The sequence below is a fragment of the Pristis pectinata genome, chromosome 15 (genome assembly GCF_009764475.1).
Source record: "Pristis pectinata isolate sPriPec2 chromosome 15, sPriPec2.1.pri, whole genome shotgun sequence".
Classification (NCBI taxonomy): Eukaryota; Metazoa; Chordata; class Chondrichthyes; order Rhinopristiformes; family Pristidae; genus Pristis; species Pristis pectinata.
Genome location: NC_067419.1, coordinates 26495419 through 26567507, shown reverse-complemented (window position 1 = coordinate 26567507; position 72089 = coordinate 26495419). Strand labels below are relative to the sequence as shown.

The following is a 72089-nucleotide window of genomic DNA, read 5'->3' as shown; positions in this document are numbered from 1 at the left end:
GAATTTAAATAACAACCACTCCCACCTCCTCCATTTTTTTCCAGATGGCTGCTGTTGGAATGATTCTGTTTCTCCTATTTACAACTTTCTTCTTGTCTCATTACATAACTATTTTGCCAAGAACCACCAATTCTCATCATTTATTGTCTCCTGGCTTCCACCCTCTTGTAAACTTTCACTTTCATTATTTTCACTCCTACCTTCCTCTGCTTAAAACCTGTTCCATCTTTACCTTTTTCCAGTTCTTATAAAATATTATCAGTATTAAATATTAATTCTCTTTCTACCTTCACAAATGCTGCACGACCTGTAGAGTGTTTCCAGTGTGTATTTTTACCTTTGGTATTCTATTTTATACAAATTTAACCAAATTTAGTCCCCGGTGTAGATTTGAGCTGCCTGTCTTTTGACTCCAGAAAATGAGAGTTTAAAAGCCAAAAAAATTGAGTCATAGGGAGAGAAATTCTTTTCTGATCATAAATATGTGTGTGTGTGTGTGTGTGTGTGTGTGTGTGTGTGTGTGTGTGTGTGTGTGTATGTGTGTGTGTGTGTGTGTATGTGTGTGTGTGTGTTTGCACGTGCGTCAGTCTGTCCGCTGAGTGTCCAATACTCTAGTATGCATTTAGCAACAGTGACCATAGAACCAAGGATGAATTTCTCTTTCAGAGATAACCAATGTGGTGGCACAAGAGGTCATGAGTAGTACGTGAAATTCTACATTCATATGTGGCCTTTCTTTATAGATCAGCAATTTGACATGATGGAGAAAGCTACACTCATGGCAGAAAAATCCAAGTTACCAGATATATAGCATTCAAAGAAAAGTTTTGCACCAGATTTTTCCATATAGTGAAAAAAAATCTCCTCAGTTCATTAAACTGATCAATACACGTATGTTGCATTTACCACTGGAAGGACTGTTCTATGAGCAAATCTCTATTTTGTTTCAAGATCTAATTATTAAAATGCATGGCCATTTTTTAATGGATAGAGCATTGTAAAAAATGGCTTTTAACAACAAACTTGCCATTTTTCCACAGTGATTTTGCTTTATAGTCACTTAAAAATCAATTTATGGAGCAGATTCCTATATTTAGCCATTATAACATAGCGGGTTTAAAGTAGAAATATACTTTCAATCAGTCCAGAAATTCAACATACTGTAAGATGTTTCAGTACAAAGCAATGGAAGCTATTGGTATCATACAAGCATGGGCAAACCTACCCAGCATTTACTGCATTCAAATTGTTAGTTTGTCTATTACAGTAAACTGTTAAAACACCAAATATTTCACTCGTGTTTCACGACTTTAAGCAGATTAATCCCAGATCAAGAAATCCTATCTTCCCCCACACTAACTTCTGTTGCAATGTCAATATTTAGAGGGATATTATAGTCAGTTATGCACTGTGGGATTACGTTCATTATGATCCAAATTGAAAATGCATAAAATAATGTGTAATTTGGAATCCCAGCAATGAGTAACAATTTTAGATGGTTAATATGTAAGTAAGTAATTCAGCCAGAGTGGACCAATCTGCACCCAGTGTCAGATAAAAAGTTTGCTCTTCTACCTCATCTTACTTCTTAGTTTGTGCATCCTTAGCTTGTTAAATTGCATCTACACTGTGCATTCTGATGAAATGCACAATATTTCTCAAACTGCTTCAAGTATTTTGTCTATCCTCAGCTGTAGCACCTGCAGTTGCCTATGCTTGTTCTTTAATCTTAGGCTGCATCATCTAAAATTCTTTTCTACTAACTGTTGGATTTTAGCCAGTTTCTCTCTATCCAATTGCTAGTTCATTTGTTGGATCACAGTGTGAGGGAGTTAAAGAACCAATATAACTGGGAGGACAGTTGTTGTTGGAAAAGATTTTGCCAGTGTAAATGGTCCAGACACTGATGTCAGAATTTTTCAGCTAAACAATTGATTTGCACTCACCCTGAACAATGACTCCAAGTAATATATAACTTCCCAGATTTTTCAATCTGACACAAAACAATGAGATGGGATTACAACAAGTTTCATATCTGGTGCTATTATTTTCCTTTCTTAAGCATGAATCTAAAGCACTCAGAACCAGCTCAGAAACGAATAAGTCATATCCACCTCTCAAGTTCTTAAAAAGTTCAATTCCCCATATTATCCATTTCTTCATCCCCCAACTCCCCCCCCCCCCCCACCACTGCAAAAATAATCAGTTCATTTACCATGCTTAACAGAAATTCTTTCAAGCTAAAGTAATATCTCAGTTCTGGATTGCTTTGACCATCATCCCATTAACTGTCTTTCAGAATAAAAGTTTGATCTTGTGGTTCAGCATGACTGCCAGCTAGGATAGTCTTTGAGAATAACTCGACTCTTTAGTGATCCAATTCTGCTTTTATTCTTTGGATTCTTCTGTCTGTGACAGTGAAATAATTGGCATTATTCTTGCTTGCATATAAGATTTTCTACCTTCCTGTTCCATTTTATTCATATCTGGTATTACATCTTGGTTCAATTATGCTTGCCGTTCTACAATCTGTCATAAAAATTCTGCCTATTGTGCTTGGCATCTTGATCAGTCTGATATATCCCAAGCCAATTTTGTCCCAGCTCATAGCCTCACTAAATCCACTGGTAGAGCTAACAAAGAAACTTTAATGAAAGTAAGTGTCAACTGCTATCTCTCTCCTCTCAGCAGCTGTTCTTTTTTGGTTGCTTGCCTAAACATTTCTAATAATGTCTACGGATTCTCCTTCAGACTGTTACAGTTACTTTCTGTTCTCTAGAAAAAGAAGACCTCTGTGAATTACTCACTTTCCCTCCAATTTCAATGGACCCCCTAAACAGCTCCACCCGATTCTTTTTTTTGCGATTGAAGTTGTTTCATTCTTATAAGGTACACTGGATCTTTTTGCTTTCTAGACTCCTGCAAGACTTATCATAAATGAATCCTTCATCTTGTTATAGCTCTTTCCATCTTAATATTGTATTTTTTAGTGAAACAACCAAGCCAGAAAATAAGTTGGAGATTATGCACAAGATGAAAACTTTGAAGGTGATTGGATAGTTATCACTCACTTCTAGCAATTTAAGCAGTACTGAAAATAATGAAGGGGGATTCAAACTTACCCACGTCATATACATTCAATTAAAGTCAGAGCAACTCAGTTAGTCCCACCACCCCATTCTTGCAATCTTTTCTCCTTCAAATATTTATCTGATTGCATTTTAAAGGCTACCATTCAACTTCTACCAATCATCGTTCCAGCAATACTTTCCAAAATCTAACACTTAATGTGTGAACAGGTTTCTCCTCATCGCATATTTGGGTCTGTTGTGTGCTTTGATAATCAAGCCTTCAGCACTGGAAACAGTTCTTCCTTATTTCAGCCATCTGTGAATTTAAACAACCCTATCAGATCTCGGTTTAGCTTTCCCCACTCTGAAGGACAAGCCCAGATTCTCCAGCCTCTCCACAAAACTATAATCCTTCATTGAATACACCATTCTAATAAATTTCTCTCTACCTCCCAAAGACTTCACATTCTTCCTAAATGGTACTACTAAGAATGCTTGATCACTCGCTTGCGTTCTAAGTTTATTTTCTCTTAATTTCTGAAATATGTTTACTTTCACCCTTCTCCAGAAAAGGCAGTCACTATTGTCTATTATTAGTGCAGCCTAAATTGATAAGGATGCTAACTATACAAACACTTTCAAAATTTGGGCTACTATACAGTCTGGCATGACTGTTCCACTAAGATGATCTTCATTCAGATACATACCTCAGGAACCTTGGTCTTGAACTCTTCAATGAATTATTTATTTTTGTTTGATTGGCAAGATGAGCTGAATAGTTACCATTATAGAGTCTCTCACCAAAAGATTGGCTCTTGAATTAAACTCTATTTTTTTTAGCTATTAGCTCATACTCTTACTCATTTGCAACAACTTGAGAAGCTCAGTCCTGACTCATACTATTCCTTTGTATCGTCAGGCTCCTCCAGACATTATCTAGTTCAGCCCATATTTTGATGACTTCAATCATTTACTCTTCATTCCATTCAACAGTCGTCAATCTACATACATCCCTCAGTTGCACAATCTCTTTTCCTCCTAATTCAATCATGCAATGTCTTTCTTCTTACATGACTTTAGAATAGGATAATGAAAATACAGAATATGACAGTAACCAGGCAGAGCAAACTGCCAAGTCCCCAAGAAATTTATCTGATTTCCATTCCATCAAAGTCAATAGAATAAAAAGAAATCTGGAAAATCTGTAAAGGGCAACTGAACTACCTTGCCAAGCTATCTCCCTAACCACGAATACTGAAATTTATCCCATTGTTGCTTCCAATTGTTTAATACTTATGCAGTTTCTTCAGGTCACACAGGCCAAGAGCTTTGTACATGATACAACCCAATTTCTAAGAAAAATAAATAGGGAGCAATAAACAGGGACTTACAGCATGCTGCACAAAGTTCACAAGTTCCTCAAAGTTTTTAAAGCATAATGTATGAAGAACCCTAGACAAATTTCATGGTATCCACCACAAGAAATGCACATCCAGACACCACTTTTCATTCATGCTGGAATAGTCCACATTGTCTTCAGATCAACCTGCAGATGCAGGCTTCCAATGCACCCATGAAGTTTGCTTTTGCAAGACCTAAAGGTGATCTCCCAGAGCAGTCCCAGTCCAGTCCTGGGAACCAAACTTGGGTCTGCCCATTAATTAATTAGTTACTTATAATTTCTCCCTTGGACCCCTCACTCTTACCACCCTGTAAGCTTGTGACCTCTGCTCAACCTGATCTCCTTCACCTCGGTACTTATCTATAGCAGCAAACCCTTGCATCAACATCCCCCTTCAAATTCACAACCCTCCCCCCATGCACATCTGGGGCTCTCACCCCTGTGAACCCCCGGACGTGGTTGTTGCCTTAGTCAGAACCAACTGTATTGGATGCTACTGCATACCTAAACAGCAAGCCCACAATGAAAACAGTCATTGGTGCACCATACAGCAGCTAGTTGATGTACATCTTAGTCCATTTCCTAATCTCTGAGAGCTCCACATTTTTGGTTCCTCTGTATTTGGTGCTCTACCCAGTTACTATTTCTCCAATGAACCACAATTCCTCCACTAATGCTCCCTTTAACTGAATACTTCTATTCCCTTAAACTCTTTCTGCTAAAATAGGAACACAATTCCAATATATAAAGCTTAACATCTCACTGGCATACTTAAATAAGATGCAAAAATATCACCTAAGAAATTCCTGAGACAATGTTCCTGAGACATTGAGTGTGGGTCTTCAGGCTCCTGTACCTCCTCCCCCATGGGTAGTAATGTTAAGAGGGCATGTCCCAGGTGCTGAGGGTCCTTAATGATGGATGCCACCTTCCTGAGGCACTGCCTCTTGAAGATGTCCTCGATGGCAGGGAGGGTTGTGCCCATGACAGAGTTAGCTGAGGCTCCAACCCTCTGCAGCCTCTTTTGATCCTGTACATTGGAGCCTCCATACCAGGCGGTGATGCAACCAGTCAGAATGCTCTCCACCGTACATCTGCAGAAATTTGCAAGAGCCTTTGGTGACATACCAAATCTCCTCAACTCCTAATGAAGAGTCGATGGCATGCCTTCTTCGTGATTGCATCAATATGTTGAGCCCAAGATAGATCCTCAGATGTTGACACCCAGGAACTTGAAGCTGCTCACCCTTTCCACCGCTGACCCTTCAATGAAGACTGGTGTGTGTTCTCCCGACTTCCCCTTACTGACCATTCACCAGTCATTGACGAGGTAGTGTTGTTTATAGCTTATCCCTATGGTCACTCCAGTTCTAATTTACCAGACACCCCCTCCCACCTTGCAGCTTTTCAAGCTTCTTTTGTCTCCTTTTTGCTTCTGATGAAGGGTCTTTGACTTGAAACATAGACTCCACTTCTCTTCACACAGATGCAGCCTGATCTGCTGATAATTTCCAGAATTTTTTGTTTTTGTGTTGAATATAGTATCCAAATCTGTTTAATGATTCATTATGGCATTGTTTGGCACAAACCAATGTCTGCATGCACCAAGATGCCAAATCTATCCACTGCAAGCCTAGATCTGTGTCCAGTTCTTGGAGCAACAGGGACTGAAAGTTAAGGTCCAGCATTGCAAGTGGAAATTCTACTTACTGTGGTTCCAGAATCAGAAAATGTGGTACAATTATGCAGTGATATTATTGTGATGTTTAACAAATCTGTCAACAATGAGCAATACATATTGCTCCTAGCACAAGGTCTACATGTGGAGCTCGCAGATACCAACATTTTCACATGGACTTATCTCATGCCTATTCGCAACTGAATATACATCCAACAATTCAGTGCTTACTCACAGTGAACGCACAAAAAGAACCAAGTGCCCATTCAAAGTTGCCATATCGGGTGAAGTCGGCCCCAAAAATATTTCAAGTGACAATGGATAAAATATTGCTGGGGATTACCAGCTGCCTGTGCTCTCAAGATGACATTTCAAATGTAATGAAGACTGACTGACCAGGAGCACTAGATAGTGTTGAAAAAAAATTACTCAAGAGTCACTGTCAAAATGTTCTTCATAAAGTGTGAGATAATATACTTGGGCCTTAAGGTTAATAAAGATGTGCTGAGACCACTGTATAAGAATGAGGCTACAGTAATGAAAGTGAGGAAACCAAATAGTCACAGAACTTTGACTTTTCCTTGTGATACTATGCTTGATCTTTATCAGATCTTGCCATCATCTTAACTTCCCTTAAGTTACAGGAGAATGAGCTGGGTCAAGAGTTTCGACATCATGTTGCAGCTGTACAAAACATTGGTTAGACTGCACTTATTTGAGTACAGTTCTGGTCGCCACACTACAGAACTATAGTAGCAACAGAGAGTGTGCAGAAGAGACTCAGCAGTATGTTGAAGGTCTGTAGTTATAAGGAGAGATTGGATAGGCTGGATTTATTCTCACTGGAGTGTAGGAGGCTAAGGGGTGACCTTATTGAGGTTTTTAAGAATGATGAGGGGCATGGATAGGATAGATAGTCAGAATCTTTTTCCGAGTGCATGAGAGTCTAGAACTGGAGGGCACAGGTTTAAGGAGGGGAGAAACTTAAAGATATGTGGTGTAGGTTTCTCACACAGACGATGGTGAACATCTGGAATAAGCTGCCAAAGGAAGTAGTGGAGGCATATACAATTACAATGTTTAAAGGCATTTGGAAAGGCAAAGGAAAGGGATGGATAGGAAAGGCGTTGAGGGATACGGGTCAAATGGGATTAGCATAGATAGGCACCATGGTTGGCATTGATGAGGTGTTCTGTGCTATATGTTTCTATGGTTCTATGAGAGGGCATACAAGATGTGCATGGCCAATGTCAGCAGTGACTTATGTTCATAACTATCCCAATAGTCCCAAGGCTCTCATGTGACATCTCTAGGTGGGGGTTAATGCAGTCATTGCACATGACGGATACAGGCCATGAACTTCCAAATACAAATGCTTTTTGCTCTCTCACTACCTGTCAACAAAACATGCACAAATTGTATGGATTTGGCCATTATTTGTGGAGTCACTCAGTTTTATGAATTCTTTTTTAAACAAACTACTTGTCACACATTTACAAACCAAAAGCCCAAAATTGGTCATTCCGATGATGCCAGCCTTCCAACCACAATGCTGGGCTGTGTTACTTCCCCTACATGATTACTCTACGGAGGATTCCACCTCCAAATGAAATGCTGCAAGTGATGTTCTGAGGCAGCGTCTGCATGAGGCATCAACAACTTAGAGGGGTGAAGTTTCATGTTTCAGCCTGTTGATGACTGTTTCCCCATTATGACCAGCAAGGTAGTCTGCTTGATCAGGTCTATTGGTGTACACTGTCAAGCTGACATGAATTGGATGTGGGCATTCAGCCTGTCTAAAGGACTGAGCATGAACTGATCACAAACCAGGGCTGATTAAAGAGGAGGCCATTGTATGGTGTTTCTGAAGACAATGTGGGGCATATTCTCATGGATATCATGCACAGTGCATAAGCATGGTCCATTTGAAGGCCATGGCTCAGTGCTCTGTTTTGTTGTGCATTGAGAAGGACTGAGGTTCCAGTCAATGCCTGTACAATGTATTAGTACTTCAGAGCATGTCCACCTAACTCCTGTACAGATGTGGAAACAGCCAACTCAAGCACTCCAAACAGTCCATATGCTTTTTTTTCTAATTTGAAGTGAATAATTTTCTTGCTTCTCTGAGCAGGCATTCAAAATAGCTTGAAGAACTGCTGATAGGATCCTATACCACCATGGAGCAAACAATCCAGGAATTAAGGTCAGTTTTGGCAACATGGCCTTCTAGTTAACTGTAGTTCTGGTCAGCACTGAAAGTAGCTTTCAGGCAGACTAACTGGATTCTACAGAGTTTGAGAACTTCTTTTCATCCAGCATCCAAAGGTGACGCTCACCGTTCAGTTCAAATAATGAAGGAAACATTGAGAATCATGTTTCTACAATGGACCCAATCACTGTTCTTTCTCATATACAGGGTAAATGCTCACTCTGTTTGAGATACTCTCCAGTTGAAATGCTTATGGGTCACCATATTAAAATAATATTGAATAAAGCTTTTGGAGAAGGAGGTTTGAAGAGGAATCAGGCGGCGACCCTTTGCTCAAAAGACCAGAAAGATGATTCCGAGTAGGAGACTAGGTCAAGGCACTCAGACTTCCTAGGCAAGTGCAACCATCAAGATGAACTTTAGAATTCCTGTAGAAGTGTTTTGGGCCAGAGATTATGGGTCAGTCCTGTGGTTGAAGAAAAGAAATCCAAACTAAGATTGAAAAACCACCTGATGATCTCACAGAAATAGAAAAATCTGTCACACATGTATGTCCCTAATTGCATTAAAAAGTTTGTCAATGCAAGTATGTTCACCTATTGTGGTGGGTTTTTTTGCGAAATAATGGAAGCTGTATGGTGCACTGTGAAGTGTAGGTGTTTCTAAGGTTGGTGGAGTTGCTAAAATCTGGAAAACTGCCACACAGTCAACTATTGCAACATTGTATGTACCATGCTCTAGATTCCATTAAGTTTTGGTTTTTGCAACAGATGTGTTTTAAATAATGCTCCAAGTTTAAACGAGTTATATGATACTCAATGGCACAGTTCAAGAACCCAATATATTACACTTTCCTTGCTACTAGATCGGTTATGCCACTTGTCATTGTGGCCAGTGGGGTGCCACAGGGATTAGTGCTGACACCCCAACTGGTCACAATCTATATCAGATCAGGGGATTGAGTGTAATATATCCAAGCTGGGTGGCTGTGAAGGTTGTGAGGAGGATGCAGAGAGGCTGCAGGGAGATATGAACAGGCTAAGTGAATAGGCAAGGACATGGCAGATGGAGTATGAGGAAAAATGCAAGGTTATCCATTTTGGCAGAAAAGTAGAAACATGGAACATTTTTAGATGGTGAGAAATGGAGAGGTATTGCTGTGCAGAGACCAGGGTGGCTTTGTACATGAACTAATGATAGCTATTGTACAGGCAATTAGAAGGCAACAGTATGTTGGCCTTCATCACAAAACATTGTATTGGAAATTATAAAGGATACTGGTCAGACCACACCTAACATATTACGTACAGTTCTGGTTTCTTAACCCAAGGAAAGATGCATTTGTAATTGAGGGAGCACACAGAGGTTCATCAGATTGATTCCTTGGACGCGGATTTGTTGTACAAGGAAACATACAAAATCCTTGGAAGGTTTTACTTGGGTAAATGTAGAGTTGATAGTCCCCCGGCTGGGGTATCTGAAAATAGAGGTCACATCTCAAAATAAGGAGTTAGCAATATAGGATAGAGAGAGGGGGAGAGAGAGAGAGAGAGAGAGAGAGAGAAGATATTTCTACACCTAGAGGATGGTGTATCTTTGGAATTCTCTACCCAACAGGGTAATGGAGGCTCAGTCACTGAGTATATTCAACACATAGGTCACTTGTACATAGGTACAGCAGGGAACATTGATATTTGGCATTGGGGAATTCAAGGTCAGACAGCAATGGGAGCACATGAGAGGAAGTTGTCTAGTACACTAAAAGGTTTTTTAATAAACTGTTAACACTGCAATGACTTCAAGGTTTTTCAGAGTTAAGAATCAGACCAATGCAGATGCAGGATAATTAGGAAAGTGGCTAAAAGCAATGCTAAAGAGGCAAGCTTTTAAGCAGTTTACAAAAGGTTGAGAGTTTGGGACCATGAGCAAGAGATGGGGTAGGCTAGTGAACAGATGGGAGTAGGATTGGTGCCAATGGACTGATGTTAAAATTTGCAATGAACAGAAATCTGAGAAGGCAGCAGAGGCCATAAAATGTGTTTAAAGATAACAATTCTCAAGTTGATGTACTGATCGATAAACTTGCATTGGTGTAGAGCATAGATAGAAGATAGGAAGAAATCTATAAACATTGGCTCTGTGACGGCATGAGGCTTTGAGTGCATATGATTGAGGCTGATATCAGAATGCACTGCATTATCAGAGGTGCTTGATATTTCAAATGAAACATTAAACTTGGGTTTCATCTAGCTGTTTAGGTAGTTGCAAAGGATGCCATGGCTTCCACTTGAAGTGCTGTTTCTTGAACAGTGTTACCAATAAAGACACAGGACATCAAACACAAAGTGAACCATGAGAAGATCTACATCAAAACTCCAGAACCAAAGAATGTACAAAGCTGAAGCACTCAGTCTTTTTGGGTATAAGCAAGGGAAAGAGTGAAAATGAAAATTTGGAACCATTTTGAAACAGTGAAATTATGAGTGATTTTTGACAACTATTTAACTTTGGCTGCACTTAATATATTAAAAAGGAATTACAACCATCATTGAACACTCTTTTAACAGCTATTTTAGTTTCCAGAAGTACAATAATAGCCAATGGCATGAAGATTTTTTTGATAACCTCCAATTTTGGACATCTGAAATTCATGTCCAATAAGACATATCAATAATGTTCTACTCTTTATATTCATTTTTCAAGATCTGGCTGTCACTGGCAGGGCCAGCATTCATTGGCCATCCTTAATTATTCTTGGAAAGGAGGTGGTGAGTTTCTATCTTGAACTGCTGCAATCCTTCTGCTGAAGGTACCTCAAAATGCTTTGGAGAAGTTCCGCAACTTAGATCCAATATCTATAAAGGAATAGCGATATATTTTCAAGTCAGGATGATATATGACTTGGAGGCAAGCATGCAGCTGTTGGTGTTTGCTTGCACCTGAAGCCCTTGGTTATAGAGATCCTGGGTTTGGGTGACAAGTATCTGCATTGCACTTTTTAAGCAGCCACTGTGCACCAGTGATGAGAGGTAATGAGGGCTTGGGGTGCTGGCTGGTTTATCAATCAAGTAGGCCACTTTGTGTATTCAGCTTCTTGGCTTTTGTTAGAGCTGCACTGATCCAGCAAGTGGAGCATATTCCATCACAATCCTGATTTTGTCTTGCAGGTGGTGAAAAGGCTTTGTGGTGTCATGGAGCCTCTAACCTGCTTTTGTAGTCCTGTACGATCGGTTTGTAAGACAAGCTTTTCACTGTACCTCGGTACAAGTGACAATAATACACCGATACCAATACCAATAGTCACAGTATTTATGTGGCAGATCCATTTGAGTTTGGGATCAATGGTCACTCCAGGATGTTGAATTGACAAACAACAATGCCATTCAATGTCAGGAGTAGGTTGATAGGGTCTCTCTTCTTGGAGATTATTATTGTCTGGCACTTCTGAGGCACAAATGCTACTTACCATTTATCAATCCCTGCCTGATTGTTACTGTATGCAAGTTCAAATTATTTCATCTGCCGAGGACTTGTGCAATCATTCAGCAAACATTCCCACTTCTGACCTTTGATGGAAGGGAAGTTATTGACGAAGCAGCTGAAGATTTTTAGGCCCAAGTCACTTCCCTGAGGAACTATGCAGTGATGTCCTAGGGCTGAGGTGATTGGCCTCCATCAACTGACCACTTTCTTTTGTGTGATGTGTGACTCCTACCTTTAGAAACTTTGATGTCCACTGATTTAAGTATTACAAAGGCTCCTTGATGCTACATTCAGTCAAATGTTGCCTTGATCTCAAGAGCAGTCACTTTCATCTCATCTCTGGAATTCAACAAACCTTCCACGATGATTGGGAGTAAACTGACTGGGGAGTAATTAGTCAGATTAGGTTATCCCACTTCCTTTAAGCAGGACCTCTCTGGGCATTATTTTTTACATTGCTGGGTAGATAGATGTCAGTGTAGTAACTGTTTTGGAACAACTTAGCTAACAATATGGCTAGTTCTAAATTGCAGGTCTTTAATAATGTACCAATGTTGTTATCTAGTCCCATAGCCTTTCCTGTATCTAGCACTCCAAGACATTTCTTGACATCAGGTGAAGTGAATAGAATTGGTTAGAGACTGGCTTTGTGACATTAGGGATCTCAGGATGAAACTGCAATGAATCATCAATTCAGCACTTCGAGCTGAGCATAACAGCAAATGCTCAAGCACTCACATGCTGGGCCCCAGCATTGTTGGGGACATAAGTATTCTTGAAGCCTCTTCTCTTGCTATCTATTTATTTGTCCACCATCATTTGCAATTAGATAGAGGTAGAACTTCAGCGCTTTGATCTGGTAAATTGGTTGTGAAATCACTTCACTCTATCTATTGCATGGTATTGGTATTGATTTATTATTGTCACTTGTACCAAGGTACAGTGAAAAGCTTGTCTTACAAACTGATCGTACAGGTCAATTCATTACACAGTGCAGTTACAGTGGGTTAGTACAGAGTGCATTGATGTAGTACAGGTAAAAACAATAACAGTAAAGTGTCACAGTTACAGAAAAAGTGCAGTGCAATAAGCTGCAAGGTCACAACAAGGTAGATTGTGAGGTCATAGTCCATCTCATTGAATAAGGGAACCCTTCAATAGTCTTATCACAGTGGGGTAGAAGCTGTCCTTAAGTCTGCTGGTACGTGCCCTCAGGCTCCTGTATCTTCTAGCATACTGTTTCATCAGGTGGGCACCTCATTTTTAGGTAAAGCTGGAGCTCCTCTGGGCATGCATTCCATGCACATCATTGAACCAGGACTGATCCCCCAGCTTGAGAATAATGTTAGAGTGAGAAATACACAGAATGTACTCTGAGTGAGAGACTTGGTAGCACCAGCACTAACTAATCTGCCAAATGGGGTCTGCAGCAGGTTGTGATTGAACAAATGCAAGGGATGAAGCTACTTAATCTTATCCTAGTCAATCTGTGGCAGATGCATGACAGCATTGGTAGATGTAACCAACGTTCAGTTCTTGTGGAGAAATTGTCCTGTCTTCTCACTGAGGGCACACTCTATTGTGTTGAGTAGCACAGTGTACCAGACTTGGAAAAAGACCTGATTGCTCAAAACTGGGCATCCATGAGATTGCAGTGTTGAACATTTCTACTGCTACTGATGGCCCACAGAGAAATCCCAACAAAACACAACAGAGTATGCCTTCAGTGAGAAGACAGGACAATATCTCCACAAGAACTGTATGTTGGTCACATCTACCAATGCTATCATTCATCTGCCACAGTTAGATTGACCAGGATAAGATTGTGTAGGTTCATCCCTCACATTTGTTCAATCACAACCTGCTGCAGACCCAATCTGGCAGAATGGTTTGTGCTGGTGCTACCAAGTCTCTCACTCAGAGTACATTCTGTGCCCTTGCTACTTTCAGTTCTTCCTCACAGTGTTACTCAACATGAAGGAGCATGAGCTCAGCTGAGGGATTCATCAACTAAGAGATAAAGCATGGTGGCAATAAGGAGATAGTTTCCTTGCCCTTGCTTCACCAGATGCCATGACACTTCATTGGGTCAATATACTACAGTCAATATACAGTGGACTCCCAGGGATGCTCCCTCCATCCCCATATTCCACTTTACCACCACCTCTGATCGGTTTGTCCTGCCGGTGGGTCAGGAAGGACCTGGGATTGTGATTAAGAAATGGGCCACATTGTCAGTAAGGTATGATTCTCTGAGGACAACTATGACAATCTGTTGTTTGATTTGTCTGTGGGACAGCTTTCCCAATTTAGTTACCAATCTCCATACATCTTTGAAGATGACTGGGATGGGAGTAAATTGGACTTGTCCGAGTCTGGTGCTTAGGTTGGTGACTTCAGTGCTTAGAGTAATGACCTACTTTGCATTGTTGTGGAATCACTGTATATCATTTTATCAGACTTCTACCACAATGAGCAGGCTCATCTAATCAGCCAACCTGACTTTTCAAAAGGTCACCAATAGTCCCACTCCCAGGGTCTCCAGCCTCCCTCTCAGACACTCCTAGGCTCTGTGGCCTACTTCTCCATAAACCTTTGCAAATTACTATAATTAACAGTAATAATTATTTTTCCATATTTTTGGCTGTTTTGTGTGCAACTCAAGCACAAATTTTGAAGTTCATCTGATCATTTAGATACGGTCTTACATATCAATAACTTGCCAATTGTCTAAGACTTCACATGTAGCTAGTGCCAGATTGCTTGACCTAAGTTGAATATTGTTGTAAAACAATACATTTCCAAGATAGTTTTGGCAGATGCAATTATCAGTGGATTACCAATGAGTGTCAGCATCTGAGACTGATAGAAGGTTGTGTTGGTCTGTCAATGCACAAATATTTTAACAAATTTACAAAGTTGTTTCAGATCTTCATATCTTCTCTCCACTTCAATGATGAGATTTCACAAAGATTTTCGTAACATCAAGGTACTTATTAATTATCTCCATTCTGTGTTCATTTCTCAGTGCAGTGAATCACTGTTCCCCTAAGTACCCTTGCAAAAGTTGTGTTAACTGCCAAGCAGTAACCCCTGACATCAGTGGTTACACAAATTTTTTTGAGGGGGAGGAAGGAATCTTCATCTAACTTCAATCCGAGGAAGTAGATGTTTCGGAAGTTCTCATCAAAAATTGCAAGTTTCTTTTATTGCAACTAGTGTTTTTACAAAGACTAATGATGTCAACAAGCACCCATTCTCGTTAATAATTCATGTTGGGGGGATTAATTTTTTAAAAAGCACAAGCTTTAACCAGTACATTGAACAGTGAAATCCTCCCTTCGTTCTCCTGTTCAGCAGGTTTCACAAATCTTTATTTAAAAAGTCACCCTTCTTGACAAGAATGGTAGCGACTCATTTTGATCCGACAAGTGACTGACTAGCTGCTGAGGAATTCAGATGGAAAAATAACACAGCATTGTACAACATTTGTTTATATGAAAGATGGGCGTCCCGTTTAAATTAACGAGAAAACACGAAAGCGACAGGGAGGGCCTCTAAAAACACAAACTTCGCCCTGATTTTAGTTTCTTTTTAAAGAAATCCCAACAATGCACATTGCGTGCAATATTTTCCATCATTTAAAAAAACCACGAAGGCCAAAATAAAAATATACACAACCTGAGGGAGGCTCAGCACTGAACTTTTCCCTTGAGTTTAAGCAAAAAAAAACTTAAGACAAAACTTACCACAAGTGAAGGCAAGGCAGAGAGCGGCGCGTTACAAGATGGAAATATTTCTTCGCTCCGCTCCGAATTTAATTTTTGTAAGTGCACATCTGACTATTTTTAATATGCAAAAAAAAAACCAAACTAGGATTGCGTGCGGGTGGGAGGGGAGGGGAGAGGGAACCCACCATACATGTATCGATAAACTGCGCTGACTGGTGCTCAGCTGCAGACGGGCGATCCCTCCGCTCGCTCCCTCCCTCCCTCCCGCTCGCGCTGTCCGGGCTCGGGCTGCACGCGCGCGCTCGCGCTCCCACCTCACTCCAATGTTTCTGCAGCCTCACACCCACCTCCCTCCCTCCCTCACCACCACCACCACCTCTCCCAACCACACTCGATGCAGAGAGAGAAAAAAAATTCACGTCGCCTGCTACGCCAGACACATTTCCACGCACAGTAAAGCATTGCATTGGAACGGGGGGGGAATAACAGCAGCCCCGGAGCGTACTTTGCCGCGCTGTTTGTTACGGTCAATTTGCTGAGCTGTAAGAGGAGTGTGGTCGGCCAATTGCCATATTGTTGTCCACCCCCCCGGGCTGAGCATCGCCGGGTAACGTCACATCCACCTGCTATGTCAACAATGGGGTTGACGGGGGGAGGTCTTCATTGTGTTGGCCTCAGTACCCCGGCGCCCTCTCCCCCGGGCAGTTGCCTGGGTGCGGGGGGGGGGGGGGGGGGGGTCATCCCAGCCGGGACCCTGCACCTTTTGTAACACTCACAGCAACAACTGCGTGTTCAGAGATCCCCATCCAGGCCACTTTGTTTTCAAATAATAAGCCCTTCTGAGAACGTAAAACAAAAAGGGACCATTTGCACGTTCCACCTTCTTCCTTTTCACCCCAACCCCCTCCTCCCCTCCAGAAAGTAAAGATTGTGTTCTGTGGTATGGTTGCCCCCTCAGTTTGTAATTTATCTGCGCCTTCCTTCCCACTCCGTGTCCACGCAAAGGGCCCCGTGTGATAAATAACACTCAAAGTAGCGGGCTTGCAGAACGCGGCACGCAGGATCAGGCGAGAGAGGTGGAGGAGGAGGGAGGGGAGCCTTGTGTGTTTGTGTAGCAGTTAGCCACTGAAGTCTGGACGGGTTCGCAAGGTGAAAGTTCAATGCAAGGGCACAGTTTACAAAGTATTTGGACTGGTACACGGTAATGGGCGCTCTACACTGAAGAATGTCCCTCGGCATAATATTCAAGTACAATTACTCTAAACTCCAGTCCCAGCTCCTGACTATGAGGAGATGTTGGACTTGGCAACCGGTTAACTCCAGGTTGAACTCCTCCTCCAATGACGCGTGACTGCCAGATTTTTTTTAATCACTTCGCTGAACTTCATTTTTTATATTCCATTGTCCGTTGATTTATTCTGAAATTCATTAGATCGCATGTAGTTAAGTCAAAGCGCCTTTTAAGATCAACTGCGTTAGTTGTCCGGGTCCTTTGTGTGGGAATTTCAGCGTGTATGGGTGATATTGTCTTTCTCTCAGTTTCCAAAAGGAACAATCTTTTTCACTTTAGTTCTTATTCACGACTAATGCCACTGGTGCAAAAAAAAACGGTTTTAATCATTATTTTAAATTAATTCACAAAGTATTCTCTACCGTCGAAACCAGCTGTTTTACGATCGGCGCTGACATATTTCAGTGTTCTATTCTTACAGATAGCTCACCGGCGCGCTATCTCTGCATATTGAGTGGGTACCAATTACACCTTCACTCCACCACCGTATTTAGCGCCCTATCTATTTTAATCTCACTCTATGATTCATGCCCACCTCACATATGAAATTTGACAAACGCCTTTTTCAACTAAAAGTACAGTCAAATGTGACAGTAAACGGCAAATTCCAGGTTCCACATGAAACCGTAAGTCGAATGCGTGGGCATTTTCATTCTGTGTGTTGTACGATCATTCAGACCTGTCATCTTTTTTTAATAAACTGCTGTTCGACAGGAAATAAACACATAATAAAAAATAAAATTAATTCCTGGTCTACCATAGAGGTTTACACGAGGGGGGGGGGGGGGAGCGACCGTCTTTGGGATTTTCTTATCCAGACTAAACGGGGCATCAAACTGCGCTCTTTGCCTCTTGTACGGCGGCCCATTTTCAATGCAAAAAGAAAGAGGCAAATCCATATTTCCTGCAAATCTCTTCATTCCTTTTAGAGACATTCCCCAAAATGTTACGTGTATCCAACGCACGGGCAGACCGGCTTCGATCAGCTACCTGGCATTTTCATTGAACGGTAAGATTGCCCGAGTCCGCTGACTATCATAAGACAATCGGCAGACGTTCTCCAACTTGTTTCAATGCAAGTTAGTAATACTTGACAAATATTGCACAGGTAACGATTGCGTTCAATCGCTCTTGTCGTATAAACCTACATATCATTAAAGCGGGTAAATTATATATATATACAATCGTATGAATAAAGTTGCGTTTTGAAATGCGTTACCTAAAATCAGGCGACAGTGGAAGGGTGGCAATGTCTGTCCCCTCTGAAGTTATGTTTCAAGTCGGTAACAGATTAAACTCAGCGGGTTTGCGACTCCATCTAACGACACGACTTCAGAAAACCGGCCGAATACCGCAATTAGCAGAAAAGTTCTTATTCATTGGTAACTGACTGAGCTGTTGTGCCTGCGATATCCCGCATAGGTGAGACTTCAATTACAGTTTGATCGTTTTTCTGTGTAGCATTAAAATCACTTCCTTGTTTAAAATCTATATGTTTTCATATAAATCGGACCCGCTGTCCGTTAGAGCGCTTTTTATTAATCATTGCAAAGCGAATATACATCCGAACCCCCCTAGTGAAAACGTGTTTCAAACAGGGAAAGAATGGCAACGTGAAAGCCCCGAATGTAGTATCTGCATCGTGCGAATGAAATGCAAAACTCATTCAAGTTTAGAACTAAAATGTAGCGTTAAATACTGCAAACGCGGTGACAGGTATTTCCTGGTAGTTTGCACGTTTCGGATGAAACAAACCTTTTCATTCGAACAGCTGCACGCTTCATTTAACTGAACGCAGTTTAACAAATGTTGATCGTGTTATTTAAGGGAAAGAAAATGGTGTTTCAGGAGTCGAATACGTTAAAATTATTCAAGTAATTTGAAGTTATAAATATAAGGAAATTTTATACCATTGTTTACAGGATTGCATTTCATAGCCGCCCTGATTAAAAGCGATTTTCTGTTTGAGAAAATATGAGTGGTGCAGAATACATTTAACTAGTCTTTATAAATATTATGCGGCTCTACATCCGACGCTGCATTCTTTCAATGGTAGCGTGAACCCAAATCTAAGTCAACATAAATGCATCATTGTTGTGACTGTTACCACTATTGCATAACGAATCAGAATATAACAAATACAACAGCATATCTGCAATATGTTTTTTTTCAGTTAGAAAAAAAAGGTCGCACCTCGTCACTTGTAGCAAATTCGATCCCTCACGGTGAATCAGAGAGAAAGGAGTTTCATTGAATTGTGGAATTCTGGTGCCATCTGCTGGTTGCACATTAAATAGCATTAATTCAGAAAGCATCCAAGTCCGAGGAACACCTGAAAGATAAAACACCAAACACTGTGACAAATACTTTATATACAGGTGTTATAATAATATTATGGCATTTTCTTAAAACGAGGATATTATGTAGACGAAGATTAACTGCTTCCTCCGCGCATCTAATGCGACCTTTGTTTAACGATTCCATAGGATTGCGGATAAGCTTTAGCGAAAGAAATATCCGTCCACCGTCAAAGCACCAGAAGTTTATCGTTGAGGAATCTTCCAGTATGTTTTCTTTTAATTTTAAACTAAAAAGATCTAAAGAGGTCGTTGCCTTTCTTTTAAATGCCTGGCCATAACGTAAACAGTTGAATAAAGGTGTCCTTTAAATGTTTTAGTAAATATGTTAGACGAGGACTGCAAATAGCCTAAAGCAGTGTAGCGCACAATCAAACTAAATCCACAACACTCCGGTAAATCTTGGAATTATCACAAAACCCATAAAACCATGTAAAATAAATCCTGGGGATTTTTAAAACGCCAGCGAATTCGCCGATGGCGGTTTATATGCGTGTACGTGGTACTCAGACAACAGAAGCACTTTTGCGAGTTTACCCACAATTTTTCGGGTTACCAACATGTTGGCTGTGCTCACACCAGAGAACATTTAAACCACCCTTCCTGTGTCGTTTGGGTTTCAGAAGAGTTTTGTTTGAAATGCCAGTTAAATACATAGGCTTTATTTGTAACGATTTTGCTTGTTACACCACGGGTAACAGGTGTAGGACATTGAATGACAAAATAATGACGAAGTAACTTTAAATGGAAGGAAGGAATCTTGTATAAAGGGTACTAATTGCTGGATGTTTGCAAATCAATGTTTCCCCAAAAGTACCCCTCGATTCGTGGTTAACTTCTTTCTGAACCCAAGTGCTATTTTTCCATTTGGTGTTTAGCGGTAACTTGCCGGTTATATTCAACTGTTGTCAGCGTTATCTCTGTTTCCGTAGTCGGTGCTTAAGAAATGAAATGTTAGAGTGGACTTTGTTACCTAAGGAAAAATCTAGCCGAAGCGTTCTTGTATCGATTATTTTCTCACCTGTCGCAAATGAATTGAGTCACATGTTTTAGGGAACTTGCCAGGAATTATTGCTATCTTTAACTTTTTGAGAAGGACAGTAATGCAGCCGTTGTAAATGAAAAGCATTCAAGTGACATTGGATCAAAGTCAGAATGAAATTCAGTTATTAGTTGACGAGTTTTTGGTCTTCTACAGCGCCTGAGCTTCTCTAACTCTTGCCTCCCTGACTTTCTCCTTCCTTCTGGAATCGTCAAATACAAACCCTGGAACTGCTAATCCCTGGTTCCCGTTTCCCCTCATCTATTCACTCTTTCCGTCCTCGGCACTGGGGTGTCCGCTCTTCACTTTCATTTCTAAATTTAAAAAAAACACTGAAGACCGTAGTTTTTTTTACACACGCCAATGAATTTATGATACATCCGCGCAGTCAACCCCTAAACTGAGCTGTGACATTAAGCATCAGGCGCCACAATAGAACCCGCCGCTTATCTAAAACCGATTGTATTAATGCAATTTCTAAATTGCTGTTTTGATTTATTTCCCTGATAATTATCAACAGTCATTTTAATTATTAAGTTCAAGCACTTCCAGTTTGAAGACGGAAGTGGAAAAATCATGAATAATCTACGCGATGTGTTCAGCTTTACGGAGCATCTATCTTGAAACGAAGATACCTTAGATTTTTTAAAAACCAGACAGCATATAGAAAATACACATTGGCGATATTGGCCTCACCAATAAACAAGGGTTAAACACAGTACAATCTTGATCAACACTTCTCTCGTTTGCATTGAAATGTATACACGGTTTAGGGTTTTGCTCATGGAAAGAGTAACATTTGTACTCTCAGCAGCGCTCGTCACGCACAAAACTAACGTTAAATTATAATCGTTTATTGTACAAAATTCCTCCCCCACCCCGACCCCCCAGCCGCACGGATGATTGACACAAGCTGGGTTTGCAATGTTCGCTTTGCTGAGCAGCGAAAACAATCTGGGAAACATTTTCCGCTTAGGTCAGGATTTTACATGGATACCAACTCGGAGTTTGGTGGGACTTTTGCAGGATAAACCCCCAAGCTTGACAGCTTTTCAATCATCTGATAAAATGCTGAGATGTATCTGGTCCGCTCTTGGCACCAACATTAATAACATCGAAAACTAACGCAAGCTTCAAATCTTTGCAAAAAGATGCCTTAAGTGCCGATTGGTTAATTGAATTGTAAGTGCACGTACAGAGAGCGAACACACGCTTCTCACTTGGCACCAGAAATGTAGTAGAACATTCTAATTGTCTAATTATCGATATATTGGAGATCGACTCTCCTCGTGGTCTAGTTAAAAGATAGAAGAGGCTGACTGCGTTCACTGTTCCAGTGTGATAAGCTCTGCGACGTGGAGACTGCTGTGGGATATCTGTGACTGGGGAACAGAGGTCATTCTCAGTGAGCGGGCAGTGAGCTCAACAAGTGGGCTTTCTCGAAGGCAGGCGAACTGCCACAGACGCGCCGACAAGGCACCCCAACATCCCACTTCACTTAAATCCGCGTCCAGAAATAGTTTAAAATGTTTGCTTCAAACACCCATAGTTTTAAATCCCGTCCTATTCCCAAGTATTGTAACCTATTTTCAGGAACGCTTGTCTACGTTTCTGGATCGGCTGGTTATTTTCAAATGATTAAAGCGATCTTGATTTTCAGTGAGAGACATGAACGCTGTATGTTGTTTTGTCTGTGTATAGAACACTTTATCTTGGCAAACGCAGTCAAGCCTATAAATTGTGCCGAAATGTAACAGTGAATCGTATTACTGCATAATGCATATTTCATCTACACTAACTTCTCCGTTCCCACTCGCCAGCGATAAGGCATAAACATGCGCGTTTGACTGAAGGCTTTGGATATATTTGCAGTAGTGGTGTCAAATAGTTTTATATTTCCTCTATTTTATCTGTTGAAGTATCATTTCCATAATTATGGCAAGGAATTGTTGGAAGCAGTTTGCAATCACTATCGAAACGTTAACAGCGTGTTCTGTTTCACTATTTCGACCATTCATTTTGCCAAGATAACGTGGCTGTGCTTCAACCAGAGCTACACTGGCAGGGTGCAGTTTGTTGTCTGTGATTCAACAGGGAGGAATCGTTGGTGCAGAGAGTCGGCGCATTTCTCCACCAAAGTGGAAGAGAAATATTGTTCCCTTCTGCTCTCCCACATACGTTGGCAGGTCATGGAAGTGTTCCTTGTAGGAACAGCCAGGACAAAGAAGCTGATTTTGACAATTTAAGAATATGTGTGAAAAAAGTTATTTTATAAAATTCTATTCTACTACAAATTATCCTCATTTCAGTCTTGTCAAGAAAGCATCTTTCAAGCACTCCAGGTGCCAGTGTGTGAACTGATCATCCAAGTAGAACCTTCTAACCTCTGTCTACCACCTACTGGATGTCAGCCTGTATAAACACAATTCAGCTAACTTCTTTGGCTACTCTACATTGTAAAAGGGATGTAGAAATAATTTTCAAGGCAGGGATATTTGAAAGTGCTTTCAATTGCATATTCTGACAGGCAGCATGGTGCTGTAATGGGCTGCTAGCCTACACACTGCTGCAAAGGATGATGGCATTTGTGGCCAGATTGAGTGAGTGGACAAAATTGTTGTGAATGGATTTCAATGTGGGAAACTGTCAGGTTATTTGCTCTGGTTCAAAGTATTTTCATCTGCTAGGAATATAGGAACTGTGCATCAGCAATGAAGAGTATGGGGCTAAATACAGAAATCACTTAGTGGACATGAATACAATTGATTAAGACAGCTAATAGAATGTCAACATTTATCTCAAGAAAACTGAAGTGTAAATAGGAGAGAGTGGTGACACAGTTCTGCAAAATGCTGGATAAGCTCCTTCTGGAACAGTACTTTTTTTCAGTTCTGGACACAATGTTTCTAAAAGGACATGTTGGCTAAGAGCAAGATACACCAGAGCCTAAAGTGTTAAATTCTGAGCACAGTTAAACAGAATGGGAGAGAAAAGAGAGAACTAAGTGAACTATTCACAATAATTAAAGATTGATAGTGGAGACACAGAAACATTTCTACCTGCAAGAGAGTCCAAATCTATGGGATGTGGCCTTTATGTTAGATCCAGGCCAGGCAGTGGTCTAAGTAAAGAGAACTTGTTTACACAAACGGAAGTGGAAACTTGGAATGCTTTTCCCCAAGCTAGCTGTTTAGATTGGGGGTGTCAGTTTAAATTTTAGAAATCGAGATTGCTGTATTTCTGTTCAGCAATCTCAATTACAGAAGCAACGTCAGTAAATAGAGTTAAGGTACAATACAGCTCTGATCCAGCTGAATGGTGGAACATACTTGAAGGCTTCCTCCTCTTCCTGGTAGATACAGCCCCTGCACTCTATTAATCAGGAGCCACCGGAGCACTTTTGTTGTGAGGTCCCCAGCAGTGGTCTGAAATTCTCAGCAAAGCTGCCCCCGTTTTCCTGTCCAAAGGAGACTTGGGAATTGTAGCAAATTCTCAGCATCCACTTGTTGCACTAGTTTAACATAAGCCAGGCAAAAATGAATAAAAGACAGTTGACAACTTATTTGTGCTTGACACATTATGAACTGAGTTTAAGGTCTTGGAACTCCCTTCATAACAGTACCAGGGTATCACTGTGAGTATTGCCAACGTGTGGACTGCATGGTTGAAGAGAGCAGTCTATCTCCACTTTCTCAAGGGCAATCCGAGGTAAGTAGTAAGTACTGGCCTTGTTTACCACTTCCCAGAAATGAATATTCTGAAAAGGAGGTGAAACTGCCAAGGAGAAGTTGGTTTCCCAAGGCTGTGGTGATGGATGCACCAAGATAGAGAGACTGTAACAGGGAGCTCAAGAGAACAGGTGGCCTCTGCTGCCCAGTGTAAGGGGAGAGTTGAAGCTTCTTCCAACATTATCTCGAGGGAATTCAGATGTCAAGGAGGTGGCACTTGCAAGCAAAGCACTTCCTTTACAGACTGGAGTGTATACTTTTAGCAGGTTTCTTATCCCTAGATCCTTCCTTTAGTTTCAAAGAAAGCTCAGCCGAGTCGGTCTCCTCTGGATTTGCTGTGATCTACTCAGTACTCACAGCTTTCAGTATTACCCGGGATTTGTCCAATGCTTCTATTTTACTTCTCCAGCTTTTTACAGCTGAATGTGGTAGTATGGGAAAAAAAGGAAGTTCCAATGATACTGCCGTATGCAATGCTCTGAAATCCTTTCCTTTTCCAATAGGGACAATTCATCTGTGTGTAAGTGCCTGCTGCATAAGCAGAATACACGTTGATGTGGTGGTTTACAATGACAAACATTCATTGCAAAGATAAGCTAATTCAAGTGATATTCATATGCTCTCTGATCTTGCATCATCGATTGGTAGGGTGACTGATTTTGCATGGCGTAACAACCCATGACGAATTCTGCCTTCTCCATTTATCACATACATATAATTTGACGCCTGAATACTGTATTTTATAATCAGAAATGCTGGAGGCAGCAAAAATGCTTGTTTCTGATGGGATTTGAACAATAACAAGTTGCATATCATCTGTTTCTTGGGTTAGATTTTACAAACTGCAATTACATCACAACATACTGTCCTGACAAAACACTGGAGAGTAGACTTACACAATGAAGAAGAGCACATTTGTTTTTTATCTGTCATTGAGCTAATACTTTTTCCCATATGTTTGCTCTATTTCCCAAGTTTGACAAAGTTGCTTTAAAATCGACTTTTTCATTGTGCTGCTTACTTTAGTGGTGTTTGCTGATAAACAACATCAACTCTGTAATGCCAGGTAAGTGGTTGCTGCAACTATGTCTTGTACAGGAAGTCCCCGGGTTACGAACGAGTTCTGTTTCTGAGACTGTTCGTAACCCGATTTTGTCTGTAACTCGGAACAGTGTCCGTGCATGCGCACTTGGCCTGGGGATCGCAGCCATGCATGGCCCCAGCTACACATGCTCACTTGGCCCGGGGTTCCCCGGCCACACATGTGCTCTTGGCCTGGGGTTGGGCCAAAGAAGGTGTACCGCCGCCATGGTAGGATCGGGGGCCGGGCCCGCTTACGAACCGAAAGTCGTGAAGACAACGAAGGTCGGTTCGTATGTACGGGTGTTCGTAAGTCGGGTGTTCCTAAGTCGGGGACTTCCTGTAGTTAAAATTGTGGCAGAGGTACAGTCATTAATATATCCTTTAGTATAATTCCTAATGTGTGAATAATAATGAAATTCTGTCAAATATTATTTGTGGACAACAGCTGTCAATATATAATTAATTTCCTAAACCTAAAAGAGTGAATATTATAATCCACAATCTTGTCATTTCACAGACGTTATTAGTTCTTTGGCGCCATCTCCTGGATTCACTAATAATCTGCCAAGCATCTCTGGGGAAAAACATTTCAAAATTAAATACAGAAGTTAACTTTCATGTAGAAGAAAAAATGGTGATGGAAAAGGATGTTCTGAGTATTCTGTTTGAAGTGCATCCCTAAACACTACTGAATCCAGAAAATTATCCTTGTAAGCAAGCAACAGGTGTAACTGTTTGTGATATCCACCAACTGATTTATCAAGCTTGATATAATTTAGTTTTGTTTATTGTAAGTAATTATTCAAGGGATAATATAGAGGTTCAACTATTCCTGAAAATAGGCATCAGACACGTACTACTTAGGCCAGTTTACCCTGGGCATGATATTCAAGCTAGTACCTCATTTTAATGGGCAGGTGCCCAGTACTTATAGGGAGATACAGCACAGAAGCAAGCCCTTCTTATGGGTTTGGAGTTGATTAGACCAGATAAGGATGGCATATTTCCTTGCCTGAAGGGGAATAGAACACTAATCTAATCTCATGGTTACCTTTACTGACTTGTAAATTTCAGATTTATTTCATGAACTGCATTTATATTTTTCAGGCATTGTGGTGAGATGTGAATTCATGCTTCTGGATCATTTTTCCTGATGTCTGGATTACCAGTTCAGTACACTATTACTGTAGCTGTACCAGCTGGCCTTTGACTTGGCAATCTGGCTGTAGTACAGGTATTGGTGCATTACCGATAAATGGTGTTAGTTGTTGAAAGCCAGGCATTGACGTGCAAGACACAGAGCCTGTGGTCACATACATTGCTTATTCACTTTCTATTTATGAAGAGTCCTGACTGGTAATACAGATACACAAGGCAAAGTTTGCACACTTCATGGCACTTTGGACCCCAGGGAGGCCTGCAATAGTGGGCGTGTTAATTCTACAATATACTGTCCAAAGAGAACGTGATGCATGTGTTTCCCAGAGCCTGTCGCCGTCAGCATGGGAACCTCTGTCACCTTGTGCATACTGCAGTGCACAATAAGTCGGGCAATGAAAATGACATAATTCATGTTGTTGTTTCAGACAATAAAAGGTAAAGGGTTATGGTGACCTTGATGGTTACAGCTGAGGATCCAGCTGTGGCAGCTCTGGATGAACTCAGTGACAGCTTTGTGAAGTGCTGGCATTTCACCCTGCTCCTGGGTGAAGCTAAGGTATGTGGCATACTTCCTGAACACTTGCTGTGGGCATATGCTGCACAGTGCCTTCTCCTTCCTCTACTCAGAGCTACTCCAGCACACTCCTTCCATCCCTGCTGTTTGACACCCTATCCCAGCCCTAAAGGCATCAACATCACACAACACAAAGCTGGAGTAACGTCTTCAAAGGACTTCTCAAAAAGTTCAAATTTACTTGTGGAATGCAGGAAGCAGTATAGCAAGAAGCCTAAGTGGACAACTGAGAATTTAAAACGTGTGGAGGGGTGTGCTCTTAAAATAATGGTTCTGCCCTGTTCTTAATGAATTGTTAATGACTTGAGTTACTGGGCAAGTTATCACACGGTAAGTCAGACTCAGAGAGAGAGATAAAAGGATCCTGCATCTAATGTGGGCTCATTATTTTAATCTAAGAATGGGTTTTCCAAACAGTTCTGGCACCTGGCATGGAGGAACCCAATCCAATCTGGAGTATGGCAGACATTTTATGCATGCTTCCTGCTCACCAAATATGTTTCTTAACTACTTAAAACCTAAAATGGATGCCATGCAATTAAATTGTTCAGCATATTGAGAATTATGGAGTGGAAATTATGTTTGTCTCTTTTACATGTTGGCACTATCAACCATATCCAGGTAAATTATACCTTACCTGGTGTCCACTCTTTGAAAACATCAACTTGTTCCAGACTCAGCTTCTCATATCCAATCAATTTTCCCAAGTGCTATTCAGATCATGTTCATCTTTAAGAAGTGTCTTGGACTATTTTACAATATAAAAGAATCTGCACAAATTCAAATTCTTTTAATGCCTTTGTTATCTTCCAGATCAAGGAAACTGTTTGAGATTTCAGAATAAGATTGCCAGATTAGTACCAAATTGTGCTGAATCTACTTAGATTTGTATTAGTATAGGTATCCCTAGGAAAACTGATCTATCATTTAATGCATGGGCAATATGTTGTTTCAAAGAAAGGAGACCATTAACTTTTGCCTTTGAATTTCAGCTAAAGTCAAAGGGATAAGATAATTCAAAAGATGTTGTGCCACCCAATATTCTTAATCATCAATATAAATTGTAATGCAGTGAATCTTTTTATATTATCGAGTTGTCTGCCATTCTGAAATGTATTCTTAAAACAAAATGATCATTTTATTTGTTACTGTTCCTTGAAAAACATTTACTGATTTAACAATTCAAAATACTTACATATAATTTTGTTTTTAACAAATCTAATGCAACAAAAGAACAACATTTGTTTGGATCATTACTTTAATGTAGCAAAATACCTGAAGAGCATTTTGAAATAAATTTGACGTAAAAAAGGTATTAAAGAAAATGACTACAAGCTTAGTGAAGGATGCAGACTTTGAGAACTGCTTCAAGGAAAGGGAGGTAGAGAGGTTTGAAAATGGAATTCCAGAGCATAGCAACTGAAGGCACAGCCGTTAATTGTAGAACAATTAATTCAAGGGTGATTGGAGCTCAAAATTGGAGGAATGAATAATGACAAGGACAGGAGGTGCTTACAGATAGAGGAAGAGGGGAAATGTTGGAGGTATTTGAATACAATACACATTTAGATTTGAGGCATTGCTTAACTGGAACCCAGTGCAGGACAGGAAGTGCAGGGATAATGATGGAATGGAACAAAGAAGTTTTAGATGACCTCAAATGTACAGAGTGTAGAATGAGCCAAGAGTCCATTGGAGTAGTCAGGTCTAGAGAGGATAAAAACATGGATCAGGTCTTCATCAGGGATGAGCTGATGCAGAGGCAGAGTGGAGGAGAATGAAGGTGACAACATACATTCTTAGTGAAAATAATTACTGAATTAAAATTTTCTAAAAATGTAAATGTCTGATAACTTTAGTTTTTTTTTCACAAGTATTAATTTGCAACTCGTTAACTCAACTAAAATACTTCTGTTATAACATGTAGGTATATTCCAATCATCACTCACTGGATTTTTATCATTCTGTCATTGAGAGTAACCATCTGCTTCAAAATTCTCTCTTGGATATTACTCCAGTTTGAAAAGCTGCTTCATTTTCTTGAAGTAGTGAGGTTTTGAAAAGAAAAGTTATGATTCAAACTATTTACCTCTCAATAATTCTTCATACTCACAGATGATATAGCCAAATTAAAGCCTATGAGACTAAAAGGACAGATACAGTATAGATACAACATTGATGAAGCCTGGAGGAAGATACTAGATAATGTTCCCTGGAGTCAATGATAGGAAACACCTTTGTTTTATATATTAATGATCTGGACGTGGATATAAAAATATAATATTTTTCAAAGTCTGCAGATGATACAAAGTTCAGAAATACAGTAAATGCTGAAAAGGATAGTAAGGGAATTCAGGAGCATATTAGCAGACCGGTGAAGTGGGCTGATGGAATTTAACACTGAGAGGACTGAACTTTGGTAGGAAACATGAAGGGGGGTGGGGTGCAATATGAACTAAATAGTACAATATTAAGGAAATTACAGGAGCAGCAACACCTGGTGTCTGTGCAGAACATTATATGGCAGGACAAGTTAAGAAGAGTGTTAATTAAGCAGAAGGAATCCTTAGCTTTATTAATAAAAGAATAGAAAAAAACATGTATGTTGAATCTTTATATAATTACTTGAGCCTTATCTTGAGTATTATGTCCAATTCTGGGCACCAAACTTTAAGAAGGTGCAGAAGAGACTTACAAGAATGGTACCTATGAAAAAGGATTTTGGTTATGTTGAAATAGTAGAGACCGGTAGTTGTTCTCTTCAGAGCACTGAAAGTTAAGGGGAGATCTGGTAAAATATTCAAAATCATCAGCAGTTTTGATGAAGGACAGTGGACTGAAATATAAGGCTAAAGAACTAGAAACAACAACAAAGACATTATACAGAGAGTTGTTGCTGTCTGGAATGTACTGTGGTAGATAAAAGGAAACTATTAACATTTAAAGATAATTTGATAAATATTACAGAAGGATGGGAAAAGGGCAGGGGATTAAGATGAATTGAACAACTCTACCAAAGAGCTGTCACAGTGCGTCAAATGACCAGAGTTTTTGCCAAACCCTTCTCCCTTCTTTGATCCTGGGAATCATTTTTGCTGCATTTGATGAATAGCTTTTAAAGATATTCTGCATTTCATCACACTAGAGAACAACATATAAAAATGCACCAATCGTGATTTTCAATGCATGATGTCAGTCTAATAATTGTTGTATATTGTGCATTGAATTCTCACCACATGTAAACAATTCCTTGCATGAGTTTTGAAATGTACATAAACGATTTTGATGATAATCATCTTTCATTTCCATTATTCTTCATTTTGTTAGTAGTCACCCTTGGTTAATAAATTTTGGTCAAATTCATTATCTAATGCTGGAAGTAATTCTGCAAAGTGATTTGTTTACTTTGTGTATCTCTATGTTAGTGATTTTCATTGTTTCAAATTAAACTTTCTTTACTAAATTATCATCAAGTTCCAGGAGAATTCATGGAGGCTAAGAGGATAAAAGAAAGTGTTCAATGCATTCTTTTCAATAACATTATGTCAGCAACTTGCCATTCTTCTTGAAAACTGTTCCTTTTATGACAATAATTTCATAAAGAAAGTTTAATTTGAAACAATGAAAATCACTAACATCAAATAGAAATGCACAAAGTTAACAAATCACTTTGCAGACCTTCCAGCATTTAGATGAGGAACTTTACCCTTTAGATCTAACAACTAACTGAAAACATGAAAACAACTCTCAAAAGCAAGTTACATCCATTCTCTGCTTTATAAATAATGAGCTGCAAAAAGGAAGCTCCAATAATTTTATAAGATGTTAAAGTTTTAAGAAGAGGAGTGAAGGAATGAGTTTAAATAAAGCTCAATTTCATTGGAAATTAAAGAAAAAATATTGCATTAATAATGACAACAGAATTTCTGTCATAGCATTTCTGTGCACAGCATACACAATTCTGAGTTAAAACTGAGTGTATATTAGATGTTTTATTCAGAGCAGGATGATGCTTTTCAATCTCTGCAGTGTCAGCTATCACTCACTGGTATACCTGTGTCTCTAAATCAGAAGGTTGTGGATTCAAGACCCACTTCAAGATTTGAGCACAAAATCTAGAACGACATTGCAAAGCAGTATTGCAGGAACGTTGGATGTGCCATTTTTACGGTGTGACATTAAATGTTCTATCAGATGGATGTAAAAGAGCATTGACGAATATTTGTTTCTTCACCAACATCATGAAAAACAGATTATTTGGCCATTATTGCACTGATGTTTGTGTGATCATGCCACATGTTTTTTTTCTATTACAGCATTACAGTAGTGACTACATTTCTGAAGTACTGCTGATTGGAAAGAAAATCAACAAAACTGCAGATGCTGGAAATCTGAAACAAAAACAGAAAATGCCTACACACTCAGCATGTTGGGCAACATGCAGATGCTGGAAATCTGAAACAAAAACAGAAAATGCCTACACACTCAGCATGTTGGGCAACATCTGTGGAAGGGGAAATAGTTAATGTTTTGAGTCTGGAACCCTTCATCGGAACTCTTTGGAATGCCCTGAGATCATGAAAAGTTCTTTCTTTAAGAGATAATTGCTAAAAAGTCTTTGAATCATTAAGTTACTTGCAGATGAATTTCATAAATAAGCAGTAATAAATTCATATCTAACTTTTTTTTATTCATAAAGCTAAGATACAGAAAGTATGTGGCATTTCAAATGATTTAAAAATTGACCCTTTATTTGACAGAGCCTTGTTCTTGCATATACTGTTAAAACAGTAATTGTATCATATTATGTTTCAGTCTTGAGTTGTGCTCCTTAAATTCTCATTTCACCAAAATGACTAATTAATCATTAGATTCTAGCACAAATCATAGCATAACAAGATTAACTGAACAGTTCAATGCACTCCTGGTGACAGATATACTGTACTCTCTCACTGTGCTAACACCACATCAGTAGAGCACCCATTCTTCTTGCAAACTACTGTTTTTTTCTGCATTATTTAGCTGTTGCCCTGACTTTGAAAACATTCTATTGTATTTCACTGTGAATCACACTTTTTAACTTGTATTTCAAAAAAAAATTCTTAATTTACTATATGTTATGGAATATGGTTGGAAACAAGTCCAGCTCCAATGTTGCAAACCCTGTCCTGCTCACTAATTGCAGCTTTAGTCCATTGTAATGAAACTATTTTCAACAGTTTGCAAATGTTTTATACAATTACCTTAATCAGTTTAGATTTGTAAACGACTTGCTAGAATCCACATGGTGTTCATTAATCAATCTTCTTGTGTTTTCTAACCTAACGCAATTACCTGTATTCCTACAATAGTTTACTTTAAATAGACAAGTAATACTTGATTATTTTAGTTAATTGGTTCAAAATGTTCCATGTGTAATTCATTTCAGCAGTTTGCAGTTATTGTACAACACTGTTAAATATAAAAAGTCCATATCTAAATGTGGTAGTGAGTGAAAGAAAAATTTCAGCCTGGAAAGATTAAAAAAATAATGTCCCTTTCTCACCCCATTTCTTTAAAATGTCTTGCTAATAGTCAGTACTCACTCACCTTATCACTTGATCCATTTTAACTTATCTCCATATGGTCTTTTGTCTTACACCTCCCCACTGCTTTGCTTTGAAAAATGTAAACCCTCCACTCTCCCCAGTCTTGACGAAGCATTGCAGACCTAAAACGCTGACTGGTTTCACTTTCCACAGATGCTGCTTGACTGGCTGAGTTCTGAAGCATTTCTGTTTTTGATTAAGAAGTAAAATACTTATTTTCTAGTTGTCACAAATTCCAGCTCTTTTAAGTTTACCATTTTGGAATGTGAAAGGCACATTTTATAGTATTAGAAATTAGGCTCATGTGATATTTATTTTGACTTCATCATTAATAATCCTCCAAATTAATTCAATTTTCTTCATATTTTGCAGTCTTCAGTTTAATCATTTGAAAATGTCATTTGGACAGATACTTAGATAGGAAAGGCATAGAGGGATATGAGCCTAGTGCAAGCAAATAGGAATTAGCGTAGATAGGCCTCACTGTCAGCATGGGCGAGGTTGGCTGAAAGGGTCCATTTCCGTGCTGTACAATTCTGTGATTCCATCTTGGTAAAAGATGGTGTATTTTAGCATTAAGCCTCCTCAGTCATCTCCTCTCAGGGGTTGAAGAGCTGCTCCCTGAATCAAAGTGTGGATTTTGTCCATCCAGAGGCATGGTGTACATGGTCTTCACCATGAGACAACTCAGGAAATATGTAGGGAACAGCACCAAACACTATACATGACCTTTCTCTACCTCACCAAAGCCTTTGACTCCATCATCAAGAGGGACTATTGGAACACCCTCCTTAAATTCTGCTGCCCACAGAAATTCATTTCCATCCTACAGTTGCTCCACGATGGCATGCAAGCTGCAATATTAGCCAGTGGGTTTACAGCAGAACCATCTGCAGTAAAGACCAGTGAGAAACAGCCTGCATTATTTCCCCAGCACTTGTCTCAAAATTTCTTGCCACAATGTTACATCTCACCTTCAACAAATTTCTTGTGGGAGTGGTGCTAACTTAAGAACTAATGGGAATCTGTTTAGCCAATGGTGACTACACTAATGGAACCAAGGTTCCTCAGAAGTCAAGATCAGTTTGCAGATATGTTGTGTGTGCATGTGCTCATAAGTTGAGCTCCAAGCCATCCCTGACACTTCCATGGAAGCATATAAGAGGATGGGCCTTACACTCAATATCTAATAGATAAAGGTCCTCTCTCAACCTGCCCTGCTGCACCATGTTACCCTCCAACCATAAAGGTCCATGGCAAGACCCTGGAAAACATGGACCACTTCACATATGTCGGGAGCCAACTCTCAGAGGCAAACACTGATGGTGAAATTTACCACCACCTTCAATGTGCCACCACAGCCTATGATCAATTGATAGAAGAGAATTTGAAGATCAAGACTTCAGACCTAGCACAAAATGCATAGTGAACTGGAGAGCAGTGAATCCCTGCCTTCCTATATGCCTTTGAGACTTGGACTACCAATAATAAATTTCTCAAGACACTGATAAAAAACTATCAACCATGTCTCTGCAAAATCCTCTAATTTCTCAAAAGGACGAACAAACCAATACCACTGCCTTCTCCTGGCCCAATACCCCCAATATCATTGTTTTAGTTAGACCTAGCCAGCTGCACTGGAAGGTCACATCACTTGCAAGCCCAACACCAGGTTCCTGAACTAAACACTGTTCCGGATCTGGTCATGGGAGGAGTTTACCAGGAAAAGATCCAAGGATGTGCTGAAAACCTCCTTGTTTTCCAAATGTCCAAATTCCACTAACCCCAGGAATCTCTGGCACACGACCACACAAAGTGAAGAAGGAGCATTTGGGATGGTATTGAGAATCTCAAGGCCATGCATGGAGGACAGACTGAGGCCCTGTGTAAATGGACGAAGGAGTGCACCACCTGACAAACTACCTACCTCCTGCACCAACAGCCACAACCTACCTCATCTTTGCAAGGGTCTGCAGCTCCCACATTGGCCTCATTTCCCATCCCAGAACCTACAAAACCAGAATGGAAGTAATTCATCGACAATCCCAAGGAACTGCCTATGACAGACTGATATAATTGTGTCACCTCCCTAATTCCCTGACTACATTTTGTAGAACTAGAGCAAATTTTACATTGGAAGCACTTTCATGGCAGTGGAACAAAGCTGTAGCACATGTGCAGCATGCCTCGCATTTCCATCAGAACAGACATGACTGCGCAGAATTCCCGAAACACTGAGTTTATGACTTTAGCCACAACATCAGGTTACATGCAGAGAAGTGGCCTTTCCCACATGGAAAGAGAAAACTTTGAGGACAGTGATCTTGGGCTGCTCTCACATACATCACTGCTACTATTTATAGTACACTGGCAGGACCCTATAAACTGATGAACTCTTTGCTCTCCCTCTTTGTCTCTCTCCCTCCCCCTCTCTCTCCCTCCCCCTACTCTCTTTCTCTCTCTCTCTCTCTCACTCACTCACAGTGAGAATGTAGTGAAAAATGAAATAAGAGACTAAAAAGGAAAATTGCAAAAACAATTTTATATTTAATTGCTATAATGGCATGATGCCATTTTTTGTCAGAATACAATGGAATCCCACTGAACTTTCCACAATAGCCGCTTTAGTAAGTTAGCACAGCCTTTGATTACTACAAGTAGCTTAAAAACTGATCCATAAACCATTTCAAATAAAACAAATAATTAAAACAAAATACATTACTTAAACTAATGAACACAATCAGTTATATAAATGTGGTATTGGATGGAATAAATGGTTATCTTCTGCAAAAATTTTATTTATCTCTATATTTCTCAAAGTACGATAATGTTTAATACAATACCTTTTTTTTGGTCAATATCACACAAGGTATTTACTAAAACGAGCATCTTATATTAGTCAAATAAAAATTTTAATAGATGACTGAGGACTTCCTGGAGTTAAGTAATCCCCAGTAGTGACCTATAGTTTGACTTGTCCTGATATTCACTGTAAGCACACATTCTACTTATTATATATCCATACATTTCCATCTTTTGGTTGTTAAAATAATGTCTCCACATTATAGATCTAAATACCCCATTGAACACATAGGTTTCATCTATTACAAACCTGTCCCAGTAACAGAACTTGATTGGAAAAATCACAATGAACAGAAATGTGACATACTCTAACTCAAGATGGCAAAGCTTTCTAAGTCTCTCCAGTGCCTTCTTTTTACATATCTACCTGAAATCACCATGAGCAAAATCATTCCGGTTATTTGATGAGATGCTCCAGTAATTCCTTTCACTTCTTCACATTTGATCACATTTATGAAGTGGTCATTCAGAGATGTTATGTTGTATACTGTTTTTCTAACTGTTCAAATTGAAGCCAGACTCAGTCAATGCATGGGTGATCAAGGGATTTCCTTTGCAACCAATGAAATATATAGGTGAATGATGGCTACTGGTAGATGTTCTCTTTTTTTCATGAATGGTAATGGAGTTTGAGATTTGTCAGTTGAATGTTAGGAATCTTCATAAGCAAAGCTGGAATCCTTATGGATTTCCTCCATGTTATGTCATCACTCTTGCCTTCATCCTGTATTGGAGGTTTTGTTGGAGATGTTTAATATATCATGACTATCCATTTTTCTATCCAACTGATAACTAACTTGTTAATCAGTAACTTGTTAGTTGGAAACAGTTTGTCATAATTAAGCAAGAACCATAGCAAACCAAATGCATGAATTGGAATTGCATACATCCACAAATTGTAGATATTGTTTATGACAGAGCCATGTAATTATTACTGGCAAAGGAAAATAACTTGCCTTTAGGGAAAAAATGATGAACAATATACTGCAACACTGTTCAAAACATTTACTCTATGTTAACAGTACAACATATACTGAATCCAACATTTCTCTGTTATGTACCCATTTACTTTCTGAGACTAATGCAGAAACAATTAAGGTTCCCTAGCATTGGGGCTGAAGTAAGATACACACAGACTAAGAAGGCAAGTTCTAGTTGTCATTCTGGTTAAAGTGCCACTCTTAAGCTAACATTCAAAGTCTAGGTCTTCATTGTTTACAAAGATATTTGTAAAATAGTCATATTAATAATCTGTTTCATTATAAAGTATAGGAAAGAGAAAGTGGAAACTCTATCTTGGTTAAATATATACAGGCCTATTAATTTTGGTGATTGAGCCATTAATGAACAGGTAGCACATCCATACTTTCAGGGTAACTGACAAATTCCAACAACACAATATTGGTTTTAAATTTTTCCACATTCTCTCTTTCAGATTTATAATATTTACGAGCATTTACCCTTTGTCCTTTGAGTCTCCATCAGAGCAGAATTTTCAGAATGAATTTTTAGATTTTTTATTGTGATGGAGCTGGAGCATTTATGTAGCCTCTTTGATATCCCCTTCAGATATCCCAAAACACTTTATGGTTAATGTCGTACTTCTGAAGTGCTAGTACTATAGTAATATAGGCAACATAGCAGTTGATTTGTGCGAGTCCAAATAAAATTATATTGGCCTAGTTACCAGAAATAATTTCCCTTCTCTTCTTTGGAATGGTGCCTTGGGATCTTCTATGTCCTACCGCTCTTAATTTCAAGTTTATTTCTTACCACTCAAATGAAGAGTGGTAATGAAGTCTTACTACATCCAGCCTAATCAAGAGATCTGGACAAAAATCTAAATACTCTCAGCTGTTTTATGCATTAGACTGGCTGCCAGTTAACATGAAAATAATGCTCAAGGACTTGAAGGAGTCCAGCTCTCACTCACAATGTGAATTTGATAAGGGTAGGGAAACAATACAATCAGCTGCAAAGCCTGTGCTTAGCACTTTGAACATTTTAGTATGGGTCCACAATGATGAAGCTTCTAAAGGCAGCTTTGGTGGACACTCAAGCTATGCCATTCTTGGCTTTTGAGTTCCTCTGGCTTTAAAGTACAAATAAGTTTCCAGTCTCTTACCTCCTTCACATATCATGTCGGTCTGAGCAGTTGGATTCTTGAGGGACAGCCCTGTTCAAATTGCAGGGGTTTCAAGGGAAAGACACAAGCTTCTCTGTCCCAGGATAAATGTCTGCTCTCTCTCATGTTGTCAAGTAGTGTTCCAGAATCAAACTATAGGACTAATTGTATTGCTTCTCTGTGGATACCCAGAGCCACAAGTCAGGGAATACACTTTATTTCTAAGAACTAAGCAAACTATCTGACAGTTTGGATAGAATGTGAATGTAGAAACTAGGAGAGAGAAAGCAAGTAAGTATTTAGTAATGCATATTGGACCTTCGGGTCCCATATGATTTCCTGACACAACAAATAACTGACTTCTGCAATAGGCTCCAATAGTCTACCTATCTAAGGAAGGTATTCTCGCAAGGTTGATTCCTGTGATAGGTGATTTGTATTATGAGGGGAGATTAAGCTTACTGGGCCTATATTCTCTTGGGTTTAGAAGAATGACAGGTGATTTGTATAGGGCTGGAGAGGACAGATGCAGAGATGATGTTTCCCATGGCTGGGCTATGTAAAACAATGGCTCACAGTATCAGAATTAAAGATGGCTATTCACGTCTGAGGTATTAAGAATTTTTTTCACCCAACCAGTAATGAATCTTTGGAACTTTTTACCCAAGAGGGCTGAAGAGAATCAGTCACTGAGTATATTCAAGACAAAGATCATTAGATTTTTGGATGTTAAAGGAATGAAGGGATATGGAGTTAGTGCAGGAAAGTGGCTCTGAGATGAAAGATCAGTCATAATCTTATTGAGTGGTGGGGTAGGAGCTAGGAAGCTGATTGGCTTACTCCTACTTCTATTTCTTATTCTAACACACAGTCTCACAGTTCAAGTGAGTCGTTCCAATCTGTGGCCATATCTGTAGGAACGTAACTCTGGCCCATAATCATGATCAATAATCTTCTGCCTTCATTGGCAACTCAGTAGCCTATGTCTCCCAAAAACTGCAGAATTCCTCCACCATAAGTGTTTATTCTCGCAACAGAAACTGCTTCAGATATTCTCAGTACAACCTACTTGCAATATAACCAACTGGCTTCCTGCAGTGTCTATGCACATGCTAATAATGATGTCCTCAGTTGATAAGGAGATGACTAACGTAACTCTCTCTACATATGTACAGTAAATTCCATTAAAAATACCTAACAGCACCTCCTAGCTCTCCAATTCCAGCACATGAATTACTCCATTGTTATGGTGCATTCCATAATGGCCAGAGCAAGGGCCCTTGCCTTTTCCCCTCACAGGAGCCTCACAATCTCGCAGCCTTCCTGCTTCAGCACTTATGATCTATTGTTTTCCTGCCAAAGACATAATATTTGCATTGCTCAGGCTTGAAGAAGAATACCATCCCCCATTACCATCTCTTTGGGCTTGCTCCCTGTCTGCACTACAAGGTTAGCTTGGCACAAAATTGTTTCACATTCCACCTGCTCCTTCAACTGTTGGGCCCAGCAGCCCAGCTTTGCTTGAATCTTCTTGTTTGACAGCTCACATACCAAACAATCCATCAGTGCCAATCGAAAGAAGTCAAAAAGTTGAACCTTTTAGCTGGTGTCTTTAACTTGACAATATGTCCGTCCACTATCACTTCTAGTCTCAGGTTGCGCATACTGAATGTGCAGCCTGTGAAAATCTCTGAAAGTGCTGGCTTAAAATGTCCCAGAAAATTTCTTACAATATCTTCAAAGGAAAGATCATTCGTGGCAATAATAAAGTGACCAGCATTTTTTGTATCTCTTACTGTGTATCCTGTAATCACAGTAATATCCTGTGTATCATTGTGTTGCTTTATTTTGTTTCTTCCCCAGGGACCTAGAAGATATCATTTTCTCTCAGGGCATCTCTGCCCATCCAGGTATAGAGGCTGCAATGTATTCTTTACAAGCTCCACCACATCCCCTGCCTATCATCATTATTGTTCTATCTAGGAATTCCATTCTCTTTTACCTCATTCTTCCTCAGTGGCAATATACCAAACTCATCATCAATGTAGTTTTTGTATGTTCTATACATTGTTGTTCAGTGAGGCAACTGCACAAGATAGAACTTCTAGACAAACATTCTATATTCATGACAATGCTTTAAGAAGCCATAACACGTGATATACATGGTTCTTAATAGTGCAGACACACCCAATATACCACAATAACAATAAGAATTTTAGGAGCAGGAAGAGGCCTTACTGCGCCCAATCCTGCTCCAGTATCAGTGACCTTTGACCTTGACTCCATTTCCTGTCTGATTCTTGTATTCCTTGATTCCTTGTAGTCCAAAAATCTATCTCAGCCTTGAATATAATGACTCAGCATCCAGTTTTCTAGGAATCAGAAGGCAGGGGTCATTGGGACTTCATACAATGTTATCTTGTGGGTTGCAGAAAATGGAAGAATCCTTGATCCACATATCTCTCACAAAGCTAAAGTGAAGTAAAAGGATGCAGAAGCCCCTGATAAATATAACAGTCCAATAGCTGAGGTATGAGGAGGAACTGCACAAGCCTCTTGTAAATATAGAAGTTCACTAGCTGAGATATCAGGAGGAGTTGTGCTGGAACCAGGTTCTACACTCTCAAGGTCCAACAAAGGTTAAAGTACATTTAATAGTTTGTATCCTCTGCAGTCTCTGCTCAGAGACCAGCAGCTGTAGTTTGTTTCAACCAGTTGGAAACATGTACTTCACATTGCCTGACCTTTCCCTGGCTGGAAACTATAGCAGTTTAACCTCAGGAGAGCTGTGGATGTGCCTCAGTGTAGGCGGGAGCAACTTCCTTCCTCAATAGTTACCTATAAAAATAAATGGAAATAGGGAGAAGATAATCCAGTTCTATTTACATCAAAGCAGAAATTAGTGGATTTCCAAAAGGTAGGTTGGACCATGAACGTTTTGTAAATGGAGTTTGAGGCACCACTGGATTTACACTCCATGTGGTGTAAAACCAAGGTAATGTTAAACAGTCCCCTCTATGGAGTTCCATTGTTCTCTTCCAGAACCAAAGGAGACTGACAACATTCACATGTTCAGAAAATGTTGAGGACGTTTTGCAGGTCAGTCTACACCTGTAGAGAGAGAGAGAGAGTATCAGATTTCAGCCTGATAAATATTGATGCCTAACTTGCAGAGTAAATGCGCCTTACAAACTGTTTAGTCACAACACTCAGCAATAACATGTTTTACTAGAACACCACTTATTTGAATGTATCTGCATTATTTTGCCGGGGGGGGGGCGAGAAATAAGCCTATAAATCGGCATCTTCATGAGCGTCTTGCCTTAATTGCAAATGGTGACACTTCTCTACAGTTAAAGTTTCTTTTGTATTATCTGTGAAATGAGCTTTGGCCCAACTGTCTGTGCACTGTGTGGAGCCAAAAACAAGGAGCCGATGTTAGGAGGAGTAAATCTGCGAGAAAGCAGACGAGCATAGTTCACAAGCCAGTGCAGCTATTAATAGACCTGAGCTCTTTTACAATGTCAACTGTAACCAAAGCCGTTGTGTTAAAATTTGTTTGCCAGAAATATCTCCAGCCACTAGTTGGGAGATCTTGCTTCAGTAAACTGTGCCCACACCGATGGAGCCCGCCGAGAAAAACCGAAACCCACATTTTTCGGTCAGTTTATTGGGTCTGCCAGCTGAGAATGATGTCTTCGCAGAGGACGAAAACGTCAATTGAGATCTGGATTAAACCAAAGTCCTCCCGCTTCCACGAAGACGGAGTTCTTCCTCAGACGAAAGCTCGCAACCTCCGGTAAACCTCAGTCGAAAAGTTTCCTTTGCTGATGCATTTGGCCTGGATCTTGTATCAGTGAGAGAGTATGACAAGTGGGACGTGGGCAGCTGCTCGCTGGGCGCTGGAGCGCAGGATGAACGGGCACCCCTGGATGAATTCCTTCTGCTGCCACTTTTTGAGTTGCCGTCCTCCCCCGAGCAATTGAAGCAGAAACTTTATGCTCAGAAAGTGGAACTAGAATCAACAGAGTTTCCCCCGGGTACGAACCGCATGAAAGGGCTAATTCGTGTACTGAATATATCGTATGAAAAACTAGTGTACATCCGGATGACATTAAATAATTGGGAGAGTTACTATGACATCCTGGCTGACTATGTGGCCGATTCTTATGATGGCGAAACTGACCAGTTCACGTTCAAAATTCAACTAGTCCCCCCTTATCTGAAAGACGGCGCCAAAGTCGAATTTGCCATCCGCTATGAAACTCACCATGGTATTTATTGGGCAAACAATGATCACAAAAATTATGTGGTCCTTTGTCACAAGAAGGATGACCTGAATGTAAATGAAAAACCCCAAGAAGAGCTCGATGACCGAAATTTAAAAAGCTGCCTAAAGACGTCATATAGGTGAGGGCACTTTCAGGTTTGGGATATGTTTGATCTCATTTACCACCATGGGCACTGCACTATTTAAAAACAACTCAGAAGGACTCATCACTTTGAGTTAATAGAATGGGTAGCCATGAAAAGTGGTTTGTGTTGACTGAGGGGCTCACAGAGTTCATTTGAAAATAATGTTCTTCCTTAGTCGCATACACAATAATAAGTAGTCTACAAAATTAGGCTGTGATACAAAACTATAATTACTATAATAACTACAATAGGATACAATACTGTAATTTTTACCTGTATCACAGCATGTTTACAAAGTTCATGGTTCAGGGAGGTAATATACCAGCAGGTGGGTCACTTAACCAAGCTGGGCAGAGTGGTTCCAATTTGTGCTCCATTGTTCTGTGGCATGGAGAATGTTAAAATTGGTCTGACTATAGAGAAAACACTTGATGATATCACTGGTCACTCCTCTTAAGGAGTTTTGGCTGCTCATAGCTCTCTGCCTGAGGAAGTTAAGGTGTATATTTTCATTTATTTTTATGTTTTTTTTGCAAACTTTCTAATTAACTTGTCTGAATATTATTATAGTCAGTCATGAAACACTGATTATTGTTGGTGCCTTTCCCCAAGAGGATACAACACAAGGCCAGACAGTTGGTCTAAAGCCACAGAGAACATCCATGGTACACAGGAGGCAATAGATGAGGTGGGGGGGGGGGGGGAGCATAGAATCATTGTATTTATGTTAGTTGTGAGGCTGATTACTGAGATTTGGGTTTATTTAATTTGTAAATGCACAGAGTTAAGAAGGCTATGATAACAGTAATGGATTCAGTCTGGTTACATATCAATCTCTGATGGAGAGAGTAGGTTTAGTTGGAGCTTAAAAATCTTCAAAATCTGCAGGGAAAGAATTAGTTTAGAGCTTACAAGTTTTGTAAAAGAGATTCTTTATCCTCTGGAATAAACTTAAGAAGTATGCAATAGGTAAAGAGTCACCATATTCCTTTAAAGGAGATTATGTTTGTATATTCCTGAGGGAAGGAGGAAAAATTCCAGCTTTTGAGGAAAAGTTGCCAGTTAGCGGAGGAGTTATGGGCTGCTGTGGTCTTGTGGAAATTGCTTTAGGAAAGACAGTTAAAGGAAATGGAAACAGGGACTAAGACCACTGTTTGTGTGGAGGATTGATCAGTTGGAAACATCCTGTTTCCATTTGTAAAATGTATGTAATTCTTTGAGGCAGAGAAGAACATCTCAGAGATTTTGAAATTGTTGCTAGTTTTTACGTCTCTCAAATTATCATTTATAGGAGATAGCATGAATGGCTGAGGGTGATTTGAGGCAATAAAATATGAACAAATGAGATGTGTTATCATTAGTTATTTCAACTAATTGTAATAAGATACCAATTAATGTTATTTTACAGCAGTTTGTGAACTTTGTGTCAAAACATGAAGATGAAACCAAAAATGCACACACTAGTACCATGATAAAGTTATTTGCTATTAAAATATGTATAGTTACAATGCAAGATATTTGCCAGCGACAGTCCAGCTCTTTGTAATTTGAAACAATTTGCTTTGAATTATTTTTGCTGTAGTTGTCAGTTTGATTGGAAAGTGAATTCTCCCATGCTATAGAAAGAGTTGAAATGATAAAAAATAAACATCAATAGTGAATTCATATCAGAAACATGATAGTCCACTAAGTTTAGATACATAGTTGGTTCATAACTAAACTGTTGATATTTACTGTTAAATGCAAACTACATGGATTTCTTTTAAAAAATAATTTGAGATGCTTTCCAGCTCTTGTTTATAGGCTTGGAGGTAACGACAACCCATCCAAAAATGAGATGATTTCTGCCTCAATCTTCTTTTAAACAGTGAATTTGAGATCTTCACTCCTTGAGTGAAATAATGTTTTCTCAACCAATCCCTTTGCTTTATTTGTGCCCTTTAATTATTATTGTCTCAATTGCGAGAAATAGGCCATTCCTTCTCACCCTATCTCAGCTGCTCATTCGTTTATGTGCCTTGATTACATCTGCTAGCCTTTTCTAACTCCTCCTTTCTCTGTTCTAAAGAAAACAACCTAACCTAGCCAATCTTTTCTGTGATCCTGGCAACATCTTTTATAAATCAATGTTGCATCTCATGTGGTGCTGTCATACCCTTACACACTCTTTCCACTTAATTATATAAATTTATGCAAAACAAATTGTGATTTTTAAACTTTTTGTTTGATACATGAATTAAGTTTGCTGCAAGCAACTTTTTTTTTCCCCAGCTGCTTGGATGAGATTCAAATATTTTCACTGAGGTCAAGAGTCAACAATTGCCTTGCCAGTAGAGGGTTTCTCAGGCGAATTCATTTATATGTTTACAAGTTCTTTGCCATTAACTTCGTCATGCTAAAATTTATAAAACAAACACAAACAAATATCCTGGTATTACAAGACTTGTTAATACCTCAAAACGGTGAAGATGATGAAGCAAACCCAACTTAAAACAGAACATTTTATCTCTTGGTTTCCAAAACACCCATGTATTTCAGGCAATATCTCCCTTTTAAATGCAAATTAGGGTTCTGAAGTGTAAATAAGTTGTTACTGGTTGGAGACAAGACACTGTAGTGAACTATTGGACAAATGCTTAGAACTGACTTTGGAGCTCATTCTTTCCAATGTGGAAATGATGGGCAACATCTATGAGCCAACCATAATGCAATCTCCAGTCGCTAATGTCACAACTTCATTGCAGCATGAACTGCAGCCATCCAATATGATAGTGTTGTTGTCATGCATGTTCAACTTGCTACCATGCAAGTTTAGAATGCCTGCAGATGCTTTGCATTAAAATGCGCAGGGACTTGTAATCTTTCCTCCAGTTTTCACCAGAATTGCAGCAACAATGCCCGAAGAAAGTGATAGTTGTTCTACAGGGTGTTACCATATTAGAGTGCTGCCCTCTCTCAGATAGACACCATGTGGCTGTCCAATCCCCAAGCGTTCTACTGATATTGAGATGGTGCAGTCAGTAGCTGGTCCTTCAAGGCTCAGAGCTACTTGGGCTTATTTATCCAGGCCTCTTGCAGTCTCCTGTCCTGAAAGTCAGCAGGCCACCACCAGCTATGCTGCAGCAGCCAGGCACTACAAGAATTCACAAGGGTGTTTTTGTATGCAGTAGAGCACTAATTCATTTATTAATGTGATTAACAATGATTATTTTGTGCTGGTTTTCATTTTCTGTAATGTGGCCATTGGGAGATGGTGATGGTGACAGAGTGAAGTTAAGGGAGTAACTGTCGGAGAGTGGAGAGTTGGGATTGCATTTATTGGTACTGCACACAGTTGAGTTATGAGAACTGATGGTTACTGATAGAACCATAAGATAGTTCAGTATGCAGCAAACCATCAGTGATTGTGTGACACCCAATGTGCCAAGTTTTGCAAGATTCCTCCAGGATTATAAAGGCATTAGAAGGTTGTTTCAAGCATGCCAGCGATCTGTTCCATCAGGTTTCATGAGTTAACAAGACTCTCAGTGTTTGTATATTTTACATCTGTTCATGTGGGTTGTGCACCAGATCAATCAGCCCTGATGTTAGTGGCAGCCCTTATTGTGTAGCCTTCAGTTTATTGTTTTGACTCAAATGCTGCTTATGAGGCAAACTGGTGCAGACTGAAGTTTATCGTGACTGCTGCCAGGATTTCAGGTGTAATCATCCATGATTCGCTGTCTACGGTCACACCAGCTTGATAATGAGGGAGTGGAATCCCTTTGATTCTGGTGCATGACGGAGTTGGCATGGAGTGTCTCTAAAGCAATGTGCATGTCATCAATAGCAATCTGCATTGCAGGAAATTTGTAATCCCAGCAATGCTGTATTCTGTTTTCATCTGTTAGGCTCCAGCAGCAGGTACAATAAAATGAATCCAGCTCTTTCAATAGTGAGCCTCTCACTAACATTGTGAACACAACAATATATGCCAAAGTACAGGGTGAGGCAAAACATATTTAACTCCAGCCAAGGAGGAGCAAGGTGCATTTATGTTCATTACCATGTCACCTTGATAGTCATTGGCATCACAGCACTTTTTCTACTTGTTGCACTTTTCAGTGGTGACCTCCTTTTAATGTGCCGATGTCTCATACATTGCACCTAGCTGAGGTGCAATGAGTGAGGCATCGGCACTTCAAACATTCTAAGTGGATATGGACTTCTGTTTAGAGCCCTTCTTCCTCATCCCTCTTTCAGCAACTCTTCCTGCTTTGTTTCCATTCTGCTGTTTCTTTATATCATGCCATCACATTCACAGGAGAGCCACTAATATTTCCATGTCAAGGGACATCACCAGTAGTCTTGAAGTGAGGAAAAAGATCCTTCAACACCTGTTGTATTAATCCCTGTAAGCTTTTGCACAACTACAGAAAACATCAACACATGTAGAATTGTTGCATGGGCCAGAAGAATTTAATCAGCAATCAGCCTGTAACTAATGGATAATACCTGTAAATAGAAATGATAGGGTTCCTTACAACTATTGCATGTGTGTTCAACTGTTCAAAGTTAAGAACACATGCTAGCTAGAGAAAGGAGCTCAAAAACGGCACTGCAACCATAAATTAGTGTTGCATGTCACTTGTTGTCATAATCTGTCCTCACTGCATACTCTGATGGACTTTAGCTATGCTTGTACTAATCCCCTCACAAACTCACCTTAAATGTCTATCCACATGTTATTGGGTACATGTCATCAAAAGGTGATGCCACTGGGTCTAATTTCATTCCTAACATGATTCCAGGATTAAACTTTGAAGCAAGGAATTTATTGGTTTGATTAAATTTTGCAAACAGTAATTGTAAATACTTTTCTTGATAACACTGTAAGCAATAATTTGATGTTTCCAAGCTGACAGGACATTTGGCAAGGAACACAGCAATCACTTCTATTTACGTGAAGATGTTTATTTTCAAAACTTGTAAACACCACAGTTGATTGACATTCATTCATTAGCAGAAAATTGATGTAGTCAATATGCTGGTTCTCCTCTTTTTGTCATTCATTGGCTCCAGTGTAAATGAGGTACAGGAAATCTTAACCCAAGACTAGAAATGGACAATTTTCCATGTTTATGCCCAGTGACTTTCTAGTTTGGGGAAAATATAGGTTAAAGCTTTCAACTCACTAGTCCAATAGCACAATTCAATTCCAACAACAGAAGGGACACCTGTATGATTGTTTTTCTCATTTAGCCTTATGCTACTATCCCACGCCCTTTGCCATCTACAATATGACACATGACATGTGAACAATAAAATGTGCTGCTTCCTACTGTGTGAACATCATTAATGTTGCCAGGCATCTTTTCAGTACCTGTAAACCTAATCTTGAGTCTAGTGGGTGGCGAGTGATGTTGGTGGAGTTCCTGACCAGCCCTTGCAATATCATTTTACTTTCAACCCTTTTTCAACTTGTGATTTTGTAATTCAACCCAATAACTGTGTTTTCTCATTTGTCACTGTGCCTTTCATTTTTAGCTGCCTTAAAATTCCCACATTCATATTTACACAAATCCCCACAACCACACTATTTGACTGTGCATTTCATCACTTGGATTTTTATATTCTGCCGCTAACTCTAAGTATTCTATTTACTTCCTTCTGCTGTCTCTCAAAATGCCTTCACTGCATGTGACCACTTTGTTCTATCTGACTTTATGGCATTTATTTCTCCATCTTTAACACTCAAAAAAAATCTGATGAAGGTACAAAATTAAGTGATGAGTTACAACATGATCTATAGTGAACCCCCTTTTCTCCTTCCTCTGCTGTCAATTTTTCTTATCTCCCCAATAAGTATAAGCCTCAGCTTCTCTTCCATCTGCATATTCACTCTTTGCAAACCTATTACCCACCTACTTTGATCATAAGAGCTGAAGAGGCTATCTCAAAAGTAAATTTTTCATATATGTTCCAATATCATTTTACGTTAGCTCCAATATGAGTGCTCCACCCTGCCACATGGTGAACCACGCAATCTAATCCCACACAGTGCGTTTGCAGCCTGAAGCTCTCATGACTACTCAAGTGTCAAATATACTCAGGGGCCACCACTACTTGTGTCGCTCTCAACTCAATGTTCTGACATCACACAATGCTGCAATAGTGTTCACTGGACACAGTTTACTTGCACCTGCTTTACATTATCGGTTGAAGAAAATCTATATAATGTGGTGACCATGGCAATTGGGGGATTTTAGAATCAACACTGATTTTTGTCAATATTCATAGAAAAAAGGACAAAAGGGTTCAAAATAATTCAGGCTAAGGATTTGCACTGATGCAGAACTCACTCAAGGTAATGTTTCTTGGTCCTGGTCATTACTCAGTGCCTCCCTACCACATAACTGACTACTGTGAGAGCATACTTTGCGTAATCCAGAGATATGATATACTGGACAAATGGTTAAAAAAGCAGACTTCTTCCAACAAGACTAGCCTGCAAACAGTGCCCTACAAATGCTGACTATGCACCTAAGCTCTATTAAATTCATTTACCGTTCCTGAATCGAGGAGGCTGAGAACATGACTGAATCCACTCAGTAAATCCTAACATGTCCTGAGAACAAGAAACTTTGAGCAAAAGCATTGTGTTCCCAAGCTCAAACGCACAAACCCAACACAAAATCATTGTATTGCCTTCTCTGGCAGCACTTAACACAAGTTTTTCAAAATGTGCTTTCCTAAGCCACGTTTATAGCTGAGTCATCATTAAATTTCTTGCTTACACTATCGCACACATATATTAATGGCAAATATTGACTTCAATTTGTTTATTTGTTGTAATGTAACTCCTAGAAAATTATGGCAAACATGGTTAAAACAAAAAGTAAATATGTGGTATTAAGCTGAGCCATAAATTTTTCATTGCTGCTATTTTGCCTGTAAATCTGGATCAAGTTAGGAAGGAGGATTTCATATCAGCTGCATATTAAAAGATGATCCTTACTGTTATTTGTTTAAACTTGATTTTCCTTCACTTACTTTTAGTGTCCTGATGTGATTGTAAGCCAACTGTTGTCAGCAAATTACAATAGCATTGCTGTTGTCAATTTCTAGTCACTTCTAGTTATCCTACCTTGGCTAAGTTATAAATGTTAACATTACTTTTAGCTTTCGCATAATTCACTTTGATGATCTCTAATTGTGATCAGGATATGGTAATATGTGAAAACTGAATTAAACTAAATGCATTAAAAATCCTATATATTTGCTCTAGATTATAATATCAGGCAATTGTCCGTGATATTTAGAGATCTCAAGAAGCAGGAGAATATTTTTTTTCCAAATTGTCCTCCTTGTATACAGTATTTCTGCTAATGCAGTGTTTGAGAATCTTTAAAGTAAATGACACCGGATTTTCAGGTTTAAGTTAAATGACCCTGTCCTGCTTTGGTAATGGAGCACAAATGCAGGTTGCCTCAGGCTGAACCAATCTGTAGTCAAAGATGTGTTCTTGCCTAACACATGCATTTATGAGAAGGAAACCATGTTTGACAAACTACTAGAGTTTTTGAGAACGTGATTGGTAGATGAATGAGAGAGAACCAGTGGATGTGATGTATTTATTTTCAACTGGCTATTGATATATTGATAAAGTCCCACAGAGGAAGATAGTGTGCAGGTATAAAGCGCATGGATTGGAGTTAAGTTGTTGAAATGGATTAAAAATAGATTGAAAATAGACAGAAAAAACAGATTGGGAATAAATGGATCTTTTTCGTGTGGCAGGTGGAGGTTCGTGGGGTACTACGGGAGTCAGTGTTTGGGCCCCAGCTATTCACAGAAGCTATTCGCATAAGACTGGGTGTGATTGTGAGTTGTAAGGAGGATGCAAGGAGACTTCAAGACAACTTAGACAAATTGACTGAATGGACACATAGATCGCAGATGCTTTATATTGTAGATACACTGCATAACACAAAGACAGGGTACTTCTTATATGATGATGGATTGGAAGATGTTGATGTACAAAGAGATATTGTATATTATTGTATAGCAGTCAGATGCAGCAAGCAGTTAAGAAGGCAAACAATATTTCGTTCTACATTGCAAGTGGTTTGGAGCAGAAGAGCAAGGATGTTTTATTACAACTATACAGGATCTTGGCAAGACCTCACCTGGAATATTGTGTACAGTACTTCCCTTGTTTTTAAGAAAGGATATGATTGACATTGAAGGATTACAATTAAGGTTCACCAGACTGGTTCCTGGATGCTCATGAAGAGAGATCAGGTTAATTACATTCTGACGGGTCAACAGGCTGGTTACAGGGAGGATGTTTCTCCTGGCTGGAGGGGATCCAGGGTCAAGGGTCATAATCTCAGGATACAGGGTAAGCCATTCAGGACTGAGATGAGGAGAAATGTCTTCACTTAGAGGGTGGTGAACCTGTAGCATTCTCTACCAAAGAAGGCTGTGAAGTCCAAGTTGCTGAACATGTTTAAGAAGGAGATAAATTTCCAGATACACAAGGTATCAAGGGTAAGGGGAGAGAGGGGACTATAGTATTAAGATAGATGGTCAGGTAGGATTACGCTAAATGGTGGAGCAGGCTTGGAGAGCCAAATTACCTAGTTGTGCTCCAACCAACCTTTTTCTATGTTTCTATGTTCCTGTGCTTGAGTTGTATCAAAGATACCTTTCTTTTTGCCTTTTATTAATACAACAGAAAAGATTCACAAGGATGTGGGCCTGGACTGGAGGCTTGATTTATAAGGAGAGATTAGATATTCTAGGACTCTTTTCCCCTGGAGCGAAGGAGGCGGAGGTGTTGTAATATAAGGGTTTACAGAATTATGAGCATAGATGGGTTAGATGGTCACAGTCTTTTTCCCAGGGGAGACAAGTCTAAAACTGGAGGGCATAGGTTTAAGATGAGAGGGGAAAATTCTTTCAGAATGCTTGAATAACCTGTAACAACGCAGTTTTCTAGAATTCTGGTCCATTTTGTGGTGGTCTAAAATTGGACCAGAATCGGGACTTATGATTAGCTTTACCATTCAGATGTCATGATCAATTATTCCTCCCAATATGTAGGGCAATATAAGCTGCTTATTACTTTAACATTTCTAGATCATCAAACTTCTGCTCTTCTCTTTGATTTCATGGCAAGCTAAATAGTGCATCAATAGTGCATCAGGTTATTCAGACTCCGGTGTTGTCAGTAACTGATATCAGCCTTCAGGTCTGCTGCTTGCTGTCGATTGATTCATAAAAAGTTGGAAGATAAAACCTGTGATTCTCCCTGTGACCACATGACTTTCTTTTGGGTGCTCCAGTTTTCTTCCCACATCCCAATGACTTGCAGGTTGCTAGTTTAATTGTTCTCTGTAAAATTACCCCTATTGTATAGAATCTGAAGAGGAGTTAATGAAAGTGGGGAGAAAAAAACGGGATTACTGGAGGATTAGTGTAAATGGGTGATTAATTGTCAGCATGAATCAATAGGCTCTACAGCCTGTTTCCATGTAGTATGATTTTATGACCCTATGACATTAAAAAGGCCCCACCAGGAGTGGTTGGCAGATTTCCTTCCCAAAAGGATATCAATGAACCACGTGGGTTTTTATGACAATTTGATCATTTCATGGATATTATCATGATGCCAGCTTTCTATTCCAGCTTTTTAAAATTTAACCTTATGTCTCAGGATCAATAGTCCAGGCTTCTGAATGTTTGTTCAGTAACTTAACTACCGTTTTGTTGTAGATATTGGATCCTGCAAAAACATGCTGCTTGGAAGCTGTAAGGAGACTTAAAGATTTACAAATGATGATGTAGCAATTAAATTTCACATTTCCAGGCTCCACTTCTCCAGTGTAGATTTGAAAATTCTTCAGTGGATTTCACATGTCTTTACATTAGAAGGTTAGATGTAACAAATCTTAAACTTCTCCCACCAATTTTTCTGCATTATAGAGTGAGTAAAAGCTTGGGTTTCAGTAATGAAAAAAAATGTAGTTTGAGACTCAGCACAAAACTACAACTTAGAGTTCTATCACTGTTCTAAATGCGTGCTCTGATACATGATTACAGGATACATCTGCCAAACTGTATGAGTATAGGATTAATTTCACACAGAATGCTAACTAGTTTATAAGGACATTTGGGAATTGGGGAAGGGTCAATGACAGCAGCTGGAATTGTGAGATGACATTTCCTAGCTCTATTTTTAATGTAGTGGGATTTAGGTGGGCAGGGGAAATCATGTTCTGAACCCTTTCCTCCACCAGACTTTGTTGCCATGACACCCATGTGATTGCAACTCCCAGGCCTCATCTGCATGCTGCCTGTCAATCATTCTTCCCAAGAGGAATAGAAGAAGGAACCGTCTGACGGGCAGGAACAGCTGGTCAGATAGTAGTAGGCCACTAATCCACACCAAGGAAATTGGCATTAAGAAGGAAGATTGTGAAAACGTAGTCTGAGGAGTGTGATAGGTAAGGGGTGGGGGATTTTGGGATGGAGGGTCCTAATCTTCCCTTGTGGGATCTAGCGGTCACTCTTGCTCCACCTGGCCCAACAGAGAATATGGACAATCTTAACTAGAAATAGCCTCTCTGCTCCACGAAATCCCTCACATGGCCTTCACCTAACAGGGTAGTCACACAGGCTTCCATGCTCAAGCCACTGTTAAAGTTGCAGTCAGAGGTTGCTAAGGTTAACAGGACCTTGACTGTATAAAGGATTCCACTGGTTTTGATTAGGCAATATTGTCCATCTTCTCCGAGCAGATTAGGTGGAGTCTGTGAAGGATATCAGGGCCAAATGTCAAATAAGCAATTTTACTGTCTGGCCATATCTGGATGTACAGCATCTTCTGAAAGTAGTGGAGATGTCCATGTTAGATGCTGGAAATCTGAAACAAAAGCAGTAAATGCCAGAAACACACAGCTGGTCGAGCAATATCAGTAGTGAGGGAAAGAGTCAATGTTTTAGGTCAATGCTGAGTACTGATGAAGGGTCATCGACCTAAAATGTTAACTCTCCTCTCTCCACGAATGCTGCCTGACCAGCTTATTCTGCCTTTTTTTTACTATCTATCTGTTCGATTTCTTCCTGGCACATAGGGTGAGTTTTACACTTCTGTTCCAGGCACATTAATACTGCAATATTTTTATGTCAGTTCCCCTCTCTAGTTTATGTTTTACCCTCTATGGGTATTTACTCATATTATTCAATTTTCAGGTCTTTAATGGTATTGCCTTTGGTGAGCTGGAGGATATCCTGCTTGGTAATGTTAATGGTATTCACACCTTATATGGGAATACCACATCAGGTGCTACTTTATTAAAGTATATTTTGGAATTTTTATTGGTGACTTTGGATTAAATTTTGAGTCCACACCTCAGTCTAATTTATTGAAATTACGAGTAAAGAAAATGAAGCACCAAAGTCAAATGGGAGTTCGGTGTTGAACATTTGCGATACTACCCAAGAGAAATCTGTATCGCAATTAAGCATAGTACTGATAATCCCCCTCCTGAGATGTCCTAATGCTTGACCAAGTTCCAGCCAATCAGTCCTGTCATTGTACAAATGACAATTACACAATTACATATGTTAGGCCAGACAGGGATTATCGAATGGTTTTATAGACAAAAGAATAAACACCAGTAATCTAGTGGAAAATAGGTAAGAAGACTATTGTCTAAAAAAGTACTTCATATTTCTCAGAAATGTGTCATGATGCTTCACTACAGTTAATTACTTCCAAGTACAATGACCATAGTTATGTAAAGGCACTACAATGAATACCACTAATGCATTTTATCTATCCTATATGGGAAATTACAACATCTCATCCTTCAAATGATCAGGCTATCCTTAGTCCCCAAGACTGTACAAATGTATATTCATTATTACTTATACTTTACACATTTACTCCAATGATAATCAAAAGGGGAAAATCTAATCTATTCACTTCACTTGACATTGCACTGAGAATATACTATATCACTGCTAAATGGAAGCAGCCTCTCAAAGATCCAAGCTGATACTGTATCTCCCGCATGATTTGGCTAATTGAAAGTCCATTATATTTTGACAAGCTGACTTTCAGCAAGCTTTAAAGTTAATATTGTCTCACCTGGCAATTGGTTACAGAAATTGAAGAGACAATTGAGATTTGAGCACTGGAAAAGGTTTAACAGAAATTGAGAAAATATGTGGATGGCAGTTTTATTCACGTGCTGGATACATTTAATTTTAATATCATAGCAACTATTGCAAAGCCCTGCTTGGTATTCGTGAGAGGTGGAAATCATTTCAAGTACCAGAGATAGTCTGTCACATTGACCTCAAAGCCAATTGGACCCCTCTACTACTTGGCATACAGTTAAAACTGCATTGAGACTTAGAAGTAGGATGTGTATTTATATTTTCAGTGAATAGTGTATTAAATTTAAAAAGCTTTTCAAACACAATGGATGTGATTTACATTTTTTAACAGAGTCGTACCCGATTTTATTTGCTCCTTTGACCCTGTCATAAACCCAACCATTTTCATTTGGCTGGAGGTCATTTCACACACGAAGCAGGTTCTTGGCAAGAGTTCTGAACCAAGAAGGAGCCTCCTATTGCAGTGGCAATTGGGAGGGAGAAGGAGTTATGGAGCAGAGCTACAAAATCAAAGGTACTTTGAAGATGCAGAAGAGCCCTAAGGATGCAAAATGTAGCACTTTAGAGGCTTTGACAGGCAGCATTTACATTGGTAAGTACATAGTAGCCCATTTGGAGAGAGTGGAGGCTTCTACAGGGCCATCATTCTCCGTTGACAGAATGGGGGGCCTTACTGCTGGTAAAGGCTGTCCACAGTCGCTTAGTACCAAGTGGTTCCGGGGAATGTCAGCAAGAGGGCTGGATGGAGGAAAATGCAGGGTGAACTTTGTACATCTTCTTTGCTAGCGTTTTCACATGATGGTAAGGAATGTGCATCAAGCAACATTTCCAGAAGGGACAGTGGAAAGGAAGTGGAACACACAGTGTGGTGATGGTTCAGGTGGTTGGAAGCTGTGTAGGGGTTGAGTGAGAGGGGCAACTAAGTGTTCATCCTGATATCAGGTCAGTTTGCAAAGGGAAATCTAGACATCTGGACAATATTTTAGGTACCATGGCTGAAATATCATTCAGACATTAAAGATTTGTCTGGTTAAGCCTATGTTCAAGAAACTTTATCTTATGTAGACCTAACAATCTTGTATTTTCTTTGAAGCAAAGAGATCCTGGACTCTTCCTGTGATGAAGGCCTCATGTTCCTAACAAGTACTGAAGGTATAAGTTGCTCCATTTATGCTGTATATGCCTTTCACATAACATTCCTCAACAAAAAGCTCCTGTGCGAAGTCACTGATGATTGTTTCATATTTGCTCAAACCCAGCACAACAAGAAAATAGAAAGATGATTTTGGAAATGAAGGTAATACCACAATGGATTCTGAAAGCATTTTAAATGAAAATATAGAACAAAAAGAAGTAAAAAGTGAACAACAACTGGACACACAGGTAATGAATGTTTATTTGATGTTCATTATGAACATTTTTATAATTACATTTTGATGCTATTTTCCTCTTTTCTCCTTTACTCAAATAAGCTCTGGAACATTCATTGTGTTAGTTGAGAAGGAGTCGCAAATTCCTCAGTTTCTTCTGTACCGTCTTGTGACAAGCTGACATGTTTCTCTTGCCATTTAGCTTGAACTATGCATTTCTTTAAAATCTACCTAAGAAGTAGTCAAACATGAGCTGTAATTCCTATTCTTCAACTTTTATCAATTAATTATGAAGCAAATATCTTAACTGCATTATGAGTACCAGGCTCATGTTTGCAATTCAGTTTTAAATAGGACGGTGTGTATGTGAAGGTTGGACACTCTTTGGTTCAGCCCAGCTAGATGAAGCAAAATCATCAATCTCTGTCAACTGCGCTGCTCCTAAGTAAAATGACTTCTCTCAGTTGTAGCCCAATTTCAAACATATATGAGTCCATTGTGGAAAATAGTCAGGCATTAAGCAGACACTCTAAGACCAATTTTCTGAATGTGTACTCCTACTGGGAGCACACATTTGGAAAATTGACCTTTTTTTGATTCAGAATGAATTGGTTAATGTGGGAAATGGAAATGTCAGGCTGGCACAGTAGGCATGTGCTTTTCACGCTGGTTTAGGATTTAATGCTGAGACAGAGGAGAGGGAATTATGCCTCATAGATAAACCCTGTCAAGGGACTGCTTGGTGCTGACATTGCATGCAGCAAATTGAAAATTTCATATTCCTTAGCAACAGCCTCATTCTCTTTTGTCAGCACTGCAATTCACCAAAATATATAATTGTAATAGTGTGTGTCTTTTTTTGTAAAAAAAGATTTGCATTTTTGAATTTAGCTGCTTCATCATTTATAGCGATAACACACACATTTTTGAAGACTATAAAATAATTATGTTATCAATAGAGCCGAGTTTCTTTCACAGATTTGACTGGTAAAATTGCCAATACATAGACATTTTTATAAACGTCACAATAATAAATATTGCAATAAAAGCCTCACCTATACATACTGCTGTATATTGAAACTAGTAGGTCCCTATTTTGATGGTTTCTGATATTAGCTTACAGTTTAAAGAAGCTGTCTAGTAGTAGGGTGACTCAAATCCTGTGAGTCATCACAGGATAATATGAACAAACTTTTAACATTTTGTGAACTGCACAGCTGGCTTTTAGTGCTTTAATATTTAAAATTTGACTCTAGTTTTTGCCTTTAAAACCATGTGGATAACCTTATGTTCTCAATATGAAATGTCATTTGACTTTCATATGCTCAAAATGCCAGGTGTCTGTAGATATCTTTGAACTGTTTGCACTCACAGGGACATACTGCTTACAAATAAATTTGAGTCATCCATAAATTTCATTGGAATGCTTACAATAATCTCAGCAAGATCTTAACAATCAGGGTTGAAGACCTGATCACTGGGGGTTTCGACTAGTCACTAGTCACCAATTAGAACAATTATCATTGATAACTACCCTCTGTTTTCGATTATCCAGCCAATTAAGTGCAGCATTGCCTGAATTAAAACAAGCCTTACAATAACAGGCAATGACCTACTTGAGGCACAGTAGGTAATAACGGGATGTGGAAAAAAATGCAAGAAACTGCTGAAACTTACCAAATTATGAAAAAAGGAAGCAAGGGCAAAAAAAAACAAAGCAAGTACTTTTTTTTACCAAAATGCAAAATATATCCAAAAACAAAATAATATATATTTTATAAAGAAATGGAACCTAGTCTGTTTTTAATTCTGCTAAAAGTGTTTAGGATTGCAATTTTATTAACTTGATTATTTTGTTAACTTGAAACATTTAAACTTAAGGAGCACTAATGTGGAACTGAGGAATATGAAATAGAAGTTTGGCCACCATGATTTGAAATGTGAAAACAAGTGACTGAATTGGAATTAAATGCTTAGAAATTCATCTTCCATTGGCACCACTGCCAGTGCTTTCCACCTTGCCTCTGACATTCATTCTATTGAAGTCAATAAATATAAATAAATACCAAACTCTGCATATGCAATGCTCCCTTAAAAAAGACAACTGATTTAATAGTGCTTCAAATGCTTAGGCCTTCCATTAAATTAATAGTTATTGATCCTATTTTGTATCTTTTACACTTAAGAGTTTTGAAAGAGGTGGCTATAGAGATAATGGACACCTTAGTTACCATCTCCCAAAATCCTATAGATTCTTGAGTTGTTCCTGTGGATTAGAAGGTAGCAAATGTAGACACCACTGTTTAAGAAAGAAAACTGGGTACAGCTGACCCCTTGGCCTAATGTTGGTTGTAGGGAAAATGATGGGATCTGCAATGAATGATATGCCAACCCATGTAGGCCATTTAGGACTGGGATGAGAAGGAATTTCTTCACAAATATGGTTGTGAATTGTTGGGATTCTCTGTTTCAGAGGCTGTGGCATCTTAGTCATTGAATTCATTCAGAACAGATCAATTAATTCCCAGGGAGTAAAGAATTCAAGGGATATTGGATCACTGTAAGAAAATGGTGCTGAGGTAGAAGATCAGTCATGGGTCGTGATAAGTAGCAGAATGAAAGAGTGATGTTAAATTTAACCCCAGGTATCTTGCATAGTCTGATTGACAGCAAAACCTTTTGATGAAATCGTCGGCTTACCCTCTATGATGGATATGCATTGGGAAAATTTGAGCACAGATGATCCAAATTTCAACTTACCAATCAGTCTGTATCCTTCTCACAGAACTAAATTCAAAACAATGTTTTATCAGATTTCTCTCATGCTTTAGTTATTTCTTCTCAAACGAACTGGGTATTTGCTGCTTCTTCCATTTCATCCCCTACATTATGTTTGTCCATAATGGTTTCCTCAGCTGCTCTTCTCTGAGGAGGATTGTTTGGTCCAATGTGAATTTATATTCATCAATCTTTCAAATTGACTGTTGTTACTTGTTTGCAATTTCCATAAACCATCAAAGTTTCCGGTGAACTAACGCTGCAGCTTTATATGCAGATCCCACAATGTCTACTGTGATCATTAACTTTGATACAAAGCACAACCATTACTTGATTTTTGTGAGATAGTATTCATTGTTCATCAGAGGTTTGCTAGTCAATGAAACACAAAATACTGTCAGATTTCAGTGCATAGTAATTCAGGATCCCCACTATGTAGAGTTCATGGAAATTTGATTCCAATAAAATGAATAAAGTGTGTTGATTAAAGATTTTCACTCTTATGAGTCTGTCAAATAATGGCACATCTTATGTGAAATGGCCTTTTAAATCCTCTTTCATATTGAAATTATTAATAATATATTAGATATGCAAATTTCCTGTCTGTTTTAAATGTGACTTTCAGCTAATACTAAATAATGCAACAATTTCATTCTTGTTTGTGCACAATTTTAAAGGTTTGCTGCAAAACAATCAGTTAACTTACACCATTGAAAACGCAATTTTTTTTCTGGCATACAAAATCTGAAGTCTTTTAATGTTTATTCATCATTCATTTCAATACCATGAAAGAATACCTTAGCCTTTGTGCAATGGCAGGATTCTCACTCCTGAGTAAGAGGGTTTTTTTTATTCAAGTCCCTTTCCTGGACTTGAGTACTTAATTACAAGTACTCCAGTGTAGTGCTCCTTGAGTGCCTTGCTGTCAGAGATGCCATTATTCAGAAAAGACATTAAACTGATGCCCCTTCTGTCTTCTTGGGTGGGTTTGAAAGATCCCATGATATTAGTTGAAGAATTAATGTAGCCTTTCTTTTGCTCGGAGTCAGTAGGCCTAGTTCCTACCATCAGAGACATGTTCACCACCCTCCGTTCCCCTCAACTTCATTCCCATAGGTCCCTGCTTGGTCCATCATCTAGGGGCTTGGTTGATCACTGGCAAGACATCCCTTTGATCTGGTTTATTGGACTCACAACTCCAAATGTCATCCAGATGGCACTTACTGCCCACTTCTGATGTGCAGCTAACTAGTGGCATGTGGATGAGGCTAGGGAGTTAAAGTAGCCAGGGCCAGTAGGAATCTTTACCCCCACTGATCCCCACCTGAAACCTACTTGAGATTAAATTCAAACTTTAAAACAGAACCTTCAAACATCTCACAAATTCTCATCTTCTGTATAATACAAATGAAGGAAGGATTATATAATGTATTTTGATATGAACTGATATAATTTTGTCAAAGCATTTCTCTTAAACCCACTGTTCTAGATTGATTTTCTCAAGGAGCCACAGTTTATCATATGCAAGTGAGACATCATAGTAAGGCAACACTACCAACTTATAGAGTTTAAAGAATGTTTTGGTTGAGCGTTTGATTAATAGCTTACTCTTGGGATGAAGCACGGGTCATTGAATTTATGTCGTCAGTCATATCATATTTAGCAATACCTTGTTTGTGACTGCAGATTTAAATTTCCCAATTGACTTGGATTTTGCAATTGACAGCAAATCAACAGTGCTCACCACTATTTTCAAAGAAAGCAGCAAACAAAGGTCTAGTAATATTGATGGCGTGGACTCCCTTTTTACAGAAAACAATTGCTGTTATGCGTCAGTTCCAGAGGAATACTTGCATCCTGCACCATCAAGCAGGCTGAGCAGCCAATCACATTCTCACACTCAGCAAACCAGAAAGTGAAAGGATATATTTTTAACTAACTTTTAAACCACTTAAAATAATAGTTTTAAAACAGAAAATGAAATAAAGATCAGAACTGACATGAAACTAAGTTAGAAGTTTAAAAATCATAAACAAACTAAAAAATAAAATTAAAACTTATAAAAAAGAATTGGACAAATGCTTGAAATACATATAATTTTTCTTTCCCAGGGTTAAGCTGCTGTCAGATTGTAATTAATGCTTGGTACACCTCACACCATACAACAGAATGTAACATTTTCAGGAACTTTTGATATGCAAATACTTTGTAAATCATTGAAGTTCATTTGAGATCAAACATTTCTGAAGCTATCTCTGGAGAAAGTTGCCATACTGCACATCTTCTGGATTTTTACCTTTCAAGCTCCAGACATCGCTGTCCATTTCATGATGTAACAATGGTAATCACCAACAGTTTTCCATAATTCCTGACACTGTAGAAGAAGGCCATGCAGTCCATCAAATCAGAGCAATCCCTTCAATCACACCCCCTCCCCACTTATTTCCCCGTAGCTTATTTTCTCTCTTACGTACCTAGTAACATGCCTTAACTCTCCCACCAGCTACCTACAATAGAGGTAATTTACAATAGCTAATCAACCGACCAGCATGTTCTTGAGACTTTGGAGGAGACCCACGTGGTCACAGGGAGAATGTACAAACTCATTATCAATGGCACTAAAGGTCAGAAGTGAACCCTGGTACCAGAGCTGTGAAGCAGCTGCACTATCTGCAATGCCACTCATCATCAATGTGTTGCCCATCATTATAATAGCAAAATCTGGGCATTCATCTTCTTGGGCTGGGAACAGGTTTAAATAATTTTAGTACATTGATATCACCACTGATGAGTGTGATTAGTTGGCTTATTTAATGGGGCTTTTATTTTCAGGGCAGTGTTTGAGTATTTACTAAATGAGAGTGATCACTAAGTGTGTGCAGTTATTTTTGATGAAGGTATAAATGTATGCATGTAATGTTGCCATTGATTGATTTATTTTTTGCAGATACGTCCACCACTGACAAACCCAAGAGGCCAAGAAACTAATTTAACACAATTGGAAGGATTACGCCATAATGTCAGAGAAGAGAATGAGAAGAATGCAGCTATAATCACCAGTGAATCACCAGTCAATCAGCAGAAAGACCTAGAAGAACATATCAATTTTGCAAGCACAAGTAAGTACACAGAGAACAAGGTAAAGCAAGCAGAAGAATTTGAATGGGTTGGATTCCCTTCAGCAAGTAACAGAAACACTCCTGATCTCAAAACACAGGGTCATAGTAGATATATAAGTAGAACGGAAACAACAGATAGTGCAAATGTTGCAACAAGCACTAACAACATAATGACCCAGTCTTCAGAATTGTTTGCTATAAATGGAGCACATTTACAGCATGAAGATAATCTTCCTTTCTCTCAGAAAACGAATGAAACCACTACATCGCATGTATTTGATACATTAACTAAATCTGAACCAGAAATTAATAGACCTTTGGGAAACAACCCACACAGCACCTCTGCTAATGATATGCAAGATAACTCAGGAATCATTCAGGATGCTATAGGCAGATGTGGTAAGCTCGCTACTAACACATCAAATCCTACAGACTTAGTACAAAATTCCACAGACTCTGAAGATAAAAGTGGTGAAGATATTTATTTGATTGGTGACGCATCATTAATCAGTGCATCTGTATCCTTCCCTGTTTCTGCAGTATGCACCAACACTAACCCCGAATTTGAGCCAGAGAGAATCAGTTCTTCGCTTCATGGATCAGTCCCATCAGAGGAAATACAAGTATTCAGTGCAAGTATAAATGACCCACGGGGGCTGTCCCAATGTTACACTGACGCTGAAAATTTGGAAGCTATAAAGCCAGAAGACTTTTCCAAGAAACCTTATTCACAGAACAAGGAGGCAGAAAGTGCACAAGACCAAAATCCAGCTAACAGAACTGGCAAAATGATTCCGTCTATGATACAAATTCCAGGGAATGATTCAACAGGCAAAGATGTTGCTGATGAAGAAAAGGAAGATAAAGTAGGAGCCATACAAATTGCAGAGCAGTCTATTAGCGTTCCATCACATATGTTAGCTGATACAATGGTAAAGGAAGCAATTGAAGCAGCTTTGTTTGAAATTACTGGAGATGAAGGAAGAACTTTCACATTTGAATCACAAAAAGCAAAGGCATTATCCAGATGGTGCAGAACTTCACAGCAGAAAGTGACCACAGTTTTGAATTTAACATCAAAGCATGGAGAGCCTTCAAAAAATCCATGTTACGATGACACAATACAAAAGTGTTCACAGCTTGGTGAACTCATAACCGAAACTAGCACAATGCATGTGCAAACGAAAAGGTTGCATATAATGCCACTCAGAAAAACATAGAGGAAAGAAAACAACTCCCAGAGTAAGTCTACATACATGGACATCTCCACTACTTTCAGAAGATGCTGTACATCCAGATATGGCCAATTTAGTGAAGGTGGTTCCTGATCTTCAGGAAGAAGCAGAAAAAGATTATCTCATGAAATCACTGGGGACAAGTGAAAAAATTCCTGAAAATATTTTTGGATTTAAAAATTGTGAAATCAAACAAGTGCACACAGAGGCTGGAAGGCAAATGGCCATTAACCTTACAGAGCTCCCAGGGGAGGAGGGGCATTACAAGGAGAAGGGCATTGAGAATGTGAAGAGTGTAAAGGTTACACACAACTGCAATATTTCAGAAATTGACTACACACGTAATTACAGTGTGTCAGATGTTAAGGAGTCTTTACAGCTAGGAAAAATGGATCTTGAGGAAGAAGAAACGTCTAGCATAAAAAACAATTTTTACTGCAAAACTGACGAACCTGTGAAATTTACCCAGATATGTAATGTCACAGTTGTACCTCAACTGGCAACTGAAACTGTACATACTCCTGAACTGACAGCAGGAGAAGAAGCAGCCCATGGTATGAGTGCAGAATGTGAGAAGGCTGATAAGAATAGTTGTGAGATAAATAATGAAATTGTTGTGGAGAGTGAGAGAGAAACAGGTGATATGTTTTCTGAATCAATGGGTGCCCATTATTTTGAAAAGGTAGGAATGTTTCATGACACTCAACGTTTACCAACAAATAGGAGCACAAATCAACATGCAGCAAAATCTAAAGTTAATACAAGACCAGGCTCAACCATTTACACTTTAAGTGAAACTAAAGGGAAGAAAAATAGAGTGTGCACATCGCCACAGAATTCTGAGCTGAGTAACAACAACAAATGTTTAGATCCAGTCAGGTTGATTAGTACACCAGTTAAAGAGGATGATGGGAAGGAAACAAGCACTGATGTTATAAATGATATCCATCCAAATTCAAAACAGTTAAAGTCCAAAGAATGTAGTGACAGAGCACACAAGGTTGAGCAGGTGGGTGAAGCTTGTGACAGTGATGTTGACAGTATTGATTCACAACTGAATAGTGAGCCATTTGCAAATGAAATTGCTTTGAAAAGCACAGTATGGAAAGTTTGCTATTTTGTTTTGTTTGTTGTGTTTCTTGTTACTATTTATCATTATGATTTTATAGGGTGTTTTGCACTATATCTTTTTTCATTGTATTGGTTGTATTGTGAAGGTGAAGCAAACGGTGATTCTGTCAAAAAAGACTGATAAAGGAACTTGAACTTTGATTGAAAGATGTAAGGAAAGGCAGCATTTGTACTTTATGAAGGATTGAAATTGGTTTTCGGGATAGTTAACCATTTGAATACTGAGATAACCGTTGCTTTTCTGAATGCACACATCTTCCATTTCACACATCAACAAAATGATTAGTAACATTTCTGACATTATTACAAAACAGAATTAATCACATATTCAAAACATATTTTATAATGCATTGTGTTCTTAGAATAAACAAACAATAATAACCTTAATTTCCATTGTGGTGCAAAATATTATTATAGGCCTCAAAGTTCAGCAGTGAATCTGACAACAATGTTTTTGAAATGTCTTACTTACAAATGTCAAAATAACACTGCCTAGGAGAAATAATCTTTCCTAACATTAACTTGGTAAAAAAAAATTGATTGAATGACATTTACTTTTAATAGAAACTACATAGAAGTTTCTTGGTGTAATTAAATGACCATTTTTTCTCTCACAAATGCAAAGTAACACTTTAGACAGTAATTTCAGACCAAACTTTTATTTTTGCTGTCATAAGTTTCTGTTATTAGTTAGTCCAACACCAATGGATACTTCTAGTTATTAAATGTTCTTCCCATTTGAAGTTAAAGGGTAGCAATCTGCTTTGCTTTTCTAAAATGTCAAGCATTAAAGTTATGACAAATTCAAATGAAAACTTTTATTTTGTGTATAATATTTATATTTGGTGTCTTTCAATCATCATTCAGGACGGCCCTAGGGTTCAGGTTTATAGGTTTTCCTTTGTTCATGACGTAGCCTGAGTGGTTTCCAGCTGTCTGTGGAATCACAAAGTAAAAGGTTTCTGGCAAAAGAGGAAGTAGATCACACCTTTTCAGATTATATGAATACAAGAAGTACCTGGTTCCAGAAAGAGGACGAGCAGATCAGAACTATTGTACATTTTACTGTATATTTGGAGGCATATACTGAGAAATTAGATCATTTAGAGCCATATATTTTGTGCACTGTGCTGTCCAATTTCTAGGAAAAAAAGTGAATGAAAATTGGGTAGTTACAACATTGTTTGCAAAGTGCACAGTTCCATTGTGCAGCTGCCTCATAGCAACTGGAGGAGCCTGGACAGTGATATCAAATGTGTACACCGCTTTCCATGTTTCCATTTACAGGCAGTGGGCCACACAGACCACTCCTGCAGAAGCTCCGAGACCTGGTGTTCTGTGCTCCTATCCCAACCCGTGACCTCCCTTCCCCTCTCCCCTCTGCCCACCAAGTCTCTCCCCATGCCAATCTCCCACCTGACACCTAAGACTTATGTGATTTCCTTTGCACACTATACATTGGCACACCTCAGGAAGGAAAAGCTTTCTCTTGTGTAAAACTGTTTCTCTGACACAATGCATTTAGTGCTGTTAAATTTCCAAGCAACAGGCCTACATATCTCTGTTCCTCTATGCTCAAAATCTCACAGTTCCAAGGGAACAAGGGTGTGCACCTACATAAATCCTTGAAAGTAGAAGGGCATATGAGAGACTGGATAATAAAGTAACAGGGAATCTTGGGCTTCATTAACAGAGAGATGGAGTACACAGCATTGAACCTCTACAACATGTAAGTTAGACCATAACTGGAGTCTTGCATCCATCATCATTGTTCTATCAAGTTTACAAGAGACCGGGCCTTACATTACAAGACCAATCTACCAACCTGCCCTCACTGCACAGCTCCACCTTCTCACAATAAATATACGCATTGAGAACCTGGAAAATTGAAATGCTTCCAATATCTTGAGAGCCACATCTTTATGAAAGCAGACATCAATACTGAAAGTCACTTTCAGCTTTATACACTAGCATCGCCTTTTGTTGACTGAGGAATGGAGTGTTTGAAAGTCAAGACTTCAAACCCAGCAAAAACTCATCTAACAGGCAGTGGTGATCTCTTCCCTCCTGTCTGCTTCTGAGAAGTGGACTACCTACAGCAGGCACATCAAAGCACGGAGAGAAATGACCAAAGGTACCTCAGTAAAATCCTACAGATCCCCTTGGGTAGGTGAATCAATATCAGTGTCCTGTCCCAGACTCCATCCCTATCACTGGAGCCGACTGAGAGTTCTCAATGGTCAGGCAACATTATTTGCCTGCCTGACACCCAACCTGTGAAATAGAAACTGTCCTGTGTTCCATCATGATTATTGTGAAGACAGAGAAAATGACTCAAAGATGTTTTCAAAGCTTATTTCAAAATGTCTAACATCCCTATTGACTTGTAAGAACCCCTGGACCTTGACTGTTCTGAGTACAGAAAGAGATTTCAGGATGGCAATTGAGAACCTCAATCCATTTGTTGGGAGCACACAGAAGCCTGGTGTAAGTGGTGAAACCTCCCCAGCTCCCTCAAACACATCCTGGCCCACATCAGCCACCAAAGAACCCAAAGAATTCTGGTGGACACAACTTAGGAAGGATGTGAAGGTCCCAAAGGAAGCACAGAGAAAATTTACCAGAACAGTTCCAGGAATGAGGGATTTCAACCACGAAGTTGGCTAGAGAAACTGGTAGAAATAAATAGGTCAGCCTGCACGTCATTGAAGCTGTTGTGGGAAATTCGTCAGCAGAGGCCCTTGTGGTGTACGGTCAACTTTGTGGGTCACTGTCCTGCCAGCTTCAGCTCTTGGGTTTTCATTCCTCTTCCATCCTCATAAACACTCAACTTGCTTCAGAAGTAACTAGCTACCTTTAGTTCTAGACCGTGTGGAATACACTGATAAAAATTAATAATAAAGTAATACAGGAGAAGACATTGGATTGTAATTGCTATGATATTATTACATACATAAGGGGCCATCAGCTTCAGAAATATGAGCACCAGGCTGCCTGATCAGAATTACAAAATGAAAATAATAATCCCAATGAGTGAACTTGTTAATGTTGCCAGGGTTACAGCAACAAATTGCACCTTTCACCAATATTTCTCTTAAAATGAAAACTAAACTGCTCTGCCTTTGCGACCCTTTGTACAAATGATGAAACTTGGGAAACCCAATACTAAATAATAAAGAAAGCCAGCTTTTCAGGTAAGTAGATAATTTTAGGATTGTCAAATGTAATCTTTACCAATAACTTCACAATGAACTGATGTCACTTTTATGTACTGACAACAGTGAAGTGACAGATAATGCAAAAAAAAGCTGAATCCAGCCTACATAAAGAATTTCAAAACAATATTTTCAATTCTATAATCTTCCTGTTTGACCACAATGGTGGGTTGAAATACTGTACACAAAGTATGGCGTTTTTTTAAGCTAATTCATGAAATAATGGTTATTTAATTTTCTTATCTGTCTTATGAAGGGCACTATGTGTGGGAGTAGTATCAATACACTTTACAGCTGCAGAATGATGTCATATTGCCAAGGCATTATTCAAGATAATCATTGTGGCTGCAAGAGACACTGGTTAAGATTCTTTGTGATTTCACTCTTTAGATCTGTTTGGTTGTCAGGTGATTATAGTATTGTTTGTGAGGATGGCATACAACAGGCTGACACGCTCAGGCATGTCAACTTGAGGAAAGAGGAGGTGCTGGAACTTTTGAAAAACATTAGGATAGATAAGTCACCGGGGCCAGATGGGATTTATCCAAGGTATTTACAGGAAGTGAGGGAAGAGATTGCTGCACCTTTAGCGATGATCTTTGCATCCTCACTGGCCACAGGTGTAGTGCCAGATGATTGGAGGGTGGCAAATGTTGTTCCTTTGTTCAAGAAAGGGTTTTGGGACAACCCTGGGAAGTACAGACCAGTGAGTCTTCAGTGGTGGGCAAATTACTGGAGAAGATTCTTAGAGACAGGATTTATGGACATTTGGAGAAGCATAGGCTGATTAGGGACAGTCAGCATGGCTTTGTGAGGGGCAGATTGTGCCTCATGAGCCTGATTGAATTCTTTGAGGATGTGACAAAGCACATCGATGAATGTAGAGCAGTGGATGTGGTGTACATGGCATTTAGTAAGGTATTTGATAAGGTTCCTCATGGAAGGCTCATTCAGAAAGTCAAGAGGCATGGGATCCAGGGAAACTTGGCTGTGTGGATTCAGAATTGGTTCACCCATAGAAGACAGAGGGTGGTTGTAGACAGAGAGTATTCTGCCTGGAGGTCGGTGACCAGTGGTGTTCTGCAGGGATCTGTTCTGGGATCCTTGCTCTTTGTGATTTTTATAAATGACTTGGATGAAGATATGGAAGAGTGGGTTAGTAAGTTTGCAGATGATACAAAGGTTGGTGGTGTTGTGGACAGTGTAGAAGGTTGCTATAGGTTCCAAAAGGACATTGATAGGATGCAGACCTGTGCTGAGAAGTGGTAGATGGAGTTCAACCCGGAAAAGTATGAAGTGATACACTTTGGAAGATCGAATTTGAAGGCTGAATACAAGGTTAATGGCAGGACTCTTAGTAGTGTGAACAGAGGGATCTTGGGATCCACGTCCATAGATCCCTTAAGGTTGCCGCGCAGGTTGATCGGATTGTTAAGAAGGCGTATGGTGTGTTGGCCTTCATAAGTCAGGGTATTGAGTTCAAGAGCAACCAGGTAATGTTGTAGTTCTATAAAACTCTGGTTAGATCACACTTGGAGTATTGTGTTCAGTTCTGGTCGTCTCATTATAGGAAGGATGTGGAAGCTTTAGAGAGGGTGCAGAGGAGCTTTACCAGGATGCTGCCTGGATTTGAGAGCATGTCTTATGAATTTAGGTGATCAAGCTCGGGCTTTTCTCTTTGGAGCAAAGGAGGATGAGAGGTGACTTGATAGAGGTGTACAAGATGATAAGAGGCATAAATCGTGCGGACAGTCAGAGACCTTTTCCAGGGCAAAAATGGCTCACACGAGGGGACATAATTTTAAGGTGATTGGGGCAAGGTATAAGGGGGATGTCAGGGGTAAGTTTTTTTTTTACACAGAGAGTGGTGGGTTTGTGGAACGCACTACCTGCAGAGGTTGTGGGGGAAGATGCATTAGGGACATTTAAGGGACTCTTAAATAGACACATGAATGATAGAAAAATGGAAGGCTATGTGGGAGGGAAGGGTTAGATAGATCTCAGAGCAGGATAAAATGTCGGCATAACATTGTGGGCCAAAGGGCCTGTACTGTGCTCTAATGTTCTATGTTCTATTGTTGTGTTAAACAGAGAAAATTACATGCTATTATTTTTTTTAAATTTTACATTGCTCACCACTCCCTTGAGGTTTAAACATGTGTTTTGCCTTGAAAACTACACATGGAAGAGATCTGGTGAAAAGTCATAGAAACATAAGCCCCTTAAAGCACACACAATGTGCTAGTGCAATACAATTTTGGCAGTTTTACATTTGCTCAAATTTTGTTGCAAGGCCATATTTCTATATCTTGCCCTCAAATACTATCAGGGGCATATTGAATTGTCCAGCAATTATTTATATGTTGGCTTGAAAGTGAAAGATTTAACCTGCTAACTTGGCCTTCTTTGGTGACTTTATTAGCTAAAGGCAGATCCTGTCCCCTAGGCAGACTGCTTAGGCTTCACAAGTTAGCTAATTGATAAAATGCTTCTCTTCAGTATCTCACACTATCCTTTTGGGAGGTTTTCACAGTGCCACCCCAATTATCATTTGCTTTCATCCTAACCAGACCTTCACTTTTAGGGCCAATAAAACCCTCTACCTGCTTCGTATATGTAGAAAAGAGCTAAGTCTGCTCCATCAAGTCTAATGATAGCCCTCATCAGAAAGGCTGAGGCTTACATCTTCAACCAAAAAACATATTAATTAATTAATGCCTACATTTAATCATTTTATTAGTGAAATTACTTTTACTGTTATTTTGCTCAACTTCTTACACCAAATTGTACAAGTATTAATTACTGAGAAAAATTTGTGACCAAATTATTTTTTCTGAATTGTTCATTAAGAATTAACAAATATAATCTTTTGTAGATTCTCCCTGGCAGTGTTTTTAGTTTTGATTCTAGTTTTGATATGTAGTTTCTGACCCCTAAGTTTTTTTTATTTTTATTTATTTTTGGGCTGTGGGCAACACCATGTGGTTGGAATTGGTTGACTGTAAGGCACAAAGAGTTCAGCGTTTGAGATGAGAATGACATATACAAAAAACCAGACTTAATTTGTGCCAGGATATTAAAAACAAGTTTCAGTTTTACAGTAATCTGTGTTACGTTTTATTTTGATCCAAGAGAGAAAACCTCATTTATTGAATTCAGTTTTCTCAGCCTACTTTGGTGAAAAATTTAACAATTTACCACATACACAATAATGCTTCACCCAGACTTCTGCCTTTTTTATTAAACTTTAAACTAATCAAAATAATGTTACAGCAAAAATATAATGGCAAAAATCATATTGCAAAAATGTAACATTGGAAAGTGAGGCACATAGGAATTGCATACTAGACACAAGAGTTTTAGTATTTTAAAAATATATAAGCCTTTTCTAAATCTTTTTGTAACAGAGGACCATAATCTATATTTAATTTTAAATAACTAACAGAGATCCATTTATGCTAACATTAGTTTTTGTCTTTTAGGACCTGCCAAAAATGCAACCTTTATTTCATTACATGAATTCCAAACAACTTGGTTGATAGTTTCATAGAAAAAATATATAAATAAAAGATAAAGTAGGTTATTTAAATGAATAAGGGATATTCAAATGATACATACAGGGATTTAGATTTAATCCCAAAGTGTCTCATTATGTAGTTGCAAGTGCAGTATTTTTTAAAAGAGATGAACCTCTCTTCAGGAAGAGTCAACTACGTGACTTTCAAGAGTAGTTTATCATATTTCTTTTGCTTACATTCAACTTTCAAAACAAATTAAATCAAAATGAGCACAAGACTATTTGAGGTGTCTACTGTGTAGCTTTGAGCTAAAGGCATTTGTGGGGTCAGTTGTGGTTCAGCACTGAAGGAGTGCTGCACTGTTGGAGGTACCATCATTTGGAAGAGCCATCTGCCCTCTCAGGTGGATGTAGAAGAGACCATGCCACTATTTGAAGAGGAGCAGGTGAGTTCTTACGTTATCCCAGTGTTATTTGTGGGACCTTGCTGTGTGCAAATTCGCTGTCACATTTTATGCTTCACAACAGTGACTACACTTCATAAAGTATTTAATTTACTGTAAAGCACTTTTGGACATCCTGAGGTCAGTAAAATGCTTTAAAAATGCAAGTCTTTTTTTTGAATAGGGCTCAATTTTCCTGGATTCATCCATAAAACATTGCTAACACAGCCAGATTCCCATTTATCTCAAAATCTTTAGCATATGCCAGAAAAAAGAAAAAAAATCAACATTGCTTAGATTGGATCTGGGTTCCCAAGATGATTAGATACCATTCAATAAGAATTAGAAATTTGTTCCACAAAAGATTGGCTCCAAGCAGTTGAAACATCTTGGCCTCAGACAGTCATTTCCAGATCTTCTTGATCGTTTTCAATTTACTGAAAATTTTGCAGAATGTCAGGGGAAAATTTTTACTGAATAACCTTGCATTGGGACAATATTCTGACACCAATGTCTTGCCCAGTATTAGGCTTCAATCATACTTCAAACTTCAGAACAATTTACAAACAGTAATATTTCCATTTTTCCCAGTGGACAAAGACTTTATCTGATTGGAATTAAAGTGTTAGCTGGCTCAAATCTTTTTAAATGTGTGGCTGTCATCAGTAAAAACTATCATGGTGTTTTGTGGTCCTTGTCTACTCTGCCCTTAGCAGGAACAATTAACTCTCCTGAAGGGAAGTGCAGGAACTGTAGGCATACCCTGCAAATGCTAAAGTTTTAGTGTAAACACTAAAACTCCATTTCACTGTTATTTTACTATGCAATATTACCATGGCACTAACTCTTGACTGTTTTAATTTTAATTCCTTTTAGAATTTTCATTGTTAAAAAAATAGGTTTGAAATTCCATGAAGTTCTCCTGCTTCTTTGAAACCATGAAAGTTACTGCAGTTGAAGCAACACAAAAGGGAGGGGGAAGTATTCTGGAGCAACACACACTAAATGCTGGAGGAACTCCGCGGGTCAGCCAGCATCTATGGAGGGAAAAGAACGGTTGATGTTTCGGGTTGAGAACCTTCATCAGGACTGGAAAGGAGAGGCTGAAGCCAGAATAAAAGGGTAGGGAAAGGGGGAGGAGCACGAGCTGGCAGGTGATAGGTGAGTCCAGGTGAGAGAGGGAAGGCAGGTAGGTGAGGGAGGGGGGGAATAAAAGGGAGTGATGTGAGAAGCTGGGTGGTGATAGGTGGAAGGGGCAAAGGGCTGAAGAAGGAAGAATGTGATAGGAGAGGATAGTAGACCATTCTGG

At 39.2% G+C, this 72089-nt stretch overlaps 2 protein-coding genes across 2 annotated transcripts; both read left to right on the top strand.

Annotated features, from left to right (window-relative positions):
• Positions 1 to 19699: 19699 nt before the first annotated feature.
• Positions 19700 to 61201, top strand: ppp1r3ab (protein phosphatase 1, regulatory subunit 3Ab). The gene is made up of 5 exons (XM_052030701.1): positions 19700 to 19784; positions 41129 to 41795; positions 55066 to 55124; positions 55232 to 55355; positions 61068 to 61201. Exons 1-4 carry the CDS (start codon positions 19700 to 19702, stop codon positions 55300 to 55302), a joined length of 882 nt encoding a protein of 293 aa, XP_051886661.1. The 3' UTR covers positions 55303 to 55355; positions 61068 to 61201.
• On the top strand, positions 60733 to 62459 carry LOC127578550 (uncharacterized). Its single transcript, XM_052030700.1, has 3 exons — positions 60733 to 60744; positions 61068 to 61239; positions 61780 to 62459. The coding sequence occupies exons 1-3, from the start codon at positions 60733 to 60735 to the stop codon at positions 62457 to 62459; spliced, it is 864 nt and encodes a 287-aa protein (XP_051886660.1).
• Positions 62460 to 72089: the final 9630 nt, after the last annotated feature.

Coding starts and splice junctions, on each gene's coding strand:
- ppp1r3ab (XM_052030701.1), top strand. CDS start 19,700: ATGGCGGTTTATATGCGTGTACGTGGTACTCAGACAACAGAAGCACTT. Junction 19,785..41,128: donor ATTTTTCGGGTTACCAACAT/GTTGGCTGTGCT, acceptor ATTAAACCAAAG/TCCTCCCGCTTCCACGAAGA. Junction 41,796..55,065: donor TGCCTAAAGACGTCATATAG/GTGAGGGCACTT, acceptor TTTTCTTTGAAG/CAAAGAGATCCTGGACTCTT.
- LOC127578550 (XM_052030700.1), top strand. Junction 61,240..61,779: donor TATCAATTTTGCAAGCACAA/GTAAGTACACAG, acceptor CTGTTTCTGCAG/TATGCACCAACACTAACCCC.